Source organism: Stegostoma tigrinum, chromosome 11, assembly GCF_030684315.1.
Source record: "Stegostoma tigrinum isolate sSteTig4 chromosome 11, sSteTig4.hap1, whole genome shotgun sequence".
Classification (NCBI taxonomy): Eukaryota; Metazoa; Chordata; class Chondrichthyes; order Orectolobiformes; family Stegostomatidae; genus Stegostoma; species Stegostoma tigrinum.
In genome coordinates, this window is record NC_081364.1 from 57,410,004 (window position 1) to 57,482,092 (window position 72,089).

Genomic DNA, 72,089 nt, shown 5'->3' on the forward strand with positions numbered 1-72,089 from the left:
ATGTTCGGCTGATAGCAAGGTGGTGTATTGTAATGACAAGCAACTGGGAAGTCAGTGTCAATCTTATGGACAATATGCAAAGTGGTTGCCAGTCTGCATTTGATCTTACAATGTAAAGGAGAAAACAACGCGAGCAATAAATGTAGTGGACAAGATTCAAAGAAGTACAGTGAGGAGGAAGGAGGTTAATGGGCAAGTGCTATTCCTTCTGAGTTTTGCATAGCAGGCAGAGAGTAAGTGATGGAGAAGTAGACCAGCGTGTTACAGAGGAAACGTTCCCTGCAGAATGCTGGCAGTGAAGGGAGAGAAAATTGTGCTTGATGGCAGTTTCCTGCTGGAGCTAGTGGAAATGTGGAGGATGATCCTTTGAATGTGGAAAGTGGTGAAGAAGAAATTAAATACGAGGTGAACCTGGTCACTAACAGTTTTAACTCCCCCTCCCACTCCATGGGTGACATGTCCATCCTGGGCTTCTTCCAGTGCCACAGGGATGCCACATGCAAACTGGAGGATTAACTGGGTGCCGACAGACTGATTGTCCAAATGTATAATTCGCCAGTTTCAAAATCTCCCTGCTGCTGGCTACATCCCATGCCCATCTCTCTGTCTCATCCCTACCTCCTTGACCTGACACAATCTGTCCATCTTCTCTCCCACCCATCTGCCAACCCTTCCCACTGACCAAACCCCAGCGCTCCCTACCTGCATCCACCTATCACCATCCCACCTACCTTCCCCCAGTCCCACCCCTCCTCCCTCTATTTATCTTCAAGCTCCCTTCACCCTCTCCAGTCCTGATGTAGAATCTGAGCCCAAAATGCCAATTCTCCAGTTCGTCTGATGCCACCTGACCTGCTGCGTTCCTCTAGCTCCGCACTGTATCAACTTTGAACACTATCATTGTTCTGGGAAGGAGGGAAAAGGGGTGAGGGTGAAAAGCTGGGAAATGGATAAGACGGGGCTGAAAGCTCTATCAGAGGCATCCCAGTGGAAGGTGGCATCATCAGAACTGGAGCAATGTAGACAGAGAAACTGAGAGAATGGATAGGAATAGCAGGAAGCAGGGTCTGAAAAGGTATCATCAAGGTAACTGTGGGAGTCAGTGGATGTATAATGAATAGTGGTTGACAGCCTATCCCAGAAATGAAGCAATAAAGTAAAAGAAGAGAAATAAGGCATCAGAGGTGGATCAGGTGAAGGGGGGAGAAGAATCGAAATAGAAGTAAACTGAATTGAATTTTTCCAATTCAGGGTAAGAGTGGAAAACAGTACCAAAGACATCATTAATGCATCACTGTGGGTGGGGGCCTAAGTAGGGCTAGAACACAAATGTTCCACTTACACCATAAAGATACGACAATATCTAGGAGCCATGCATTGTCCAGGTTCACATTTTAGTCTTGAAGTAAGTGAAATTTAGATCGAGCAAGATTTAAGATTTAGGACTCCACTCCACGAGCAGAAAATCATTCCCATTTTTCAGAACTGGAGTAAATTTAAATAATGTTTTCTTATGTACACATTAGATTAAAGCTCAGACTCACAGCGTCTATTCAAAAATGAGAGTGCTATTGACATCACCACACAGCACAAGTTTGGGATCACTTCCCAGTCTGACTCTGGAATGGAAATGGTGTGAGATCTAGGAAGCAAGGTTAGATTAATGCCATGTGTGGTAACAAACTTGAATTTCAAACGTAGTCAGGAAACTCTCAAGTCTCAGAGGCACTTTCCAGTGTTGAAGGCCGATATATTTATTAATGTTTTCAGCGAATGAATGTTCAGCAATTGATTACAGGCGGTTAGTGTGCTTAAGAATTTCAAAAGTTCCACACAGGTGGAGAAGCACAAAAACACACAACTTCTTTCTGTCTTTGTGCATTCACAAGTTCATTAGGAACATTCCGATTTTGAAAGTACTGTGGCATTCAATTAGATTATGCCTGATCAACTCCAGTTTGTGAGCCCATACTCTATATAATTTCTCCATAGCCTTAGCAAACACAAACCTATCATTTTCTGAAGAAGGCCCCAGACCCAAAAGGTCAGCCTTCCTGCTCCTCTGATGCTGCTTGGCCTGCTGTGTTCATCCAGCTCCACACCTTGTTATCTCAGATTCTCTGGCAACGGCAGTTCCTACTACCTCCAAACCTATCAATCTCAGTTTTGACTTTGTTCAATTGGCCCAGCATCCATGACCTTTTGGGGCCCGACTTCCAGGTTTCCACCGCCCACTGTGGGTTACAAAAACAAATTTCGTAATTTCACTCTTGAATAATTCTAGGACCATTGCTGTTGAAGGTCTCACTGGAAGACACATACATACACACATAAACACACACACATAAACACACACACACACAGATGTGCTAACACATATAGCACACACACACACGGATACACACAGGTGGCTCTCACACACATGCACGCACGACACATACATGGAGGTGCATGTATACATGATGCACGCACACATGCACACACACACACACACACAAACACACACACAGACACACACAGACACACACACACACACACACACACACACACACACACACACAGATGCACTAACACATATAGCACACACACACATGGATACACACAGGTGGCACACACACACATACACACACGACACATACATGGAGGTGCATGTATACATGATGCGCACACACACGTGCACACACACACACACACACACACACACACGCAGCACACACATGGATGTGCACATGCATATGATGCACACACATGCACAGATGCACACAGACATATACATACATACAGACAGACAAATATACAGGCATGTATGTAAACACAGACACAATCACATGCACATAAATGTACACAAACTGACACACCTACATACACACACACAAACGTACACACACAATCTCTAAGGCCAACACTTCTTTATAAAGCCCAAATCCTTATCCAAGTAGAGAATAAGGTTGTTTCACAGGCAAGGAGTATAACCAGGAGCTGCTCTTTCTGATTTGATTTAACAAATACTACATCCGGAATAGTAGTTACTGTATAAACACAAAAATAAACTGATGCTCCCATCCTTCGGTCATCTACTTGCTGGATGCACAGAAAGCAAACTGCAACACAGCTTGAAAACTGGATGTCTGACCTTTTACAAGATTCGATGTTGATTGTTTTCTTTCTATTCCAAACGTTGTGAGATTTTTGCTTGATTTCTAAAACGTCAGTCTCAGGAGGTGGTAGGAAACCCCGAGGTGCTGGAGTTTTAATACATCATTGGATTGGTGACATTTCCCTTTGTGGCAGAGCTATCAGTTATCCAATACTCTCTTCATGGGAGATCATGAAAATTAAATGTCACTGGTTAAAACAGACGCTGAAATGGCCAGACATGAAAGAAGCCATCCTCCAAGAACTGTAGAAGGATTCATGGCTGCCAATCATTTTATTGAGGTACTGACTTTCTCATAATGCCATATCAATCAGGCCATTGTCAAGTGTGTTTGAAAATACAATGATCATTCTGTTGTCTGTCAGTAAATGCGCATATACAGGCAACTTCTTCAACTCCCTACGACATACTCCACAGGCACATCCAGGGAAAGATGCACAATATAAACAGAAAGTGTTGGAGATAGGGTTAGGGTTAGGGTGGACTCCTCAGAATCCAAGAAAAGGGAAAAAAGAAACGGTTAGAACAGGAATTTTATTTTCAGGATTTAATCAAGAAAACCATCAACTGCACCTGGAGGTCTATTGATGTGGTGAAAGACCCTCCTATGTCTGCCCGAAACTTGTTGGTATTCCAGAGTACGGACTTGACCTCGACCAAGTATTGCAGACTGGCACATTCTAAGGTCCAGCACTATGAGCTGAGAGATGCACTTAAGCTTGAGGCAGCTGCTGCCAGGGCACAGTGGGAAAGACCACTGTCTGAGGTCTTCCTGCCAAAGTTAAACATGAGTCTGTTCAGTTAATATCCCGGTACGTCAAATGCATGTAAATGTAGTCTGGTTCAAGTAAGAGATGCCTTTGGTTTGTTTGGATAGTCAAACTCCGACGTTTGCTCGATTCCTTGATATGCTATTGGTCAGAACCAAACTGCATTTGTTACTATGTGTGTATATATAATGGCATTTTTAATGAATAAAGTTTATTTTTGAAAGTAAACAAAAAAAATTCAGGATTTGACAGGCTCATTGTTTATTGTGAGTCCGTTCTGCTCTGGACTCTGATTTCCAGTGTTCCTCGCGTTGTTTCATTTCCCTCCCTCCCCACCAACTGTGATCAGAAGAGGGAATTAATTCCTGTCGTCATTGTGTGCAAGGATATTGCAAAGATTTCTTTCCCTCAGCACATATCATAAAATCTGTGAGCAGGCTTTTAAAGTATGTCACCAAAACTGGTTTCAAAAATCCTGAACCAGAATATCATTGACAGTTAACAGAGCAATTTATGACATCATTCTTGGCTCAGTGTTGGTTTTTGACTGAAAGCATTGTGCATTCACATCGCATGGCACTGACTCAAGCATGGAATCTCTGCTGGCACTCCATTGTAGCCCTAGGGAAGAGCTGCAATGTCTTTCACCTGGCAAAGATCCTTTCTGCCCTCTACGGTGAAGATGAGAGATCCCATGGCACCAATTTTAAGAAGGTAGGAACATTTATTGTGGCAGATACTTTTAATCAACATGTTTGAATGTGTTCTGAAACACCTCTGGAGAAGTTGAGACTTGAACCTGGGCCCCCTAGGCCTAAGACAGGTACATTACTACAAGGAGCCCATAACTTGCAAGCTTATCACCTAAACAACCCGTCCAAGTGTTAGCAAGCCGACTGAATCAGTCTTTTGTACTTGTAGCTTTAATTTGAAGCTGTATCTTTGGGCAAACATAGAAAGGGATCACTGAGGCCCTGACTAATATTTACTCCTTAGCTTACACCACCAGAGCAGATTACTTCATCATCAATTGATTGCTGTTTGCAGGACACAGTTCTCTGTAAATTGGCTGCTATGTTTCCTACATAATGTTGGTGCTTGCATTGTCTAAGTATTTAAAAGGCTGTAAAGCACTTTGCAGATCCTGGGGCTTGAAAGAAGTAATGGATGTATACATCTTTCTGCAGTGACAAAACTCTTATTAGATTGTAAAATATAGGAACCTAAAAAACTCTTACCCTTTCTGCCTTTGCAGAAGTTATCCATATTTCTTTATTTTACTGCTATTACCATCAACAGTGTGAAATCGTACTCTTACAGAGTAGAGAATGTGAAGTATTTGCATTTACTTTGTTTTCATCAGTTTGCTAGTCGTCTGAATGTGTGTATTAGCATGAATTATGTGATTGGAGAATCGCACGACTAATGCAGACTACTGTTCAAACTGTTTCTTCATGTAAATTAAATGATCAAGTAGATCTTAAGTGCAGAAAGGCAATTTCAGATTGTAGTTGAAAGTGATTTGAATGTGTAGTGAGTTTTGAAGTTTTGGGAGAAGAGATCCTGATGTGAATTCAAGAGAATGATCATCTTATTGAGATTCTGATTAGTTCGAAGCCTAACTGTTTAGTCACACTAAATGATGTGGCTACTGACCTGGAAAAGTACTATTAAGGAGTTTATAAACAGAATAAATACTTGGTACAACATTGGCTGTGCATATTATTCTGCATCCCTTGGTTTGCTTTGTAATACCCACCTCTCAGTACCAAGTTATCATATTTGTTATTATCAAACCGAATGAAGAAATTATTTTGATGCCGTCTGATCAGAATAGCAGCCCTCCCAAAATCCACATGGCAAAATGAGAAACTTTGTTTAATTCTTCATTTGGACAATAGTCCTCTGACATCAAAGTATTCCCTTGATGATGGTGCCTGCTGTACTACTTGTTCAAATTCTAGTCTAGGATAAATGGCTTCACTTTTTATTGCCAGCCTCTCAGGCAAGTTTCCACTCTACTGGTTTCACTTTGCTTATGTAACTGGAAAGAACTATTTAATGATCTTTTGAATGTACTTCTTGAGTCTTCGATTAAAACTCACAACTTCCTTTCCAACGTACTGAAGACATATTTCTTGTTCTTAGATAACACGGTGTGAAGCTGGATGAACACAGCCGGCCAAGCAACATCAGAGGAGCAGGAAAGTTTGATGCACCGTATTACCTCAGGTTCTCCAGCATCGGCAGTTCCTACTATCTCTGTTTCTTGTTCTTCTTCTTTTTGATTTTTGCTAAAACTCAGTCTGGTTACGCCCGATCTCAACATCATCTGGAGAAATCTCCTTCACCCTGAAAGTGGCAGAGCCCTTCCTAGTTCTTACAACATCAGGCATGTATACAGAGAGAGGAAATCCTTGAAGATACCTGAGGTAGGAGAGATATGCTCACTGGGGAAGCAGAGGCAGTGGAATTGGATTCCAGAACAGTGACACAGATGAACAATTTTCTCTTTTAAACGAAATCTACTTGTCTATATTGGTTCCCTTACTCAAGCATTTGGGGCAGTATGGGCTCTCCATGGAAGGCATAGATATCAGGAATTTTGAGGAATTTCAGCAATGAGGATTTTCATCTGAATTTAGTCAGTACAATTTTGAAAGCGCAGAACGTATGTCAAGGGAAGAGGATAATTCAGAAATATGACTATAGGCTACAAAAGAATAGCATGCTTCATGGCAGCTGGGGAAGAATAATCTCCAGAACTACCATTGATCACAATATATGGATTGACTTGGAACAGAAGCTCTCTGTGCACCTTCTCTGCAGCCATAACATTGTACTCTTCACTCTGATATATTACCCTAATGCACTTTGTATAGCATGACCTGCCGATACAGCATGCCAAACAAAACTTTTCACTGTACCTAGGCTTGTGTGACAATATTAAATCAAACCAAATCAAAACAAAAACTCAATTTTTTCGGTGCCAAATGTCATATTTTTGCATTGCCCCTCAGTGTATGAGTCAACCTCACTTTTCAGCTATAAAATACTGACTAAATAATAGTCAGCCTCAATTTTCCGTATGAGAAAAGTACATTTTACTTGTTTTAAACTTTGTTGACACATGGGATCAAGCAGATGATATCGACTGGGTTGCAAAGAAGTTTTGGACAAAGCAGATTATGTGACATGTGAGGAATGATGAACACAAATGGGCACTATAGAAGAAATAATGAAGTGCAAAGCTCTTTTAAACTACAAGTTATAATCTTTGATAACTCATTAAGCACCTGCGGTGTAGTGAGGGAATTCTGAGCTTGTGAGAACCTGGTGTAAGTATTGAAAAAGGAGGAATCTGCACTGGAAAAAAAATGCCCAAGACCAAATTAACAACTGATCCAGTATTCCCTGACATTTGTGGAAGAGAGTTGCAAATGTTTACTGTGCTCAGTGTACAGAAGTGCTTCCTAAGATCTCTCACAAACAGTATGGCCTGAATTCTCAGACTATGGCCCCAAGCTCTAGAACAGCTATTGTGGCAGATATTTTCAGTCAACATGTTCAGATGTTAGCTCTGTTTTTCCCCGCATAAAAACATAGGTGCCCACTAAGTCACATTGGCAACATGGGTGAATTTTTATAAAACTAACAATCAAACAGTTCTGAACACAACAGGACAAGAGGAGGTTAATGGCAATGCTAGCCTAAACTGTCAAAGGAAGAAAGACTCTGGTGATTTTTCAAACTATCATTTCTGTTCTAATCACCAAGCTTTTTAATTGTCCATGAGAATAGTCAGATAAGTGAGAATGGATTGAAGTTATGGACCAAAAATTAATAACATCCAGTTCGTCTATTTTTAAAATGGAGCTTATTAGTTCTGGAAATGTACCGATCCCATACAACAGATTAAGTCTTTGAAAAGCTAGGTCATTGCTCATTAACTGGAGCAGAATGTTTTCTTTCACTACTTGTTCGACATGATCTTAAACTTCTGAGCATTTCTATAAGGAGATACTTTCATTTCTTGACCTATCTCTTCGTTGTGTCACTTGGGTGAGAACAGTAGTTATTTGAATGCAGATTTTTCTCAATGTCATTTTTAGTGACAAAGCTTGTTTGCTCAATTTGACTGCTAGCAGTTAGCCATCTCATCGAGGTAGGCTATGCGAATTCTTGTGCAGTTCAGAATGTCCAGTCTTGATTTGATTCAACTTTCAAACACATCAACATTGTCTGTGTCAGAGATAATGGGGACTACAGATGCTGGACAATCCAAGATAACAAAGTGTGAAGCTGGATGAACACAGCAGGCCAAGCAGCATCTCAGGAGCACAAAATCTTTTGTGCTCCTGAGATGCTGCTTGGCCTGCTGTGTTCATCCAGCTTCACACGTTGATAACATAGTCTGTGTCTCCAGGTTTCCAAATTATCTATGGCTTTAGCTGAGAAACGTATTGTAATGTTTCCATGAATAGCTGGTGGGTGTCTCTTGCAGTCTTCTGTTGTCATTCATGAACATGGAGTATTAACATGATTCACTTTTGACTTAACAATCACATTTTCTGACTTTTTTTTAGAAGTTAACTATGTGGAGTTGTAGTATTCCTTCTCAGTTAGCCTTTTCTAAGAACTGAAGCTTTCCTCTAAATGAGTCTAAGCTTACGTCAATATTTGTTGTGCATATTTGCAAAGCTTTGGTGGATATAGCTGGTTTTTGCCTTGGCAACTGCGGCAACATCCAATCTGTCTGAAGCAGAATAGAAACACATCTTAAATCAATTTCTAACTCTATAATCCTGATTATCTCAGATTCTCTGATCACTGTATTAGCTGTAGGATGTTTTACATAGAACATAGAACATGGAACATTACAGCACAGTACAGGCCCTTCAGCCCTCGATGTTGTGCCGACCTGTCATACCGATCTGAAGCCCATCTAACCTACACTATTCCATGTACGTCCATATGCTTTTCCAATGACGACTTAAATGTACCTAAAGTTGGCGAATCTATTACCGTTGCAGGCAAAGCGTTCCATTCCCTTACTACTCTGAGTAAAGAAACTACCTCTGACATCTGTCCTAAATCTTTCACCCCTCAATTTAAAGCTATGCCCCCTCGTGCTCGCCGTCACCATCCTAGGAAAAAGGCTCTCCCTATCCACCCTATCTAACCATCTGATTATTTTATATGTTTCAATTAAGTCACCTCTCAACCTTCTTCTCTCTAATGAAAACAGCCTCAAGTCCCTCAGCCTTTCCTCGTAAGACCTTCCCTCCATAACAGGCAACATCCTAGTAAATCTCCTCTGCACCTTTTCCAAAGCTTCCACATCCTTCTTATAATGCGGTGACCAGAACTGTACACAATACTCCAAGTGCGGCCGCACCAGAGTTTTGTACAGCTTCGCCATAACCTCTTGGTTCCGGAACTCGATCCCTCTATTAATAAAAGCTAAAACACTGTCTGCCTTCTTAACAGCCCTGTCAACCTGGGTGGCAACTTTCAAGGATCTGTGTACATGGACACCGAGTTCTCTCTGCTCATCTACACTGCTAAGAATCTTACCATTAGCCCTGTACTTTGCCTTCTGGTTACTCCTACCAAACTCCTACCTCACACTTGTTTTGAAGCTTTATTTGCTTTCACTAGTAACTGAACCAATACAAGGCTTCTTTCCTGCTTCCTAACACTGCTCCAGCCTTCCACTCTGTGAGAAAATTCTTCATTGACCTGGCTGCAGTCACCGTTACTTTCTCTCCTTGGCCGGTTCTGTAAAATAAGCAGACAATGTTAATTCTCCTTTATCTTCTTCAAGGAAGGACAGATTCTTTAAAAACAAAGTGGAAATTAGGTTTTCATGAATAGCAAGACCTGAATCCAAAGATGCAAGAAGTTTTGAAGTTTCAGAATCCATCAAACGAACAACATGATTAATGGTTTCCTTCTCGGTGACTATGTGTTGAAAGAGTGAACGACTGGTTAGTTTTCTGGTTATTGGGCATGTCCTTATTTTACACCTTTGTCTCCCACTGTCTTTGGCTTCTATTTTGAGAGAAATGGAGTGTCAGTCTCAGTTTCATGTAATGCTAGAGCTGGTGCAAGTCTAGTGGAGGCTGTTCCCAAGTGCTTTCAGTTGACGCCCACATCTCTACTTTCTGCTGAGACCTACTGAGGTTTTCCAGCAACTTTGTTTTTGTACTTGAATTCTGCAATTTAGTGTTAGTAATTCCTGTGGAAAATTTGTGTAGGAAATAATTGTTAACTGTAGGTGTATATTAATATTTAACACAATAACTTAGATCTTCATATATGGTAGCCATTCCTTGTCCACAGATTGGCTCTGGATTTTTCTGGGATTGTTTGCAGTCAAAATGAGTATGTACTGAAGTCTATTCAAGTCTGAATAAGTGACACTTGGATAAGAGAGGCATTGAATGGATATTAGTAGACCTGAAAACTTTGCCTCAATTGACCTTGGGCCTTCTGAGTTTTTCTCCTTCAATATATTACGCATTCAGCTACAATACTCAAACCGCAGAGCTTGCTGAGAGTCCAGCTTTACTCAGTAAGCAATCTCCTGCACTGCTCACCTTTCAAACACAGCCTGTTGCTTGAGTTGACCGTGCCAGCTGCGATCGTGTGAAGTGAGCCTGACATGTATTAAGCACATTTATATGTTGCCCATTAATTATTGTCAACAAACTGGAAGAGAATATTAATGCTGGGCTAGTGTGTTCATAAACATTACACGTTCAGCCCCAAGAGAAATTATTAGAAGCACAGGCAAATCTTGGAGTCCGAATTGCTCCTAAAGTTAATAAACACAACAACTCTATCTTAATATGTAATTAATCTGTATAAAATTCCACTAGGCAGAACAAATATAAATGCCGTCACTTCCAAAAAAAAATTAATCTCCTGTCGATTGTTTAGTTTGAACAGATATGGCTAAAAACATAGGAAATGCTTGAATAAAGCTCGGTTGGTGACAGAGAAAAACATGGTTTCAAAAGCATAAGATTTATATGGCTGCGTTCTGCAAGGACTCACAGCTGCAATAAAAGGGGAGCCATGTATTATTTTGTTGTCCACTTAGTAATGGTACGAAAATTCTTTACAGAATCAATGTGGAAATGCACGAGAAGAGCACATTCAGCACAAACCACTTGGGGAAATGTTCTTGGAGTCACCAGCTTATTTGTTTGAATTAATTGCTGCAACTTGAATGGTGGAGAGCTCAATGCAGGGAAACATCTTTTCAACTAATGAGGGCTGTGAGCTGTCCTGGGAATTTTGAGAAGTAGAAGATTCAATCACATTGCTTATTTGTCCATGCCAATAGTTTCTGAAGCACAGGGAAACTTCAAAAGCTGCATCAATGAATGACTTTGCTTGAGTCTGTCACTTAATGCTACATTATGGAACGGTTGAAGAAAGGTGCAGAACTGAGGCTGAAGTTGGATTTGGAGTGTAACACCAGTGTCTTCCTAAAATTATAAATTGGATAAAGTGGGGGCTACACCCGTTGGTCATTACAGAAAAAAAATCTTTCAACTGAATCCTTCAACAAATGTATATTAACCTCCAACATACAACACTGAAAATGTCTATGCAACAGCTGATTTATTTGAAAATGCTTTAGAATGAAATATGACCAGATCCTAATATATCTTGCCATTTTATTTGGAAGAAAGGGCACAGATCTAAAATGTTAACTCTATTTCTCTCACCACAAAAACTGCCAGAAGCCTCATCTCCTGCCTTTCTCCATGTCACTTTTCTGAACTCATCCCCCATGCCCCCAATTCTCCCTAAACCGCTGACCACTAAATGTTTCCATGCTTGTTATAAATGTGAGCAATTTCCTCTCCTCAAGCGCTGTTCTTCTGCCTTTCAAAACTTCCTGCAAAATGCCCTGCTCATGAACACCACGCTCAATCTCACTGTCCAAACTATACCATCACCAGATTTCATTGCTCTTCCATCATAAAAAATTGCACATTTCTTAATGTTTTTCTTTTGCACCTTTCAGGTTATTTAGTACGGTTTTCATACTAAGGTCTCTCAAGTGCTAACAGAGAAAGTGCATGAGAGAGAAAATCTATCAGAATGGCTCAATTTGCTAATCTCCTTCATTTCAAAAGATAAAATCCATTTTCAATAATTCAGCCTCTTACAGCAACTGTCATCATGCCATGAGTCAAGCAAACCAAAAAGCTGCTGATGGCCACTTTGACAATTAAGGTAAAATCACCACAATCCAACTCTCTCATCAGAGAGACTACTGTTGGTAAGTTTAACCTGAGGGTCATCGAGGGACAAGATTGCGAAGGTGAGACATTCAGGGTGACCTCAGCCAGACTGGATGTTGAAACAATACTGTTGGCATCACTTTATAAGCACAAATGAGCCCCCCAGCCAACTGAGCTGACTGACCCCCTTAATTTGGCATTCTGCTCAGATTGACTAACAACCTCATTGCAGTTAGGGTGAAAGGTTTATTTCACTGTCACTTAAGGTATTGTGCTCATCTATGAGCCCTTTAAATATTTGAATATTCCAAGCGTAGTCCATCCACACACTGCCCTGAAGCACTCATGAGGCTGTTAACATACGCTTTTAAATTACAAGTTTTTTAAAGTTTAACAAAACAGTTTCACTCCACTTATTTGTTTAGTGAAAGTCAGCATTTCAAGTAATTAATTGTTTTGGGGGTTACGAAGTGATTGCAAATCATTTTGTTTTGCTGAGTTTTCTTTTCTCTTCAAAGCCCTTGATGAAAAAAGACAGCGATTTTCCTGTTGGTCATAGTGGTCAAAAGAGTACTAAACCTTAGGCAAAGCCAGCCAAATTTTAATGAGAGGCTTTTCGCAATCTGTCTTCCTATTTTTTCCAAGGAAAATAAATTGAATTGTGAAATAAAACCCTTAAATGCCAATTGTAACATATGTTTTTCCTCAGATGAAATATTAAAATCCAATTGCAGCAGACCATTCATTCTGTAGAATCAAGTTATAAGGTGATGATTCTGAAAGGATGAATGTTGGAGATTGGATTAGGATCTACTCTGTCTGCCGATGTCACAGAGATCAAAATTGTACATCTTTTGAATAAGTGCCTTTAGGTTTTCATAGAATCCCAACAGTGCATTCAGAGGCCATTCAACTCCTCAAGGCTGTACCAACCCTTCAAAGAGCATCCCACCCAGGCTCATCCCAACCCTGTAAACCCCACATTGCCCATGGCTAACCCGTCTAGGATACTACTGTCAATTTCACATGACCAATCCACCCAACCTGTACATTTTTGGACCGTGGTGGTACCTGGAGGAAACCCACACAGACAGTTGCCCAAGGCTGGAATCAAACCTGGGTTCCTGGTGTTGTGAGGCAGCAGTGCTCGCTGCTGTGCCACCATGCTGATTTTTGGAAGTTTTTTTGCTGCAAGGTTTGAGAGAGATCTCTCACCATATCCTATCAAATTCATCTTTAACTGCCTACCCTTCCCTCTATTATGCCATTCTTATCTGATTTCTTGCTCCAATTTACAACATGCCACTCCCAGAACAACCTACCATTCGCTGGATATCCACTGAAAGACAGGCATTCCTGGCACCCATTTCATCTTTAAAAGGTTAATATCCACCAGACAAGTGTTGGAAATCCAGTAATGCCCCTCGTTGGCAATGCAATGACACTGAGGCCACAAAGCCACACTATTCATGTCACATAACTGGTAAGGTTGATACTCCCTTACACATACAACCTTGTTCTCTCATCCTAATCCTGATTAACTGAGAGATAACAGAGATTACCTGGTCTTAGCTACATCCTGTCTGAATGCCCTTTCCAAGCCACCACTTCTCTATGCCCAATGTGCACTGGAGCCCTGCCGCTTCTCGTGATCCAACATGTCAACATCACATAAAGGCAAGCAATCAGGCAATTCCAAACTTTTATTTACAGCCACCAGAAGTGAAAACAATTGAAGTGGGCAGAGGCTGCAGTTTACCAACACATTGTAAAGCAAATGTTAACATCATGACCAGCTAACATTCCATGATGGTCGGCCCTCATTGACTCGAACTAGGTCTCAGTTAAGTCCTCTTTCACTCCTGAAACAGCTGAGATCTGTCAATAACAAGGAGAACTTCCTTCCTCTTATTCTGCTTGGAAGTCTACTCTTGACCCCCCAGTGTTTTCAGCCTCTATCCCATTGTCCCATTGTCTGCTCCAGTTGTGGAGGGCACAGCACACCAGGAGGATGCAGCACACTCTGTCCAGCCTATACTAGAGGAACTCTCTAGACTACTGGAAGCAGTAGAACCATATCTACAGAAACTCTATCTGCTACACCATGGCCTTGGTCACCACATGAGCATTAATTCAGTGAAGGTGCCACACTGACTGAGAGAGCAATGTGTTACAACAAAAAGGCAGTGCCTGCTGTGCTCTGAGCAGTTTCTTATCCCAGGCCATCATCCCTGTGAGCTGCACAGCCACTCTGAAGCTCTTCACAACTTGACCAGTGTGACAATTCATAACTTCCTCTTCCAGATGCTACTGCTGTGCTTGAATCATGGAGGTCCACACAGCAGCAGCAAGAAAAATGATCAGGGTCCCTGTCCTAGACCCACTTCAATCATTCAAAGTAGCATTCAATAAAAGGAGTTTACCACTATATTTACATTACATATGGTGAAGTGAAGCTCCCCTCCTCCAACAGTACCTTTGGACATTTCACAAGTGGTGGGACAGTTTTGGCCAGCAAGGCCCTCTTTACAAGCCATTGCCACAAACTGATCTATCATTGAGATGACAATTTTCAAGTACCAATGGCATGGTGCAAATCCCCTTTGATGAGGATTTGAACCCCCCAAAACCCTTTTTCTCTGCATGCGTTGCAAATAGGTGATTAAATAATTAGTAATGAAACATAGCTGCCTTTTGCAAAAATGTGCTTCGTATATACGCCCCCTTCAACATCCTAGACAAGGGATCCTGCAGTATTGCACATCAAAACAACACTGATCCTACACACCCTCGGCATTGTCCCATCCATTTTCCGGTTAGATTTTGCATCATGGAAAGGCAAGTAATGACAACGAACACAGCCTTTGGTGGATAACATCAGGACTAGGCTAAAGCTGGTTGGCAGGTACAGACCTTCTCCCCACCCTGAATATTCATTGTTCCTTTTATCTTGGACTACCTGGACAGCCGAATTCCACCCTGCCACGTGGAGATCCACCATAATGGACTTCACATCCAACAGGTCTCCCTGCCCTTGCACTACACCTTAATGATAAAGACCCTAGTCATCTATATTCCCTCTATAGAGACCATAATGATCATCACTGCTGATAATTCCCCCAACACTCTTTAGTCTACCACATCTTCTGATGCTGATCCCCCTTCTTCCCTCCTTGTACCTTGACTGTCCCCCCAGCACTGTCGTTTCCATGTGAACACATGCCTCTGCTTTCCCCCTCCCAGCCTTGACTGCCCCATCCGTTTTGGCAGTAATCCATCCTCTGTCCCTTTGGCTCCCCCACTTGCACTACTGTAGATCCCGATGGGTTCAGACATATCATTTCTAGCTCCTGTTAATATTAATGTTGCTGGCTACCCAACAAATTTCCAGATGCTACTGCTGTGCGTGAGCCTGGGAGGTTCGCACAAAGGGAGCGGCCTCACTGATGTCAGCAGCGATGATGACGGCGAATGCGGCTCCTCCTAGCCACTGCGGGTGGCAGTTGTGGCAGCAAGGATGTCCTCCTGCTGTTTGAGAACAGTGGCAGTAGTGGAAAAGCTCCTCCAGTGATTGGAAGCTGCATGCGGTAACAGCAGACCCCTGACGCAGAGGTGGCCTGGCATGGCAGTGGAGCCAGGGGCTCCGGATTGCAGTAGGCTCCAGATGGGGTGTGCTGGCATTGGCCAGGCAGTGGCTGCAGCAATTGGCAGTGTAGTATGCCCAGAGCAGGGACTCCCAGCATTCTCGAGAGGGCACCCGAGCCAGGTTTGCGGCCGTAATCAACCCAGAGCCGGGGAGTGGGGTGAGTGCGTGTTCAGCATGGGACTCAGTGGTGGCACTGGTGAGGTGGGCCCAGCAGTGAGAAGATGGGATCTAAAGAATGGTAACTCCCATATTGGTTGGTCCGGCACAGACAGCAGCGTGGCGGTGGAGGAGGGGTGGTGGCACAGGTGAGGGTGGCGAGCCAGCTGAAGACTCATGGCAGAGGTGGTGAACAAAGATATGGATTCTTAACTTTATGTCTATTTACTCTTTTTCTTCTTAAACTGTCCAAAACTGTGTTGGATTTTGGCGACAGTTGAAGCTTTTCACTGTATTTTACTGTATTGCTCACTGGAAAATACAAGAGGCAATAAACCATTCGATTCAATTCAAAATTAACTTGAAGCTGTCTCCATCATCCAACAAATTATACCTTGCTGCTGGCACAAGTCCGTCGACCAGTTGTTAACTGAACAGGCCCTCAGGCATAGTAGAGGAAGGAGGTTTGGTTTTAGATGTGGCTCCATTTGTAGTGCCTCTGAGTCAAATGTTTGTGAGCTCAAGTCACGGTCCAGGAACTGAGCACAAAGCTACCCATGACTGGCTCTGTTTTGCTGTTCTGAACTGTTAAAAGTTCTATCATCTTCAGTAACTTTCCACTGATTGATTGATTTTGTCAGTGTGAACCACCCAGGAGCTGTCTAACCTGATTAAAGTTTTATTTTAAAGTGTGGAATGGAGAATTGGCAGCAGTTCTTTAACCAACCCCCACAAGCTGCTTCTGTCATATGTGTAACAGCATATGATTGTCTTGATATCTGATTTCAGTTTGGCTGAATAAAACACGTTGGTTCATTATATGGATACAGAGCAGATGTTCAATTCATAGTAAAGGCTACAAACAACATTTCTGAATGAAAACCTATCTGAGGAACCGAAAGCCTTAGCTTGTGGAGATATGAAAAAAGACTCCAAGCAAAAGAAAGTAATCCTTGTTCTGCTAAAATAATTTATGATAATAAATCTCAGATATTTCTTTTATAATTGACTTCAAGACAAGACACTTACAAAATACTCTCAGACTTGCTGTTTGTATGTAGACTATCATATTTCTGTATATGGATAGAAATTTACTATGAACAACAATCTCTCAATTATATTATTCTTAGGAGCAGAGAAAATTAATGCATTAATTGCTGTGGTAATTTTTCTTCAAAAATAATGGAAGTTCTATTGATACAAGTTAATTTGTCAGCAGCTGCATTATGCCAAGTATGTGACAGATCATTTTTTGTTTCAATTTGAAACTTGCCATTGTTTGTTCATAATATTTTACAAGGTAGGCTAATAAAAGTTTCTACTGTGCTTTTATTTTGGCTTTTATTTTTGAAAACCTTGCACTTTTTAGCTGTCTTCCAGGATCAGAGGAAGTTCCAATGCAGGCTAACAAGTTGCACTAATTAATGACTTCTGGGCCAATATGACAGCTAATTGGGAAGCAGTGAGCTCACTCAGGTTTGAGAACTCTGGAATGCAGCACAAAAATAATACAAGGAGTCAATATTCCAGCAGACTTGGATCATTAAGCAACTTTGGAAAGAGGTTTTGAATAAAAGCAAATATGATAATTTTGTCCTCCAACTATAATTTGCACACTAGCCATTTTAAAGGGTATTGTTGGCTTTACAGTTAAGAAAATCTGGTATTCATTTTACGACAAATTTTAATACTGTTATGTTAATATTGCTAAAACTTTAATATGGAAATTAGTATGATCTTTTGTTGAATGTTTTCTTCTTAATCCTTAGCATAAAAATCTAATGGCATTTTGAACAGATGGAGCATTCTGTCTATTAGATATCTACAAAGCTGCTTTCCTTCGTATTAGGCATGGAGAAAACAATTTATTAATCTCATTGCTTTGTGGAAGGGGTATTCATTTGTTCATCTATTTACTAGTAATGTGTGGGGAGAAAACTACTCATTCACTTCCAAGAATTAAATGAAAAAGCATGTTTTTCATTAAATTTTAAAATGCAATCCATCCACCTCAGTTTCTTTACCTTATGACTTTGCTTAAGTAATACAACAGCAAACCTATTAATAAATACATAATAGTGGGCATTTTGACTTTGCAAGTGAATAATATTAATTTAGATGCTTTTTGTTATTCACTCCTGATTTCTGACATCAATAGAAATGGCTTAATGGTTAGCTGAATTACTATCACTCGCACCCAAAGTCATAAGCACCAACTTGAAAAAAGTCATCTGAATACTATAAGAGATGAATGACATTCCAATGGGTTTGTTCACTTTATATTTTTTCACCCACTACTTCATGAAGACATTATATGTTTAGTCTCTGCCTGTGAAAACTAATTTAATTTGCATTATTGAAAAATTGGAATGCAATTTCCAATTACTACATCTATCCAATATTCATGTCATTGCTTAATTTAAATCACTATGTCATTAAGAGGCAAAATTTACCAAATTATCAGCAGTACAAAATTTGCTACAAATGTCTTTCATGAATGCTATAGATTTACATATGTCTATCATCAATTATGTTTATCTGTCACTTGCTGGGGAGAAAAAACACTGATAAATCCAAGTTGCTGGGCACGACAACGCTTGCCCTGATGTAATGAAGCCCAGGATTGAAACAATTTATTGGTCACGATTTGAAGGGATTGACTAGATTTGGCAATAGGAAAGGAAATATGACATGTAATGGAAATAAAACTATCAGGAGGTAAATAGAAAGAGTGACAGCAAATATTGATGGTGTTTTCATCACTTGTGATCCTGATCTGGAAATGAGTCAACCCCATTTACGTCTCAACACCAATGAAAGTGACAATTAAGGTTGAAAAGTTCACCTAAGCAGGTATGTTCAAAGATTTTGGGTCTTATTTAAATGGTGACTGGATGGTTCAGGAATCAGAGGCTAGGATCATCACTGGGCCTGTGTAAAGCCACTCAACTGGCAGTTAAATCCACTTGAGAACATAATCAGGAGGAGGTTCAAGGGACCGAGGAGAATAGCGACTCCAGAACACTTGTTCATTCATTGGCAAAACAATCACATGCCAGCTTTTATTGCTCACATTTGGAGATGATGGGAAGGTGTTGGCAATGGAAAAGCAGTCAGGGGTGAAAATAGAAACAAATCCAGAAAATATTGGCGAAACTCACAAAGTCTAGTAGCATCCGTGGAGTAAGAAAGGGTGAATGTTTCGATTATGGTATGACTGTTCTTTAGAAAGTGAGAGAGAAAGAAAAACATCTGATTGGCTTCAGATGTGGAAATAGCTGGCGAGCTCACAGTTAATTTGATTTTAATTTATGCACAAGGCTTCTAGCTGCTTTATTTTAATGATTGCATGTTCTGAGTAATAGGGATTATCCCTCTAGTATATTGTAAATGAACATTTCTCTGTCAGCAATGTCTACTCAGAACTCCAAACTGAAACATTGAGATAATGATTAAGTTATCCATGCATTCACTACCTCCTGATTCTGGCTCCCAGTATCATTGTCTCCTCAAGAGTATTTATGTTCAGTCCTATTGACATGGCAATGACAGTACCTTTTCTGCTCGATATCGGCCTGACATCCCTTCTCATGTTATTTTTCATTTCCTAGCAACCGAACCAATAGGAGATCATAAATTTCCAAAGTATCTCATTAAACTAGGCTTTTTTGATATTTGTATTCTTCTTACAATGACTTGCATGAGTAAAATTGCAATTTAGTTTCTATTACCTGTTGTACTATGATATCGTGTAACCTTCACTTTCCTAAATTTGCTAATCCCTCCACTGCTTGACAAATGTGGCCCAATTTAATCTATTTTTGAAAAAAAAGGTCATGTAGGAGATGTTACAGTTTCTCCATGGAAATGTCTCAGTTTCAGTAACATTTCTGTGAATGCTACTGGAAGTTTTTTTTCCCCCAATGGCACCAGCTGTTAATATATAGGGAGAAAAACAGGGTAGTTCTAGATTTCTCAAAAAGCTCTTGTCTTCTTACTTCAGCCACTGGAGAGAGTGCCTACTTTTCGCATTGAATACCCTTGGAGTAAAGAAATCAAAATCAGATCTGGATTTAAGCAAGCACCCAATGTTCTTCCCTACCAATGAAGCTTGGGCATGTTTCTGAAGAATAACACTCTTGCTTAGAATGAACTGCCTACCTAGTTGCAATTAGTATTCTGGACAACAAAATGTGAGGCTGGATGAACACAGCAGGCCAAGCAGCATCTCAGGAGCACAAAAGCTGACGTTTCGGGCCTAGACCCTTCATCAGAGAGCTCCTGAGATCCTGCTTGGCCTGCTGTGTTCATCCAGCCTCACATTTTGTTGTCTTGGATTCTCCAGCATCTGCAGTTCCCATTATCTCTGCAATTAGTATTCTGTTTGCTCTGAATGAGATTGCCAATTTTGGGCTAAACTGCGAGCAGTTTTGTATGAGTACTCAATCCTTATTCCACCTCAACCTAGGCTCAAATGCACTCATAGATCGATATAACAAAGAATGAGGCTATTCAATCCATTCTACTTGTGCTGGCCTGACTTATCCAATTAATTTGATTCACCTGCTGTTTCCCTGCAGCATTGCAAGTTTTCCTTTTTGTGTGCATATCCAATTCCCTTTTGGATGTAGTACCTCCACCCTTTCATTTATATCAAAACAAAAATTACAGTATGACAAATGAAACAGTTACTCCCTTTATATTTTTTAACTTCTGGGATAGATTTTACCTTCCCTTCACCTGCATATACAAAAGTGGTTAAACTAAAACTAAACACTTGTTAATAGGCAATATTCTTTATTCCTCACAAGCCCGCTTTCTCCTGTGGGTGCCTTGATTTCACTTTCTCCCACCTGACTGCCTAGAAAGATTCGATTGCACATTCACAGCTTGTTTTTCATTTCTAACACATCTGTACTTGTGATGGAAGCTTCATACCAGCCCTTTCAGATATCTTTCTTTCTCCCCAATTAAGGATTGCCCCCTATGGTGGCTAACTACACCTTCAACCTTGCCTGTGTCATTTCCCATTCTCTTTCCCCAAAATACAATAAGGTTCCCCAGATCCTCATCTTCAAACTCACCAGCTTCCACATTTAATGGATCAGTATGCTCTATTTTGACCACCTCCAGTGTGACACCACCACAAAAAGCATCATCAGTTCCCTTTCTAACTATCTAAAAGAATCACTCCCTTTGCAGCACTCCCCAAACACCCACAGCACCCCATCCACTTCCCATGGAAATAAAAGAAATGTTATTCATGGCCTTTTGTCTCTGCAATCTTCTTCTACTACCCAAGGGCTCAAAGCATTTTTTGCTTTCAATTGAGTATACTTTATTTGCTACTCATAACGTGGTCTTTTCTATAATGTGGTGACTCAACATCACTGTTCAGTCTGCAAACATGACCTGGAAGTCCTGCAGAACTGTCATTCCAGACCATGACTCCAAATCCACACTGACTCTCCATCATTAACCTAAAAGACCATAATGATGGAGGGTCTTTTTAGACTGAAACATCAAGTAGGATTTTCCCAGTCCTGCAGTGGTGTGGGCAATGGAGAAAATGATGGCAAAGTACATCGAGGATGACAAAGTTGGAATCTCAACATTTCAAAGGAAGTTCTAATTTTCCTCTTAAAACTCGAAACAGTGAGTTCTGAATCTCACTATTCAGCCGTGACAAACGTATTTCCATTCATTTGTATCTCAATAATACCTAAATCAATCACAATTCCATGCATTTTCTAATGCTCACAGAAACATTAAAAAAGGAGCAGAAGTAGGCCATTCAGCCCTTAGAGCCTGCTATGTCATTGATTTTGATCATGGCTGATCATCCTGCTCAATAGCCTGCTTCCACTCTTCCCCATATCGTTTAATCCCATCAGCCCCCAGTGTTATATCCAACTCCTTCTTGAAATCTTACAATGTTTCAGACTCAAACCCTTTCCATGTTGATTAATTTCACTGGCTTTCTTCTTCCTCTCAGACAATATAAATGTAGGTTTTACCTTTAAATTGTTTTGGCTCATGAATGTTTCTGATGAGTGCAAGATGAAAAGCCTAAACAAAATGTGTCATAGTTTAGCAATGTCAAGTTCTGTACGACCAAACAATAATATCCCTTAATGGGAGGAATGAAGGTGGAAATGTGATGGATGGGAATTCTAGAGCTTAAAACATAAGAAAGTGAAAGCATAAGAACGTTATGTTCTTATAAGTTACCAATTCTTACCATTCCTTGGCAAAGACATCACCCATTTATTATTGAGAACTATTGCATTTGTGTGTCATCTTTTTATTCTCTCCTGCAAATGTTGCGTCTCTCTGTTTACCCTGACTGCTTAAACTACTTGATTAACTCAAGAATGCTGAAGATTGAATAATGGATAGGAGGGAAAAGTTGTAAGTTGCAATTATTCCTAAGAATCCAGGGTTACAGATATGGGCTTGAATTTCCCCAAGCCCTCTACTACAGAGGCAACGGCGAGCCAGTTGGGACAACATGTTGAGTTTAGGAAATTCAGCTTCTCTACATTGAGGATAAAAGACTGATTTTCACACTCAGTATTTTAACCGTGTTGAAAATCTCACTGGTAAGGTTTGGGAGTGGGGCAGCATTAACAACTCATTATTACCTAATCTTGCCTCATTTATCTACAGCGTGATACATTCCCAGAAAATGGTGAGAAACTAGATGGCACCAAAGCTGACATATAGGCCCAAATGACAACAGTGGCTGACTGGCAATTCCTTGAGGCCTCCATGTTGGCCAACAATCCCTAACACCGTAGGGCACACTACCATTGGCAGCAACTGCTTGCACCCTCTCTGCATTCAGTTGGCATCAGCAAGGCACCACACTTTACTTTCCCCAATGTCGCCTTTTCTTCTAGCACAGGCAGCTTGCCATTTCTGGCAACAATGAGCAGATGAGGGGCTCTACCATGAGTCAAGGGTCTGGTCTGTTGTCATCAGGAAAGGTGGTGAGGTGTTCTGAGGAAAGCATTGGAAGTGTAGAGGGCAGGAAGGGCTAGTAATTTGGTGGGATGAGATGGGTGACAGCCATTGAGGGAAGATATTGCATACAATGTCGAGAATGTGTGTGCAAAGACATGATTAGTGTGAGGTTGAGGTGGCAGAGAGTAGAAACTGACATTTCTCCTTACAGGGTACAGAAAATCATTAACATTCTTACGGCATTGTTATGCATTCCTTCAGACTGTGGGCACAGCACTGTCCTAATTGACTACTTCAGATCAAAATGGCAACATTTAACATAGCATGTGGCTGGGTTTGACATACGATGTGTGTGATAATAGCATTGCTCTGACCCCAGGTCAGCATTTGGCCAATGGTGAATGCAAGGTAGCGCAAGGCTACAGCTAGTGCATCAATCCTTAAATAAGTGAGCAGCATAAAACTGTGTGAGAAAAGTAGTTATAGGAAGGATATTATTAAACTGGAGAGGGTTCAGCAAAGATCTACCAAAATGCTGTGTGGAATGGAGGTTTTGAGTTATAAGGAGAGGCTGGATAGGCTGGGAATTTTGTCACTGGAGCATAGGAAGTTGTGGGGTGACCTTATGTAGAATTATAAAATCATGAGGTACACAGATGAGATGGATAGCAGATGGCTTTTCTCTAGGGTGGGGGATTTCAAGACTAGGGGAGATATGTTTAAGGTGAGAGGGAAAAGATTTAATAAAGACAAAGGGTCAATTTTTTTCACACAGAGAATGGCCCACTGCTTTTGGTCATTTATAAAAATGATTTGCATGTGAACACAGGAGGTATGGTTAGTAAGTTTGCAGATGACACCAATATTGGAGGTATATTGGGCGACCAAGACTACAACGGGATCTTGATCAGATGGGCCAGTGGGCTGAGGAGTGGCAAATGGAGTTTAATTTACAGAAATATGAGGTGCTCCATTTTGTAAAGGCAAATCATAGCAGGACCTCCAACTTAACAGTAAGGTCCTGGGGAGTGTTGCTGAACAAAGTGACATTGGAGTACAGGTTCATAGTTCTTTGAAAGTAGCGTTGCAGATAGATAGGATAGTGAAGAATGCATTTGGTATGTTTGCCTTTATTGGTCAATGCTTTGAGTATAGGAGCTGGGCAGTCATGTCGCATCTGTGCAGGACATTGGTAAGGCAACTTATGGAATATTGCATTTAATTCTGGTTTCTTGGCTACAGGAAGGATGTTGTAAAACTTGAAAGGGTTCAGAAAAGATTTACAAGGATGTTGCCGGGGTTGGAGGGTTTGAGTGAGAGGGAGAAGCTGAAGAAGCTTCTGGGCAGCATGGTGGCTCAATGGTTAGCACTATAGCCTCACAGCGCCAAGAACCCGGGTTTGATTCCTCCCTCGGGCGACTGTCTGTGTGGAGTTTGCACATTCTTCCTGTGTCTGTGTGGGTTCCCTGTGGGTGCTCCAGTTTCCTCTCACAGTCCAAAGATGTGCAGGCTAGGTGGATTGGCCGTGCTAAATTGCTCATAGTGTTCAGGGGTGTGTGGGTTACAAGGGGATGGGGTCTGGGTGGGATGCTTCAAAGGGTGGTGGGACTTGTTGGGCCAATGGGCCTGTTTCTACACTGTAGGTAATATAATCTAATATAGGCTGGGTCTATTTTCTCTAGAGTGTTGGAGGCTGAGGGGTGACCTTATAGAAGTTTATATAATCATAAGGCGCATTGATAAAGTGAATAACCAAGGTCTTTTCCCAGGTCTGTGGAGTTCAAAACCAGAGGGCATAAGTTTAAGGTGAGAAAGGAAAGATTTAAAAGGGACCTAAGGGGCAACTTTTGCACACTGAGGGCGGTGAGTATATGGAATGAGCTGCCAAAGGAAGTGGTGGAAGCGGAGACAATTACAACATTTAAAAGGCATCCAGATATGTATATGAGAGGAAGGTTTAGAGGGATGTGGACTAAATGTTGTCAAATGGGACTAAATCAGATTGGGATATCTGGTCAGCATGGACAAGTTGGATCAAAGGGTCTGCTTCCATTCTGTGCAGCTCTATGACTCTAAGACTGTATGATTCACTTGTAGAATGAACATCCAGGGGGAGTGGTGGATGTGGATACCGTTATGATGTTTAATAAATATTTGGATAAGTGCATGAACAATAAATGTTTGGAGGGATATGGGCCAAGCTCAGGCAGGTGGGATTAGTTTAGTTTAGGATTATGGTCAGCATTGACAGTTTGGACCAAAGTGTCTGTTTCTGTACCGTATGACCCAATGACTCTTGGTCTCTCGTCAGGGACCTGGGATTGAAACCATCCAGAAATTGACACTCAACCAAGTTTTATGGAAGCTTAGCTCATGCTTCCACTTTGTGAGAGGGCCTTGGCTGATTGACATCTTGGCAATCTAGGGATGTGCAAATACAGTGGCTATGTTATTGGGCTAATAATCCATAGGAATGGGCTCATGATTCTTGGAAGCGGAGTTAAAATCCTAAGGCAACTGTTAGGGAATTTGCATTTAGTAAGTTAATAGAAGCCAGCGTTATTAAATATCACAATGAAACTACTGGAATTGTCTAACAAGCCATCTGTTTGACTCTTGATTCTTGAAGAGGGATTTCCACCATCTTTATTTAATCTGTTTAATGCACGATTCCCGACGTAGAGTAGTATGGTAGACTTTTAACTGACCCCTTTGAATTAGTCTAACTGGTTGTACTAAGCTGCTGCAAAAAAAGTATAATAAACATTAGGCAGATACCAATGGGTCAAAAAGGTGTCCCGTCACCATTTAATTGGGATGAGCACCAAATGATGCCCAGGATGCCCATTAGACACAGACACAAATAATAAAAAGAATTAATCAAACGGCAACAAGCTGAACCTCCCAGTATCCACTCATCTTCTTAATACATAGAAATAATGGCACAGCTTTAAAGAAATTGCATTAATATACCATCAATTAATTTCCAGTCCCTGAACAAAATGATCACGGCTGTTATCAGTTTTAATTAAGAAGGCCCTTGTTCTTTAAATATTTTGAAACAGTCATTTCTTAAAAGACATTTGTTCTGTTGTTTTGTTTGACATGGCTTGCTGTGCAATTTGACATTAAAATGATTTGGGATTCACCAGCTGAGTCAAAATTATATTATTGTCAGATGACAAAATAAATTCAGTCAGGTTGCAAATTAACCTCCACGTATATATTTTTGGGTACAAATACATTTATGGGAAAATATTTAATTACTGGCATAACTCTTAATTATTTTTCTACCATTTCCTAACTCTGGTCTCCCTGAATCATTCAACTAGGGGTCATTAATAGATGTTCATGAATCTAATAAGGAACGCTGAGGAAGCTTCTTTTTTCAGAGAGCAGTAAGAAAATGGTTCTCCAAACTTTTGGCAAGGGGAGATCACATCTTAGCTAATCTCTGCCTGGGAGAGCCAGTGTTAAAATTTCAGAGCAGCAAGTGGGAATTTCAAAGTAAAGTTACAGAGCAATAAAATGTTTAATTAATAAAAGTGGCGATTAAAACGTGCAAACCAATGGCACTAATGCAAAAAAAATCACTGGCTATAATTGTGATCAGAGATAATGGGAACAGCAGATGCTGGAGAATCCAAGATAACAAAGTGTGAAGCTGGATGAACACAGCAGGCCAAGCAGCATCTCAGGAGCACAAAAGCTGATGTTTCAGGCCTAGACCGCTCATCAGAGAGGGGGCTGGGGAGATGGTTCTGAAATAAATAGGGAGGCGGACTGAAGATGGATGGAGGAAAAGATAGGTTGAGAGAAGAGTATAGGTGGGGAGGTGGGGAGGGGATAGCTCAGTCTGGGGAGGATGAACAGGTCAAGGAGGCGCCTGCAGCCCAATGGTATCAATGTGGACTTCACAAGCTTCAAAATCTCCCCTTCCCCCACTGCATCCCAAAACCACCCCAGCTCGTCCCCTTACCCCACAGCATCCCAAAACCAGCCCATCTCGCCCCCTTCCCCCACTGCATCCCAAAGCCAGCCCAGCTCGTCCCCTCACCCCAGTGCATCCCAAAACAAGTCCAGCTCGTCCCCGCCTCCCTAACCTGTTCTTCCTCTCACCTATCCCTTCCTCCCACCTCAAGCTGCACCTCCATTTCCCACCTACCAACCTCATCCCACCCCCTTGACCTGTCCGTCCTCCCCAGACTGACCTATTCCCTCCCCACCTATACGCTCCTCTCCACCTATCTTCTCCTCTATCCATCTCAAGTCCGCCTCCCCCTCTCTCCCTATTTATTCCAGAACCCTCTCCCCATCCCCCTCTCTGATGAAGGGTCTAGACCCGAAACACCAGCTTTTGTGCTCCTGAGATGCTGCTTGGCCTGTTATGTTCATCCGGCTTCACACTTTGTTATCTTAAAAAATTCACTGGCTTTTTGGTGATGAAGGAGATGTAGAGAGACAGAGAGAGAGAGAGAGAGAAAGAGAGAGAGAGAGTCCTAACCACCAGGGAAGAGGAAGGGACCAGGGTTGTGCTAAGGAAATGGGTGTATCTAATACTGACTTTGTATTCATCTCTGGTGACAAACATTTAAAGCTGGCCTTCATATGAGAATGTTTGCCTTTCAGCATGGTGTTTCCTTCTCCCCTAGCCTGGATAGAGATTTACAGAGGGAAACATGGAAGGGAGGGTTTGAATATGTGTCCATCTCACTCAGTCTGAGAATTCACACACTCCCTTCCTCTTAAGCATACATGCTTCCTCCATTCCCCCTTCAACCCCAGGCACCCACACTCCTTATCTTTTACCTGCCAGTGCTCTCTCTATCACCGATGCACACTCTATCTCCCTCCCATACTCTCTCTCTCCCTCCATCTGTCACTCATTCCTTCTGGCTTGGTCCATCTTCGTTCTCTCTCACTCTCCTTCACACACAGACTCACAACATCTTTCACATCCTCAGTGGCCCATGGGGCATCAAGACTGTGGACTTTGTAATGTGTTTATGTTGTCCTTGTCTCACACTCAAGCTGTCCCGTGTCGGCTCACGCTGGCGGTGTTACTGCTGTTTCTCATAGCTCCCTTGGCCCATTCGGTCACTTTGTGCTCATTTAATGGACTTGGCAGTTACATAATCAGTAGTAAGGGAGTGCAGGCACACACTAACGGTGAATGGACCCTGTGGACACTAAAGAGGAACCATTCACTTGCACGTTCTCTGAAGCTTGACCCATCAGAGTCCATTTCTCTCCTGCATTTACTGATGGCAGCCTCTCTCAGCTCCTGACCTCAGTACAGCCTTCATCCAAACACGGTCAAAAGAGCTGAACTTGTGAAGTGAAGTGACATTGACTGCCCTTGATATCAAGACAGCATTTCACTGAGGATAGTATCAAGGAGCTCCTGCAAAATTGAAGTTCTCTGTTTATCACAAACATACCAAACATGCAAGGATTAGTCAAACAGTAATGCAGCTTCATTATTGGAAGATAAGACTATACCTGTTAGTTGGGAAGCTATATAGACATGGCTGCACTGCTGCTTAATTCTGCTGGCAGAATGATGGGATTGTACATCATATCCTTTCTCCTGGGCATCAGTGACAAATTGCAAGTCAAGATATCAATGCTTAAAGACACATATACATCACATCACAAAAAAATCCATGGAAATCCCTCGGCAGGTTAGGGTCATTCCTACTGCAGAGGAAAATATTGTGGTTGTTGCCTGCCAATCATTCAAGCCCCAGAGCATCAGCCTCCCCGTGAGGAGAAGTCTATGGATATGGCTAGGGAAGAGAAGGATTGCCGATGCTGTAGTGGGAGAGCATGGCATAACACAGGGGTCTGTGCTGTGGGCCCCATTGCTTGTCGTTTATGTAAATGACATAGATAACTGTCTGGGGTATTGGAATAGTAAGTTTGCGGATGCTATAAGGTTGGTGGTTAACAGTGAGCTTGAGTGTCTCAGCCTATAAGAAGATACAAACTGAATGACCAAATGGACAAACAAGCGGTAGATAGAATTCAGCCCTGAAAAGTGTGAGGGGTTACATTTTGGAAAAAAAATAATTTGACAAGAATGTATTCAATGAACTTGGCGCTAGGAAACCTGGGGAACAAACAGACTTTGGTGTGTTTGTTTATAGATCTCTGAAGGCTGAAGGCTATGTTAGAAGGGTGATTAAAAAGGCATATGGGACACTTGTATTTACAAATCAAAGCACAGATTACAAAAGCAGTAAGTCAGGTTGGAGGTAAGTAGAACTTTGGTGAGGCCACAGCTCAAATACTGTGCAGGTTGCCACATGACAGGAAGGATATGATTCCCCTGGAGGGGGTGCAGAGGACATTCACCAGGATGCAGTCTCGGATGGAAAGTTGAAGTTATGAGGAAAGCTTGGATAGGCTTGTGTTGTTTTTGTTAGAGTGGAGAAGACTAACGGATGATCTGATTGAGATGTATAAGATAAAGATGGGCATGGGCAGAGTGGATCAGAAGCAGTTGAATCCCTTCGTTGAAGGATCAGGCACAAGGGGACACAGATTCACGATGAGGATCAGGAGGTTAAGGGAGATGCGAGGAAAAACATCCACAGGGTGGTGATAGCCTGGAATGCACTGCCTGGGAGAGTGGTAGAGATGAATGACCTCACATCCTTTAAAAAAGAACCTGGATGAGCACTTGGGACATCATAATATTCAAGGTTATGAAGCAAGTGTTGGTAAATGGGATTAGGTTGAAAGTCAGGTGCTTCTCATGTGTTGATGCAGGCTTGATAGGCTGAAGGGCCCTTTTGCACTGTATGATCCTATGATTCTATGCTGTGTGTGCTGCTCTCCCATTATCATTGGTCCTAACTCATGCTTGTTCTGTGTAAGCTGTATCCATCTTCTTCATCTAATTCTCTTTCTTCTTTTATGTAGGCACCAAATGAACCTCCATGAAGAAAAGGCCATTCCAGAGACACTCAGATCCAACTATACCTCTGATGAGCCTTAGAAGATATATCACAAAGTGTTGACCTGTATGGCCCACCAGCTCAGTGACTTTCTTCATCTTTCAAGTTCTCAGAGGACCTAAATTCGCATGTGGGAGCATTTACAACCAAAGGACAGAATCTCAGAGGAAGGCATCACATATCTAAGTCAGAGATGAGGCAGAATTGCTTCTCTCAGAGGGTTATGAGTCTTTGCAGATATTTACTGCAGATGGCTCTAGAGGCTGGGTCATTAAGGATGTTCAAGGCTAAGATTTTTAACCAATAGGGGAGTCAAGGATAATTGGGAAAAGGCAAGAAAGTGGACATGAAGATTATCAGGTCAGCCGTGATCTCATTGAGTGCACTTGATGACCTACTTCTGTTCCTCTGTCTATGGTCTCACTTCACCTCTTTGGGTAGTCTCTCCAGAGTTGATTGAGAAGCATATTTTGGACAGTACATCAGCAACACATCTCCGCAAATGGTTGAGAAAGAAATGCCAGAGGTTTCTGGCACTTGGAGGATTTTTGCAGACCAGGCATTTGCTTAGCCTCAGGCAAAATGTATGCCCTTGTCCATGGCCATTAGTAACTTGTTGTAATACAGAAACAGAAATAGGAATGTGTGCCAGAGGCTGGAACAAAGGAGTTGGTCAATGATCTCACGACAGTGGTGGCACCATCCTTCAAGCAGTTGGATCTGTCCATGGACAGGTTGGCAACAGCATGGCCCAACAGTTAGGTTGGCGTGGGGACCTGACCACCATGCTTTAGCCATGGGAACTCAGTATCAAAGGCAAGGTTACAGCTGGATGAAGAACCTTGACCTCACTTCATGCTCCTTCCTCTCAGGGAGGCAGGGTGATGTCATTGGGAGGAGAGACGCACAGGAACCTCTGATTCTTCTTATCAGGACATTCCAGGACCTCTGTGCCCATCCACTTTCCTCCTGCCTATGATTCCAAAGGCAGCAGCAGCATTGAGGCAGGACACCTGGGACTTCCAAAATAAACGGCACTGGGCACAGCTGCCAGCATTTTTAAAGTCACCAGTAAAATGAGAGCTAATATTCTTCATCGAGATTTCATTTCTGCTAGCTCATGTAGCAATCGAACGAGAGATGGGCCACATAGTACTGAAGATTTTATTGAACCTTTATTACATCTACTTGTATTCTCCCATGGACACTGAAATCATGGGGACTTGATTGTCTGAGCTCAAACTATGTAATTTAGATGTACCGTGGCAAACGTCCTTTAGGATCCCATGATACAACAGAAGTAAGTAGGATGGAGACAGCGAGATTTAAACCCTTAGCTCATTTGTCATGATATGGTATGGTTTCATGAGAATATCCCTTAATGCTACATCACCTATCTACTTTATCACACAACACAACAACCACAGGTTTTACAAGGAAATATTCCTGAGCAGTTATACATAATTGTTCATAGGTACAGATGATCAATTCAATAATTATATAGGCAGGTCTAAACAGAGCAAATAATAGTCGTCAACTTTTGATAAGTAATCCTTCTCTGGTGAACATGTACCCGTCTGGAGATGTCTTGGTTGCATGCGGCAGACAACTTCATCATTTTGCTGTCACTCAGCATTATCACACAGCCACCATCTCCCTCACTCCCTGTGGCATGGTTGGTACATCATACATTGGTCTGAGCTGGGGTCTGTTCCTTCGCAATGCAATACCATGATCGATAGTGACCTGGGCCGGTTACACATATTAGAAATCTTTGTTGGTACTTAAGTTTCCGTGACTGATTTTCTGACTCCCGCTGTCTGTTCAGTTCATTGTTCCATCTGCTCAAAGATAGTGTATCTCTTTCATTCTCACCAGCGTTTGCTGGCACCAATGCACACCCCATGCTGTGTGCGGCTTTAATTTGCGTGTGCCCAGAGAAAATGTTTCAGGGCACACAAGCCTGAGGGATCATGGAGATTGAGTCCCATAAAGCTGGGGAGGTAGGAATTCAAGGCTGGGGATGAATGCATTAGGACCTGTGAAAAAACCTGAGAGGAATTGGGATGGGGATGACCGAGTTGAGAAGAGAGTTTGGGGGAGGGGTGGAGAAAGATAAAAGAGGGTTAGAGGGACTCTGGGGTCAATCTTGTCACCGCGGCTTCTGGGCTCTCTTCCCTCCTTGTTTCAGCATATTCCTCCCTCCACCCACTGTTTGATGTCCCCACTACCCACTGCCGAGCCCCATTTCAAAATCACATATGCTTCAATACACAATTCACTTGAACTATTGAAGCATCATTCCTGCATCTCTAAACCCAGGGCATGCCATCTTGGTCAGCTCAATTTGTGAAGAGCACAGCACACCACAATGATACAATACACCTTTTCTGCATATTTTCTGCAAGGAATGGTCCAGGCATTGAAACCTCATCCTCAGGACATCTGCACTAAACAAAACAAAAAAAAAGTACAAATAACTGCTGATGTGAATTGGAAACAAAAAGAAAAATTGCTGGAAATTCTCAACAGGTCTGGCAGCAGCTATAGGGAGAAGGCCAAGTTAACATTTCGGGACCAGTACCCCCTCTTCAGGTCTTATAAGCTCCAATAAAAAAAGACCCACTGGGACTATGGTGATTTTCACTAATGAGCAGGGAATAACCATTCAAGCATGACATTCAGAACATATCATCTAAAAGTCAGAGCTAAATTGTAGAGTTTTCTTGACGTTGAGACTCTGGTTTAACTCACTCTTGCCCTGTAGTCATCCCGCTCGCCATTAATCTCATCACAGAAGACGGGTGTTTCTGCTCAACATTTCAGATTCCCAGCATCCATGGAATTCTGTTTTTAGTCAGGGAAAATGTTAAAATTGCAGTATTGAGAGATAAGGCAATGGTGTGGGAGAACAAGCACAAGAGTGCCCTGTGAGCATTTTTTTAATTGTGATTTAAGGTGCAGACAGCAAAGCCTTCAAGGGACATAATTTCTCTTGGTTACTTGCATGTTATATCAGGTTTTTTCTGTCCCTTTTCAATGAACAAAGAACAAAGAAAATTGTAGCACAGGATCAGGCCCTTTGGCCCTCCAAGCCTGTGCTGATCCAGATCCTCTGTCTAAACCTGCCATCTATTTTCTAAGGGTCTGTATCCCTTGTTCCCTGCCCATTCATGTACTTGCACAGATACATCTTAAAAGATATCGTGTCTGCATTACCACCTCCGCTGGCAACGCGTTCCAGGCTCTCGCCACCCCTCTACGTAAAGAACTTTCCACGCATATCTCCCTTAAACTTTCCTCCTCACACTTTGAACTCATGACCCCTAGTAATTGAGTCCCCCACTCTGGGAAAAAGCTTCTTGCTATCCACCTTGTCTATACATCCTCAACATTTTGCAGACCTCAATCAGGCCCCCCCCCTCCCCAGTCTCCGGGTTTCTAATGAAAAGCTTTCTGTAAAACTGTAACGTACTACTTCTGCCTTTTGAGAATTAAAATCGCTGATGCAGAATTACTGCATGTAGGCGTGGCCAATGATCCTTGATGAAATGTGTACCTTAAACAATGTAATAAAAAGACTAATTCATTGCAGAATCTGTCAGTCTTGAATTTTGCGATCATGGGGCCGTGGCATTTGTTTTGGAATGTTGCATTTCACACTGAAATCAATTACAAGTCAAAGCCTCCTCAGAAATCTGAACAGCCTGAATGCTACCTTGGGAGAAGCTGGGAAACAGTTATGCAGACATGAGGCTTGTTCTTGATATTCAAAAAGCACTCTTCAATATAGAGAAAGATGAGCAGTTCACCTTGTTCAAAACAGCACAACAATGCCATGTAGAATTGTAACTGAATTTATCGGACTGAAAGCCCCCAAGATTATGTGGGGCTGAGATTTGACTCCACACTCACTGTTTTACCAAGCTGACTGTGCACAGTAAGACAAATATGTTTTATATCACAACAGCAAGGACACAGAGAACTTCATTTTGAAGCACTTTGAGATGACCTGAAGTTACCAATTGTAGGCCAGCAATGCTGCGAATCAGCTAGTTCAGTTGGCTAGACAGCTGGTCTGCAATGCAGTGTGATGCCAACAACATGGGTTCTGTTCACACATGGGTTGATATAATCATAATGGTTCTACCTTCGTAAATGTCGCCTGTGGTATAGCAACCTTCAGGTTAACATCACTGCCAATTGTCTCCTTCTAGCAAGACTCTGGTGACATTACTTTCCCTTTTATTTTGTAGAAATATGATCCTTTTGTTCATTGTTCAGCTCTATGACACTCTGTTATATATATCACCAGGATATTGACATATTGCAACTTAACATCCTGCACCAAGTTGTCATGTTTTAACAGTTTCACCAATGTTCGTATCCCTGAATGAACCATAGACTAGTCAAATCCCATTCCTAATCTGTCACCTCTATAATGAAATAAACTTGATCCATTGAGCCTTGCAGTTTCAATCCATCACTGGTGTCTCCTGGAAAAGTCTGGGGGAGCTCTTCACATTGCGACCAGCACAGGGAGAAGTCCTGAGGAAGGGTCACCGAACCTGAAACATTAACTCAGAGTTTTTCTTCATAGATACTTGCAGATCTGCTGAGCTTTTCCAGCGACTTCTGTTTTTGTAGCACAGGGAGAAGACGGACATCAAGCAAGCTCAAATAATTCTGTGTTAACTCACTGCAGCAGCAAAATTAAACAGAGAAAAAAGACTGCAGTTAGCTAAAGGAAAGGGAGACGGTGCACAGAGGCATCTATTAGGGTAGGCAATAGCCTGGTGATATTATTACTAGACTATTAATCCAAATACTCAGCTAATGTTCTGGGGATACAGATTCAAATCTTGCCATGGCAGATGCTAATATTTGAATTCAATAAATAAAAAATAGTGATCTACTGATCACCAAGAAATTGTTGTCGATTGTCCTTCAGGGAAGGAAATCTGCCACCCTCACCTGGTCTGGCCCACATGTGACTCCACACCCACACCAATGTCATTGACTGTCAGTTGCCCTCCCTCTGAAATGGCCTGGTAAGCCATTCAGTCATACCAATCGCAACAATGTCTTTAAAAAATGAAACCAAATGGATCACCTGGCATCAACCTAGGCACCAGAAATGACAACGTCAGAAACAGCCCTGTCGACCCTAAAAAGTCCTCCTCACTAACATCTGGGAGTTAGTGCCAAGATGGGGAGAGCTGTCTCACAGACTAGTCAAGCAACAACCTGACATAGTTGTACTCACAGAATTATACCTTACAGGCAATGTCCCAGAGACCACCATCACCATCCCTGGGTATATCCTGTCTCACCGGCAGGACAGACCCAGTAAAGTGGGTGGCACAGGGGATACAGTCGGGAGGATGTTGCTCTGGGAGTCCTCAACATTGACTCTAGACCTCCTTCAGTCTCATAGCTTCAGGTTAAAAATGGCGAGGAAATCTCTTGCTGATTACCACATACTGTCCTCCCTCAGCTGATGAATCAGTGCTCCTTCATGTTGAACATCATTTGGAAGAAGCATTGAGGATGGCAAGGGCACAAAATGTACTCTGGTCGAGGGATTTCAATGTCCACCACCAACAGTGGCTCGGCAGCAGTACTACTGATCGAGCAGGTCGGATCCTAAAGGACATAGCTGCTAGACTGGTCTGTGGCAGGTGGTGAGAGAACCAACAAGAGGGAAAACATATGTGACCTGATCCTTACCAATCTGCCAGCTGCAGTTACATCTGTACATGACAGTATCGGTAAGAGTGAGCATCGCACACCCCTTGTGGAGACAAAGTCCCACCTTCATATTGAGAATAATCTTCATTGTCTTGTGTGGCACTATCACCGTGTTAAATGGAACAGACTTCGTACAGATCTGGCAACTCAAGACAGGGCATCCGTGAGGTGCTGTGGGCCATCAACAGCAGCAGAATTGTACTCCAACCTCATGGCCTGGTATTCACCCCACTCAACTATTGCTATCAAGCCAGGGGATCAACCCTGGTTCAATGGAGAGTGCAGGAGGGCATGCCAGGAGCAACACCAGGCATACCTGAAGATAAAGTGTGATAAGATAAGATCTGGCGAAGCCACCAATCAGGCCTACTTGCACACCGAACATCATAAGCTGTAAATGACAGACAGAGCTAAGTAATCCTACGACCAATGGATCAGATCTAAGCTCTGCGGTCCTACCACATCCAGTCATGAATGGTGGTGGACAATTAAATAACTCACTGGAGGAGTTGGCACCACAAATATCCCCATCCTCACTGGTGGAAGAGCACAGCACATCAGTGCTAAAGATAAGGCTGAAGCATTCACAGCAATCATCAGCAGAAGTGCCAACTGGATGGTACAACTCGGCCTCCTGTAGTGGTCCCAGTCTTCAGTCAATTCAATTCACTCCACGTGATATCAAGAAACAGCTGGAGGCACTGGATACTGCAAAGGATACTAGCCCTGACAACATTCCGGCAATAGTACTGAAGACTTGTGCTCCAGTACTTGCTGCTCCCTTAGCCAAGCTGTTCCAGTACAGTTACAACACTGGTATCTACCCAACAATGTGGAAAATTGCCCAAGTGTGTCCTGTCCACAAAAAACAGGATAAATCCAACCCGGCCAATTACCACCCTATCAGTTTCCTATTGATCATCAGTAAATTGATGGAAGGTGTCAGTGCTATTGAGCAGCATCTGCTCAGCAATAACCTGCTCAGTGACGCCCAGTTTGGGTTCTGCCAGGGCCACTCAGATCCTGATCTCATTCCAGCCTTGGTTCAAACACAGACAAAAGAGCTGAATTCCAGAGGTGAGAGTGACAGCCCTTGACATCAAGGCTGCATTTGACTGAGTGTGACATCAAGGAGCCCCAAGTAAAACTGAAATCAATGGGTATCAGAGGGCAAATGCTCTGGTGGTTGGAGTCATTCTTGGCATAAAGGAAGATGGTGGTGGTTGTGGGAGGTCAATCATCTCAGCTGCAGGACATCTCTGCAAGAGTTCCTCAGGGTAGTGTCCTAGGACCAACCATCTTCAGAGGCTTCATCAATGACCCTCTCTCCATTATACGGTCAGACATGGAGATGTTCGCCAATGATTACACAAAGTTCAGCACCATTCACGACTCCTTAGATACAGAAGCAGTCCATGTTCAAATACAACAAGATCTGGACAATATCCAGGGTTGGGCTGACAATTGTCAAGTTACATTCGCACCGCAGAAAATGCCAGGCTTTGACCATCATGAATAAGAAGCAATCTAACCACTCCCAATTGACATTCAATGGTGTTACCGTCACTGAAACACCTGCTATCAACATCCTGAGGGTTACCATTGATCAGAAACTCAACTGGGCTCGCCACATTAACACAGTGACTACAAGAGCAGGTCAGAAACTGGAAATACTGCAGCAAGTAACTTACCACCTGACTCTTCAAAGCCTGAAGCGTCATTCACATGGACAGTACATGACAGTATCGGTAAGAGTGAGCATCGCACACCCCTTGTGGAGACAAAGTCCCACCTTCATATTGAGAATAATCTTCAGGAGTGTGATAGAATACTCCCCACTTTCCTGGATGAGTGCAGCCCTAACAACATTCAAGAAGCCTGACACAATCCAGGATAAAGCAGCCCGCTTGGCTGTCTCTACATCCAGAAGCATCCACTCCCTCCATCACCGACACTCAGTAGCAGCAGTGTGTACTATTTACAAAATGCACTGCAGATATTCACCAAAGATCCTCAGACAGCACTTTCCAATGCAACAACCACTTCCGTCTATAAGAACAAGGGCAGCAGATACATGGGAGCACCATCACTTTCAAGTCCCCCTCCAAGCCACTCACCATCCTGACATAGAAATATAACGCCTTTCCTTCACTGTTGCTGGGTCACAATCCTGGCATTCCTTCACTAATGGGATTTTGGGTCAACTCAGAGCAGGTGGACTGCAGCGATTCAAAAAGGCAGCTCACCACCACTTTCTCATGGGTAACTAGGGATAGGGAAGAAATGCTGACCCTAACAGAAAACACTCACATCCCACAAATGAATACAAAAAAAACAGTCTAATCTTTGTTCGGGCTTCCCAGTGATCAAAGCATCCAGCGTATACCAGTTAATACTGTTAGAGACCAATTCAATACAGTTGCTTCTTTCAGTCAGGTTCAAGTGATTTTATTCCTTCTCAGTGCAAGAAACAGAGTCATGTTTTAGTGCACTAATGGAATATCCGCATGAGCTCCGTACAAAATATAATGCATTTTGGAAATTGTACAAAAGCCACAGGCAAATTTCCAATAAATCCAAACTGTGCGGGTGTAAAGATCAATTTTAACTGATTAATGGTAAATTTATGCGCAATTGTATTACTCTTTGAATAAGTGTACAGTGCATGAGCTGAGACAGAATTAAGCAAATAAGGATGTTTATATATTTTCCTCAAAAGTAATATTTTCTCGCATATTGCACACCCATCCACCAAGCCAAAACACTCAAACACACTGCACATTCCCCTCGTGTCTGTGTGGGTTTCCTCCGGGTGCTCCAGCTTCCTCTCACAGTCCAAAGATGTGCGTGTTTGGTGGATTGGCCATACAAAATTGCCCACAGTGTTGAGGGATGTGAGGGATAGCTGGATTAGCCATGGGAAATGCAGGGGTTACAGGGATAGGATAGGGGGCTTGGTCTGGATGCAATGCTGTTTGGAGGGTCAGTGTAGCCTCAACGGGCCAAATGGCCTGCTTCCGCACTGTAAGGATTCTATGGTTCCAAGACACCTAAAACACATACAATTACCTGTACACCATTCTGGTGTGACATTTTTGGTATTTCGGCCCAATTTGTTAACCCTTTCATTTTGCAGCTAGTTAACAGTGAGGGATGGGAACTGGCAGAAATTTCTGCTGCAGTCCTGTTGTCATGTTTCACACAGCTGCTAAAAACTGAGAGAGTTCAATTAAGTGGAGAGCATCAATTGAGGCAGAGCTTTCAAATGATAAGTTGATGTAATGTACATTGGCTGATAGGGAAGTCCATTAGGACATCAAGTAACTATACTTTTATGTGTCTTGAGTTGCAACCATAAACAACCTTCTGCAGCGATGCAGAAATATAACAGCATACAAGGTTGATGTTCTAATAAGACAGATCGCCCCATTCAAAAGCCAGGTTGTCATGGGCTGGTTGCAGCTTATATACAGGGAAATAGTAATTAACAACAAAATTCCGAGCAGATTTCATTATTCTCCACAATAGCTCCCTTTTTGAAGCAGCTTTGTGACATTTCCTATGCTATTACCCTGAAGTGTTTGTGTGTGTGTGTGTGTGTGTGTGTGTGTGTGTGTGTGTGTGTGTGTGTGTGTGTGTGTTTGAGTATGCGTGCGCGTATGTATGTGCGCCTGCGTGTATTTGTGTTTGGGTGTGTGTTTGTGTGTTTGTGTGCGTGTGTGTGTGTGCTTGTGTGTGCATGTTTGTGTGTGCATGAGAGAGAGAGAGAGATTGGAGCCTTACCCTTATGTTATTTTGATGTGTTTAAGTAAAATAAAGATAACTCATTTCTTTGATCAACACAAGCAAACCTGTCCAATTGGTTCTTCAATGATCAAAGTGCAGAAGCAGTTAAGTGCTCACTAAATTGGCAAGAGTATCTTTTTCAAACAAAAACAAATCATGTTGCTGCCAAGGGTGGAGAGATCAAAAAGCTATTCATCTACGTCTCACTTGAGTCTAACAGACTATGTATCAGCACTGTCTGCAATTCCAAACAGCCAAATCTTAATCTACAGTGACAAAGAAACACTGCAAAAACTTCCCGTAGAATTTTATCAATTTTTGAGGGTCTTCTGCGTCAAGAAGTACAAAAATAAAGAATTTCACTTCCTTTGATGTGGATTCATCTGTATATATTTTTAAATACTTCACAATTTACATTCTATTCCCTACTTTGCAGCTCCCCTGTACAGCCAAGTGTCCACAGGCCCAAAGGTAGGCAGGTCCACCCACAGCCAGGAAATTAGCCAAACTATTGACCAAATTAAACAGCAGCCAGCAGCTATCGGCTACAGAAAACAGTTGAAACCAAGGTCTAGAGGTTGCAAAGGTAATGGGGGATTCATTTACAACCAGTCCAAGGATTGTTTATTGAAGAAACTTCGATCGGACTTTCTAAAACCTCAACGTCCAGCCAGCGCCTGAGGCTGCCCACTTTACACCTCCCTGATGTGGCAACAGTGAAGGCTGGTGATGTGACCCCATTGGATGCTATGAAACCTTTTCATGACCCCAGTGTCCCGAAGGCCATAGAAGATTCTGAAAGGTCAGGGGTGAGAAGGGATAAAAACCTACTACTGGAAGGTGCTCTGTCAGTGGAAACTTGCAGCAAGCTTCGATGTGGGAGACTTCTTGCAGCCCAAGATGATCCAGGCAAAGATCCACCTTGACCTTTGAGTCATGGAAGAGAGCCAGCCCTGTGTCTGAGCTGTAGCAGTTTCCAATGGCCCAAATCAAACTCGCTGATTGCTGTGATTAATATCTTTTCTCAGGTGGATAGAGCTATATAGAGGGTAAGTATTGTGGGAATTTAGCAAATGCTCAAATATGGTGTTTTTAAAGGAATGTTTTGCTATTAGATTGAGTTGAGCTGAAAACTGAATTCCATGTTCCTCCATCTGCCTCACTTTGGATAAAATGTTTTTAACACGAAAACGGGATGAAGTGTTCAAGGCACGGACAATACCTGTGGTAATGTATTTTATACTTCCTTAACACTCTGCCTGGAAAACTCGCTTCAACTCCGCCTTCGTGTATAATGTATGTTTTCCTCTGAGCATATCAATATCAAAAATTCTCATGAAAATCAAATGTGGTAATTCACAGGTGTGTAAACTGACAACTGAAGATCCCAATCTGAAAAAACAAACATTCCTGTGACATTTTTTTTCACTCATGTGTTTGCCATGTGCTGCATTTCTGCCCCTGGCACTGAAGCCGAACACAGCAAAAAAACCGCAGGCAGCCACATTTCCCTGTAGTATACCTGACTGAGATAACTCCACTGAAATCCGTTTCAGCAAGCAAACAAAATACTTATTGGCACTGCACAAAGCGTTTCTGGAATAACGCAGTGAATAAATTCAAATTAAGAGATGTGGCTTGAAACAAGGCTCTGATAGACATCTGCAAGCTCAAAGCATTAGTAACAACACTGAACATGGTTGACACGCCTCTCTTTCATCAGTCTAAAGTGTTTTACAATGCACTGTGACTTAAAAGCATGAGCGCAACTTGGGAAATGCTATCGGATATTTGGAGCATTTTCAAAACGGTAAAAAAAGACCGGAACTGTGCAGGAACAAAGAGGTTTGGGAATCCGGGTATGTTATTAAAAGCAACCAGAAGGGTATCTCTTCGGCAGATGCTGAGGTAGTGTCACTTCATCTATCTCAGGATAATATGTCAGGAAGATTGCCAACATCTGTAAAAGAAAGTCCTTGTAGTCTTTCAGGATCTGTTCAACAGTAAATTACTTCATGGCCTGTAAAACACCACAAAACTCTGCTGACAGGTGTCTGGTTACCAGTTCAAACTTCAGGCTTGTTTGAGCTGAAATCAGTGGATTTTGCCTAACACCTATGATCTGGAAGTCCAGACCCCCATTCTTACCCCTTGTATTGGGCTTCATATAATCTCTTAGAATGTCTGTTGTTCCTTTGTATATAACCTTGGCCTTAGCTTCAAGGGCTTCCTTCTTTTTGTCATCAAATTAAATCACATCACACATTCAAGGTGTTGGTGAGATTGCATCATTAATATTGTGTCCAGTTTTGGTCTCCTTCCTTGAGGAAAGATGCAGTAGCAGTGGAGACAGCTCAGAGGAGGGTCACCAGGTTGACTTTAGGGATGAAAGGACTGTCATATGAGGACCCGTTGAATAGCTTGGGCTTGTACTTGCTGGAGTTCAGAAGAATGTTGGGGGAACTGATTGATGTATGTAAAATGATAAAAATGGATTGGTAAGGTAGACATTGAACAGTTGTTCCCCCTTGTGGCATGGTCTCACAGCAAGATGTCACAGACAAAGAGTGAGAGGAGGTATGTTCAAAACTGAGATGAGGAGAAGCTACTTCTCTCAGAGGGTTGTGAATCTGTGGAATTCACTGCATTTCTCCAAACACTCCTTCCTGCCATTAATCCATACAAAAATGCTGATGATACAGCGTGGACCTGGAGGAGCACAGCCGGTCAGGCAGCATCAGAGGAGCAAGGAAGTTAACGTTTTAGGTCAGGACCCTTCTTCAGAAATCAAATCCTGACCCAAAACATCAACTTTCCCGCTGCTCTGATGCTGCCTGGCCTGCTCTGTTCCTCCAGCTCCACACTGTATTGTCTCTGACTTCAGCATCAGCAGTTCTTACCACCTCTGATACAATTAATGCTGCCGGGGATTCCCTCAAAGCATGGGCCTCTCCTTCCTTCAGCAACTAGGATGAAGCCCTCAAGTGTCAGTTTGCTCATGGGAAGATCACCTTCAATTCCCCTTACCCCATTGAATTTCAGATGGCTCTTGAAGGGAGGCACATCTGCAGTACAAAGGACACCCATTGGATGTTACAGGGAAAACTGCCTTCCAACCTACTTGGATGGGAATGTAGAATTGAGCCAAGAGAAACTATGTCCTCAACTGGAGGAATCAAGAACAAAAGGAGAAATTTATAGTTAAGTCCCTCAAGGGCAAAAGTTCAGGAAGCATCTTTTATATCAGGGGTAGCAAAAGTCTAGAAATGTCAGACCAAAAGGAATTGGGTACAGGGAGAATTAGAGTTTCACAATCTGTGATCATTAGACTTATTTGATTTGATTTCTTTATGTCTGGTTTGATCTATTATTGTCAATGTACCGAGATAGAGCACAAAGTATTGTTTTGTGTGCTAAACAGACAAATCATGCCTTACATAAGTACCTCAGGGTAATAGAACAGACTGCTAAGAAAGGTCAACTCTAATTCATGAAAGATCCATTCATAAGTCTGATACAATGGGGAAGAAGTTGTCCTTAAATCTGTTGCACATGTTTTCAAACTTTTGTAGCTTCCACCCAACGGAAATGCGTTGAAAAGAGTATAACTGGGGTGGGAGGAGTCTTTGATTATGTTTGGTGTATTTCCCGAAGCAGTGGGAAGTGTAGACGGAGTCTATGGAAGGAAGGCTAGTTTCTGTGATGAACTGGGCTGCGTTCACAACTCACTGCAATTCCTTGCAGTTGTGGGAAGCGCAGTTGCCATACCCACACTGTGATACAGCTGGATAGGATAGTTTCTATGGTACAGCTATAAAAATTGATAAGAGTTCTTGTGGACACTCCGAATTTCCTTAGCCTGATGAGGAAGTAGAGGTGTTGGTGTGCTTTTTTCGTTGTAGTATCAAAGTGGATGGACTAGGATGGATTGTAGGTGATATTTACTCCTCGGAACTCAATCCTCTTCACCACATACACGTTAGCACAACTGATACAGACAGGCCATGTCCTCCACTCTGCTTCCTAAAGTCGATGACCGGCTGTTTCATTTGCAGACATTAAGGGAGAGATTGTTGAATTATTTTAGTGAATTAAAAGATGTGGATTTGAAGTGGTGTAACAAGTTTGAAGTAACATTCAATTCAATATTGGCACAACTTGAATGGCCGAGTGGCCCGCTCCCATTCCTAATTTTTGAATCATTGAATCCCTACGTTGTGGAATCAGGCCATTTGGCCCACCAAGACTACACTGACCTACACTATGCTGAAGAGTGTCCCAGCCAAACCCACCCTCCTATTGCACCACTGTATATCCCACATCTTATCTATCTAACTTACACGTCCCTGGACAATATGGCCAATTTAGCATGGCCAATCCATCTAACCTGCATAACTGTGGACTCTGGGAGGAAACCAGAGCACCCAGAAGAAATTCATGCAGGCATAGAGAGAATGTACAAACTCCACACAGACCATTACCCAAGGCTGGAGTCAAACGTGGGTCCCTGGTGCTGTGAGGTCTCAGTGCTAACCAGTAGGCCAACTTGCTGGCCTTATGTTATGAATTTTTTCATAACTTCATTATTTTTCAAGAAACATAAGTGGATTTATTACAAATTTGGCAGGAATGCCTGGAGTGATTTCTTTATAAGAGGTTTAAATTTCCAGAACAAGTTTTCCTGAAAATCACATGATAGGTGATAACTGCTTCTTCTGCTGTAGATGCCTGCTGGGTCCATTTGAGTTTTGGCTGGATGGAAATTACCATGGTATCAGGAATTAGAAAGGAACAAGAACTATAAGGAAGGCCAGCCCAGCTGATCTCTCCTAAGTCCCAAACAAAAACCATCTTTTTGAAATCAAGGTGAAACTCTTTTCTTCCTCTGAAAGATTGATTGAAGGAACATCTCACTAATGTACTTACTGAGCAAGCTGTGTCTGCTAAGACTCCAGAGAAAACTGTGGGTGAACAGAGAGTTGACTACATGTGCCAGAGCATCAGAACAATAGAGTTCAGAACATTTTACACCTTCTTTGTACTTTAAAGAATATCCCTAATGGACAGGAAGTATTTTTATAAAGCAAAGGTCTCTAGGTGCTTTCCCTTGTTTTCTCTTTTTGCAAATTCTGCATATGTATACATTTTTATATATGTTTTGAGTTATTTTGAAGGGGACACATTTCTAAACTATTAAACTTTTGCATTACCGAATGTTGAATATTTAGTGTATCTTTACTGAATGTTTTGCTTTGACAATAAACCAATAACTGAGCTTCTAAACAAACATACCTGAGGATTTTTTTTTTTACTGTGATGTTAATAAGTATTTAATAAGCCATCTCAGTAACTGTGAAGTATACTTTTATTTAATTTTGTGACCTATGGAATAGTTGGATGAGAGTTACAGTGTGCTCCTCTAGCCTTAGTTGGAACACTGTATTTAACTCTTTTCTGGCTCAAGGAAATAAAAGATAAAGAATGGTTCTTATAGCCACACTTTGAGCAGCAATGATGATTCTCCACTTTTGCATCATCCTTAATTCATTTGATTTGTCCAGATTATGGTGGATATTGAGGATCCAAAGTTTGTAGGGATAATTTTCAACAAGTTTCTTGTGGAAGTGTAAAGGACATTTGCATTTCCTAGAAATTCAGTGGCAGCACCTGCTCACTCTATTTCTTTCAAATTATCTGCAATAAATTATTTGCACATATCAGCTCAAACATTGTCAAATGATATTTGAAGGAATGCATGTATTGACAAGCCATGCTGCTCTATTATTAAACTGTTTTGATGTCTTATGCTTCATTGTGAACTTGAGATATTGATTTATACAACTTGCCGGGGAATTACACTGCTCGACAGTGCTTGACCACAGCTAGTCAAATGGGATACATTCCATTTCCCAATAATACAGCAGTAAGCACATTTCAAATGTAATTCAGTGTCCCGAGGTCATGAAAGGCAGATTAAAAAGCTCTTTCTTTAATTTTTCAACCACACAACCAGGAAGTGACAGCATTAAAAACTGGATAGTCAATGTTTGCACGCAATGATCGAACATGTCAATTTTAACAATGGAAATCAACACAAACTATCAAAAAACACACATTGAAAAGATCTTTTTGCTATTTTTCTGAACTTTTGATTGCGGACTGAAAGATGAAATGGATTTTTTTTTAAAACCGAGGCTTGCTGCACATTTTAAAAATAAGTGAGCTGCCTGTAAGACCAATGAAGCCATAAGACATTCAACAGGCGTAGACTGTTCAGCCCCTTGAACCCATGCTACCTTTCAATGGGATCATGGCTGATTTGCCATTTCTCGTGTCTATTTTCTAGCCCGATCCCCATAACTCTTGATTCCCCAACTGATCAAGACTCTATCTAGCTCAGCCTTAAATGTACACAAGGACTCTGGCCCACATCTCTCTGTGACAAGGAATTCCAAAGATTCACAATTTTCAGAGAAAATATTTCTCCTCATCTCAAACGTAAGTTGGTACCTTTAATTTTGAGACTATGCCATCTGATCCTCGACTCTCCCATGAAAGAAAATGTCCTCTCAGCATTTACTCTGTCAAGTCCCTTAATAATCCTGTATGTTTTGATGAGATCGGCTCTCATTTGCCCCAACTCCAATGAGCCCCGACCTGTTTAACCTTTGCTCATAAGACAATCCCTCCACGCCAAGGATCATGCTAGTGAACTTTCTCTGAACTGCCTCTATTGAATTAATACTTTTCCTTAAATAATAGGACCAAAATTGCTCACAGTATTCCAGATATTATCTCACCAATACCTTGTATAGTTGCATTAAAACTTCCTTACTCTTTTACTGCAATCATGGTATGAAAGGGTCAAAATTCCTTTAGAATTTCTGAATACCTGCTGCACCTTTGCATTAGCTTTCTGTGTTCTGCGAACAAGTACCTCAAGTTCCAGTGCAGCTTTCTGCAGCTTTTCTCCATGTAAACAATACTTTCTTTTTGTTCTCCTGTCTAAAATGAACAGCTTCACACATTTTCACACATGACATTTCATTTTCCAATGCTTTAAACTCTTTATATCCCACTCATAACCTGCCCTTCCACACATTTTTGCGCCATCTACAAACTTGACCACAATGCATTCATTTCTATCCTCCAAGCCATAAGTATATACTGCCAATAGTTGCGGCCTTGGTAATGATCCCTGCGGAACCCCACTGGTCATGAATTGCAAACCTGAAAACGAACCCCTTACCTCAGCTCACTGTTTCCTGCCCATGAGCCAATTCTCTATTTATGCCAGTTTACTACCTCCAACACTACGGGCTCTTATTTTATGCTATAATCTTTTGTGAGGTACCTTGGTTGAAAGCCTTTGAAGTCTCAATACAACACATCCATTAGTTCCCCTCTATCCATTCCATTAGTCTTCCTCTAATAAATTAGTCAGGCAAGATTTCCCCTTCATGAAACCATGCTGTCTCTGTTTAATTGGGCATTGTATTATATTTTTCACTTTCTTGCACTCCTCCAATTTGCTGTTTAGAAAGCTGAATACAAAGAGATTCTCCTCAGACTTCAGCAATTTGTGAGCCTGCAACTCTCAGAATTAGATGAGGCCATCAGGAGAGAAGATGTAATGAGAGAGAAAAACAGAGCCAGATGCATTGTAAGCAAGCTAGAGAGAACACCGAACAATTACAAACATGAGAGTATCAATGTATAAAATAGATGGAATTCAATTCTGTTAAGAGTCTCATTGTGAGTAAATCTTTATGAGTTTGGAGCTACATCAACTGGAAGATTACATGACAATAACTTCAAATAATGAAACTGAATGTCCCATACGCACTTTTTAGCAAAACTAGAAATAATCTGAATCATAAACAGCTCCACTCAGGCTGCTTCCTGACAAAGTGCTTATGTTTTGAAATGTTAATTTTAAAATTGAGTGACCAAAGCAAATGATTTGGATTTCTTTTGTCAAAAAGATTCATTAAAATCAAAACCCATAGAATATTGCTTTCTCTGATATCTACAACTCTAGAATTGGTAGCAAACGAAAAAAAAACTACACCTTTCCACCACCCTCACCTCTGCCTAATGTTTTAAACATTTCTGATCCAAGAAAGGTCAACATGCCATCAAGATGTTATCCAAAGAACCATCCTGTCAACCTCATCGTTGACGTCTTGCTGTCAGACTGACTTCACTGAACAGTAACATAAGACCATAGGACATAGGAGTGGAAGTAAGGCCATTTGGCCCGTCAGGTCCACTCTGCCATTTAAATCATGGCTGATGGGCATTTCAACTTCACTTCCCTGCACTCTCCCCATAGCCCTTGATTCCTTCTGAGATCAAGAATTTGTCGATCTCTGCCTTGAAGGCATCCAACGTCCTGCCCTCCACTGCACTCCGTGGCAAACATCCTCCAACAACACATTGGGAAGATCTTTTGAAATGGAATTACTGTGCAATGCAGGAAATGCAACTATGAATTTGCATCCAGCAAGCTCTTACAAGCAGCGATGTGACAACATCCAGATTATTTGTTTTTTAGGACGTTAATTGGGGAGTAAGTATCGGCTCAGGAACCTGGATGAACTCCTTTGCACTTGGTGAAAAAAAAGTGTGACTTTTTTCACTCACCTGATAGGGGAGATCGGGCTCGGCTCATGCTTCCATCTGAAAGGTCATTCCAATAAAAGTGCAACACTCCCTCAACACTATCTGGGAGTTTGAATTCAAACCCGAAAGTGAAACTTGAACCCTGCACTGGCTTGAAAATGAAAGTGCTGCCTCGTGAACCACAGTAGACTTGCCTTTTAAGGTCAGCCACTTACCAATTATTGAAATAAAAATGCCCAGGATTGGCAGAGATTGGCAAACCGAACTAATTCCAAGGCTAAGTGATATTAGCAAAATTTGCTACATGTTTTGGAAAGCTAGATCGGTTTCCCAGCATCGAATAATACTTCTCAGAAGACTGTGCAGTACTTTGACCATACAAGAGAACCGCAGCCACCATGTAATCGCAAGGCCTTGACATTCCCACAGCTGGAAAGCAATCATCAGGCAGATGAGTAGATGTCTTGGGGACTTGCACTGTTAACTATCAAGTACATCACAAATATTCAAATGACACCTCCATTAAGATGTCTGACAAAATAGATTGCCTTCACTTCCCTGCACGGTGTATTTAGGAAAATTGTCAATACTGTTTGCAGAGCTCACAATGGTGCGGCCAATTGAGACTTAAGTGTCTGAAATACATCAGCCATCAAAGCAGTGATTGCTTTTATTCATCATACACTGCAGATGCTGAGCTGCCAATCCCCGATATGGCATCAGGCAATTTGCTCCATGGGACATTGTTACACCCTCTTACAAATGCTTAATTAATCAAAACTGGCGACTGTAACAGGCTATTGGAAATAATGTTGTTCATGCAGCTTCAATTAGCCGCTACGTTTTCCATCAACATCTCAGGGACTTTCTGAATTTCACATTACTTTTTTGACTTGCTGACTTTTGCCTGTTGTCTCCTTGGTAACAGTAGGGGATTTGTCACATCTCAAAGGTTGTGTCCATATCATTAGGCAACTTCCATAATTAAGATGAGATATTCATTAAAACTGCAACATAATGGCCGGAATGCAAAATGAATGGTCAAGCTTTTCAGCCTATCTCTTAATTTCTAACTATGTTTCCACTTTATTTTCACTTCTTGACAGCAATTGTGGAATGCTGCACTTGTACAGAGTTTAATTGCAATGTTTAGCCTTATTGGAGAAATTTATCATTTTATCCAATTATCAACCTTGCAAAGCTCGATCAAATATCAAATCAAGACTTAAGCTGTTGCTGGTCTTATTGCCATGCATCATGTTTTGCAATGGCTCACTTGGCTGTGTTCTTAATATTTAGTATCGACAAAACATTGTTGTGCTGTAGCTTCCTGCAACTTGCTTCAACAAAATCATTTTCCTTTGCAGAACAACTTGAGATTGCAAACTCAACTAATTATTATTCTATGATTTTTGAGATTCTTAAGGGATTACACAGAGTAGTTAAGCAAGTGACTCAGGAACTCAAGACTACCCCACCATGTAGAACAGAGCGCATTTTATTCTGTTCTTAATTTGATACAATGTTATAATGTTGCTTGCTTTCCTCTGTTGCCTTTTGTCTCAGTTTATGTTCTTTTATGACTATATTTACGTGTTAGAAAGAAACACTAAGAATAGGAAGATATTCTTTTGGAGAGAGCAAGCAGGAATTTCCCATGAGCTACAGAATCCCAACAGCAGCCCCAGTCGAGGATCTGAAACTGCATGTGCCAGGCGTCAGACCGAGTGAAGGCATTTACTTGGATATGGGCTCCTAACTGGGCACCGCCATCCTGTTCAAGGTAATGTGGGAGAGCCAACCACAGCGCCCGGATATCCAAGGAGGGGTGGCCACTGTTGGGGCAGGTAGGAGACTGGAAGGCACCCCGCAACAGAAGCTCCATCAAAGCAGTCAAAATAAATGATCATTAGTGGTGGGCAGGGGCAGGTACAGCCACAGATGAAAAGGGATACATTTCCTCGCAGATCACAGGGGCTGTGGAACTATCTTTGATGCCTTTCGTTCCTTGTTCTTGTGAATGGAGACTCTGGCTTCAATAGGTTGCATCCACAGTGTGCAGCAGGAGACTAGCTTCAAAGAAGATTGCTGTGATTCCAGGGCTTGAGTGGGGGTGGGCAGCAACATTGCTTCCACCCTGAACTGGGGCCTTGATGATTTAAATTGTGTTCTGGGCAGTTAAAGGTAGCCCATAAATGCTATCCAAACCAGCGATGTCTGCATCCCAGGAATGATTAACAGAAGAAAAGGCCCATGCCAATTTACAATCTCTCCTAGGTCCAAACCCAACATAAGTTCCAGCAGTTTGCAAAGGGGGTTGGGGGGGGTGGGTGGTGTCAAAGGATGATGCAAAATAGGCCTTTAGTGAGGAGTTGGTAGGAGCAGGGAACGGAGACATGGCGCTGAATTTTAGAGTGCCCCGTGAATGGTTTTGAAGGCACTTTTGGGGGTTTCATTAAATCAATAGATGGATTAGCCTTCACCTACCCAGTATAATATGTCAGATTAAGAGGTGATGCTGCATGGTCAGGTCACCAATATGTCCTCTTGATGCTCTCAATTCACTACTCCCATTGGCATTATCTATTTCAAATGCCCAACCCGGTAAGTTTCCCTGTGCAACCTATAGGTAAATGGTATGAGAGCTTTACTGGCTTTAGTCTCTGAGGCCATCTCCTTGGCCCCAGGGTGTTACTCATTTCCAGCTTTTCTGCTCAATTTAGTTCCTCAAAATCCAGCCCATACACCTGGTTTCCTCCCACTCCTACTATTTACTGGGGCCCGCCATCTTGGTACCCAGCAAGGACCCCATACATTGACTCAAACGCTGATCTAATGCCGCATGACCCTGTCCAAAAGTGTTGGAGAGCTGCTGGACTGTGCTTGGTTGGTATCCCCCTTGAGATGGGAGAGATTGATCAGGAAGGCTAGAACATATGAACTAGGGGCAGATGGAAGTCATTTGGCCCCTCGAGCCTGCTGTGCGGAAGTCTTGCCCCAAACAGTAACAGAAATCGCTGGAGATAGTCAGCAGGCCTGGCAAAATCTATGGAGAGAAAGTATAGTCAATGTATCAAGTCCAGTGACTCTTGATCAGAACGATTACCCGACTCAAAATGTTAGCTCTGCTTTCTTCCGACAGATGCTGCCGGATCTGCTGAGTTTCTTGGGCAATTTCTGCTTTTGCTTTGTATCTTCAGCATGTATAGCTCTTTCTTTTATTTTAGTTCCCATGAGCTTTTAACCAGGCAGCCATATAATTTATTCATGGCAGGAATTGTTAAAAATAGATGAGCAAATGACAGAAGCTGTCGGAGAATGTAGTTGCACTGTGGGCAATAGCTACATAAGAGTTGCAAAGAATTTTTTTCATTAATTCAAAGCATATGTGTTTTGCTGGCTGGTCATGATTTATTGCCCATCCCTAATTATTCTGGAACAAGCCACGAGCTCCCTCGTTGAACTGCTGCAGTCATATCCTGTGGGTAAACCACAATGCTGTCAGGAAGGGCGTTCCAGGATTTTGACCCAGCAACATTGAAGGAACGGTGATATATTTCCAAATCAGGATGGTGAGTCACTTGAAAGGGATATTGCAGGTGGTGATATTCTCATGTATCTACCGTCTGGGGGATACTGGTTGTGGGTTTGGAAATGTGAGGATTGAAAGGGCAGGTACTGAAAATGAGAAATTATTGAACACATTATTCCTAGCTGGGAGTCATTGCCCTGTTAATGTCACTTAAAGTGAGTCGTCTAAGCAATGAAAAGAAATTGGAATAGTTAATTCAGTGTTTTAAAGGAATTCAGAAACATTAGGAAGGACTTTCAGTTGATCAAGATGCACAAATACTGCTGGAGACAAGATATTTTGCTGAATGCTTTCATAAAAAGGAAGACTGTTTTGGTGGACAAATGCACTAATGAGAGGTTTTTACAGACAAATGTAATGGTGGAAGAATTTGATTTGATGAATATCCATGTGCTAAAAGAATTGTGAAGGCCATATGTTTTGTCAGTGTTTATATGAAGAAATAACAGAGACATTTTTATTTTAAAAGTGTATTTTTTAGCAATCACACAGCTTTGGTCCTGAGAATCAGAAAGGACAGATGGAAACGTAAGTAACATTGAATAAATACAATTAATTACAATAGGATTGGTACGCAGTGCAGTCGGGATTTTTATACTGATAATGTATAGTAACATGAACTAAAGGAAAAATCGGTAACTAAAACTAGACCAAACTACATAGCTTTTGTCATCATGCTCTGAATGGGCTACCAAACTGACCTTTTCCATGTGAAAAAAGTAATCTTGCATTGCATTTTTCAGTATCGTAATATTTGTACTGTAATCCACACCAGACTTATTTTACTGTTGCTGTTACAATATAAAATAAATTAAATAGCTAGAAGCACAAATTTGTAAATGTGGTGTATACATTGAATTATATGGCACTGAAACTCTTGGACTAATCTGTTCACAATGTTGAAATTATTATTTATGCCCCTTAGAAATGTTAGAAGCTCTCCCTCCCAAATTCATTGCATCCGCTAAATTAAACATGTGATTAGGAGCAAAATGCTAAACAGACTCCAATAAACAAGGTTCACATTAATACTGTCAATCCTGACCCTATCTTCATACAAAATAATTCTCTGACTACATTATTTAATGGTTGAGTGGAGCTAGTTCAGCACAGCCTGTGGGTTGAGTCCGTAATATGACAGTGACAAAAGCAAAACCTGAGTAGTGAAAAAGAAAGCAAGGTGTAGAGCTGAATGAACGCAGCAGGCCAAGCAGCATCTGAGGAGCAGGAAGACTGACATTTTGGGCCTAGACCCTTCTTCAGAGATCAAGGAAAAAAGAAAGTTGTGATCTAAGGATCTTCTTGTCAATTGAAATCATAGTTTATTTCTCCCTGCCTAATTTGTTCTGGAAACTGTCAATGTTCCAACAGGAGAGAGCCGACCTCCAATATGTACTGACCTTTCCCTTCAACCACATTTCCTCATGACAGACTTGCCACGGTTAGCTACTCAAAGCATTTATTCTTCCCAGTTTTCCATTTTGTAGCTTCTCTAATTGTTAAACGCAAGTATAAAGAAAAGAATCCATATGACATCATTGGGTGTGAAATTCCAAACGATAATCCTGCGTAATTTTAGCTCTGCTTGTGACCACAATGGGTGAAACTTGAATTTGTGAAATTATCACTGTGCTTGCCTACCAATTGCAATGAGAACTAACCTCCATCAATTACCAGGTTCATTTTCTGGGAATAATCACCTAATTTCCATGAAGTTATTGCTGGCTAGTCAAGTTGTATTCTTTAAAGTAAATCATCGGAGGTCTGTGCTCTATGCCACATCCCTGTTCTAGGAGAGCAATTCCTTATGTGTAAAATATTATTTTTTGTCAATTACTGCGCAATATTAAATTGAATATAGTGGCTCAGTTAGCATCCCACAGAGTGGCTATTTTAGCTAATTTTGTTCAGTTTTGTCTGTCATTTCACACCTCCTGCTTTTTCTTACCTAACAATTTGGATTGCCAAAACCATTTGACCACACAGAACTGGAACTGATTACATTTTGAGGGTCTCAAAATTGTCGTTGTTGCGAAGAAACAAGCATCTTTGATAATTTCCCAGCTTTGATTACTCTGTCAGTACATACCTGATCTTTTTGGAATAAATGAGTTTGACTCTACACGTGAAAGGAATTCTCCAGCATCTGCAGTTCCTACGATCTCTCCTTTCGGTTAGGATGTGTGCACACCACATGGTGTTTGCACACACGCTGCTACCCTATTTTGTCACATTGTGTGCTCCTCAGACTTGACATGTGAATAGATGGGCAAGGAGCAGGTTCGGGTTTTTCAGCCCCTAGAGCCTGCTCCACTATTTGATCCCGCCTACAGAATTGTGCCATAGTACTTCCACTGGTGTTTAGCATGTGGCTTGTCAATGAACTGAGGCAGGGATGAAGACTATTGATAAGGAGTGAGTTGCTCAGCAATTCAGTGTTAGTGACATGGAGAGAAACCACCAGCCCCAATGTCTCCAAAAAACCCATTCATTTACAGGACAAACATTTTTCAGATTACCGATCAGTGCGCGTGTGATTGGTGCGTACATATTTATTGTTCCATTTATTTAGTGTTTTTGCACAATGAAATCAAGAGATGGATGCAACATGGCAGTTAAATGGAGACCATATCCCTAAAAATGCATCTTCGCTTTCAAAAGGTTTCACAATACTGAATGCTTTGTCATCTACATTACAGATGAGAACAATGGGACGAGAGTACATCCACCCCCACACAATCTTGGATGTCTCAAAATGCCGGCAAAATACTGGATGTTCCAATGGAACAATCTATGTTCCATATTTACAAAACATCATGGGTGGGCACAACTGTCTGAATTAAACATTGCAGACAATGCGACTGAAGTGAACTCCAACACATTAGGAAAGTTAATGATGTCCTGACATGTCAGGATCAGGATTTTGTTCTTCATGTTCCACATCCTCACTTTCATCAATGCCTGCAAGATAAACATGGAGAAAACACAGGTGAGCCAGAAATTTGTGTGGGAGATGACTCCCACCCACATTGTGCAAAACCATTACAAGTATCAATAGCTCATTCCCCAGAACTTTCCCAGAACGCCTATCATTGCTTGAGCCTATAGTCCCCTGAAGAATGGAGGGCATGAGAGAGTGCACCTTGCTGAAACTATCACTTTGCGGATTGCCTTGTAGTTAAGGATATGCAAGTCTGACTCTTCTGAGGCTCCGACTTCATCGCTAGAATCCTCTACCGGTGGGCCTTCATCAACTTTCGAAACTGAAAGAAGAGAAATGAGGAAACAATTTATAATGTTCCCCAGTTTTACCATTCACTGTCAAAGCTGATTGCATATCCATGAGGCAGAATTCTTGTGTGAAGAGGGCTCAACACTGATGTATCTGCTGCAGTTGATTGCTGTGTTGACTGGCGACTAGTGCTTACCTCAGCTTACTTTCTCGGTTATTGACCAATGCTGCTACTACTGCAATTGACTTCTCTTACCAACATTGCCATACTCTACAGAGTCGATCTCGGCATCATGCAGTTGGATCCTAGCTCCAGGTAAACACTATAAGCTCTGCTCGGTAGCATAGTGGTTAGAGCTGCTGCCTCACAACACCAGGGACGCAGGTTCGATTCCCGCCTTGGGTGACTGTCTGCGTGGAGGCTGCACATCCTGTGTGAACATCTTCTGGGTCGTCTGGTTTCCTCCCACAGCCCAAAGGTTTGCAGGTTAAGACGGATTGGCCATGCTTAAATTGCCCTGCGCCCAGCCATATACAGGCTGGGTGAGTTAGCCATGGGAATAGCGGGGTTATGGAGGATATGGTTGGTCTAAGTGTCATTGTAGACCTGGTGGGTTGAATGGCCCTTTTCTGCACTGGAGGGGTTCTGCAATGTCATTTGGAAATAGGTTTAAGAGTGAAATAATAACAATAACCAAACCATTCCTGGGATCTGGTGATCTAGGTGCATACAAGCCCACGATGATGTATTCCTAGGCCTTGATCACTCTATTCCAAAAGGATTCAGTGCATCATGGGAATATTCAGTGATCTTATCCTTCTCCGGCATATTACGAGGCTGTCTGCAGCAGCCTTTCAAACTGCATCAGTCTTTCAGAGCTGGCACGCCAGTATGGCCTACCATTTATTAACCTCAATATTTTCCACAACCGCCCACCCAGTTTACCAGAAACTCAATTCAATAGTGACTAAAATTGGCAGGACATTCATATAAACAATGCAAAATCACAAATGAACAGGCAACTCTGTTGAAATAAGATCACTTGAAGGATGCTCAACATGTAGTTCTGTGATTAGGGACATTCTACAAAAGTTACTTCATGTTAAAGCCCTTCAAATCACAATTCCACACTGATGATCATGCTAGCAGCGTCGTGGCCTGACTGAAATAAACGTCTTCATAAACAACAATAGTAATCATGTACTTTCTTAATGTTCTCTGAGGGATGGACATTGACACAAAAGGAGGCCTTTTCACAGAACTACGTGTTGCAGCGTCCTTCATGTGATCTTATTTCAACAGAGTTGCCTTTAAGGGTCCTACTATTCAGAGTGTAACACCTTGCCTTGTTAGCCCTCCCCATGTGCACTACTTCACACTTTCCCATCAAAAAACAGCACAAACTACTGTTATAGTGCAGTATTCAACGAGTCTGGCCCTGACACGGGCCATTTTCTGTAACACATTTTCACCCACGCATTGTCCCTGTTATTAGCTTTTCTACTTCTCTGGCTTACTGCCAACCGTCCCTTGTCTGCCCAGCCTTAATTTATTCTCTCTGGCCTCTGTCTCTGTTTGTCTGCGCATTCACTGACCCTCCACCCCACTTTCTCAATATAAATATCACCTTTTCCCAGCTAATGTCAATTCTGAAGAAGGGTCACTGTTCTTGAAATGTTAATTCTGCTTTCTTTCCAGGGACCCTACGAGAATTGGTAAGTTTTTTCCAGAAATTACTGCTCCTGTTTCAGATCTTCAGCATTTGCAGTTCTTAGTTTTATACCAACCTTGATATTGTGTTCAAATCCTCAAGAGAGACATGAGCCCATAACTTTCTGAATCAGTAGAAGAGTGCAACAAACTGTGATGACTAACAATGAGCACTAAAGGAACTATTATACTACTACTTTGTGTATTTTACTGGTCACAGAAGAGTGGGAAGGTGACAGAGGACTAGATTTACAAGAAAATTGCTAAACAAGCCAAACCAATGAGGTAGTGTTAATAGAAGATTTTAGCTATTCCTATTTCTGACGGACTAGCGATTATGCAAAGGACAGGGAAGGGGAGAAATTCTTGAAATGTGTGCTGAAAATAATTCTTGAACAATTTGATTCCAACCAAATAAGAAAAAAGGCAATGTCTACTCTAGTGTTCTGAAAGAACTAGGTACAATACAGAATACCACAATGGGTTGTCAGCTTAGAGTGTTACTGGAAATGCTCATCTTCTAAGCAAAAGGGCTTTACTTTTCCGACCTAATTTCCACCAAGCATTTGGTTGAAATTGCTTCATTATTAATTATAATAAGATCAGTTTCCTAGAATTGAAGAGTCATTTTTGTGAGTAAATAAATGAAGAATGCATTGAGTTGCAAATGACTTTTCTCTTCTGCAGACAAAAGGATTTTTTATTAGTCTGGTTTACATAGACCTGACTACTCCCCTGGTATAACAGATCATTGCGATGCTGTACATTGGTAAGTGGAGAATTGAAAATAATAAATCGCATGTTTAAATCAATATTTAACATGGGCAAGTTTTCAGAATGAATCTACATTCATGGCTTACAATCTATCAGGATATGTTCTTTTTATTTGAGCTAAATTCTTACACTAGGGATGGTGAGAATTGTGCAAATGAGCAAAAATTTGCCATGGCCCCATTACATCACAAAGTAAGGCCTCATTACTCGCAGAAATCAGTAATAGTCTATAATTATTCAGAAAGAGATTATAGCAATTTTCAAAAACATTTTTCAGCAGTGATGCCAACAAGTGGAAACCAGAAACAAAAGAGAAAAAACATCATTTTAATACATTGTTTATAACTGGTACGGAAATACATTGTAGTATCAAGAACAAACTTGACAGGTAATTTTACTACATGAGCTTAATGAGATTCCTTGTGGAAAAATGAAAAGTTGAGAGCAGTGAATATTCTGATAGTTTTGTTTTTCTTTGTAAAATGTTTCAGAATGATGTGCATTGGTTCCCCTTATACACAGATAGTGTCACTAAACTAAATGTCAGCCCTGGCTCTGTGATCATGCTCCCAGTTCTGGGTCTGGTGTCTGCACACTCATGACCGTCTCTAGAAATTTGAGCACATACTTAGGTAGGAACACCATGGGCGTGCTGCATTGTGAGACTCCAAGATGAGACATTAAAATGGAATCCGTTCGAGTGGATGGACTAGGTCCCAGGGTACTGTGTCTGAAAGGAACTGGGAGTATATATCCATAGTGTCTGGGTCAAACGTAACCCATTAAACAACATTATGAAAATACATTAACTAGTCAATATACTATTCCCTATGGGGTCTCTCCAGGGGCAGTGGAGCAAGCACAGATCGAGGCCAGTGAGGGAAGTGGAGTGAGCACAGACCATGTCCAGTAGGGACAGCGGAGTGAGCACAGACTGTGTCCAGTGGGGGCAGCAGAGCGAGCACAGACCGTGTCCAGTCGGGACAGTGGAGCGAGCACAGACAGTGTCCAGTGGGGACAGTGGAGTGCGCACAGTCTGTGTCCAATGAGGGCAGCGGAGCGAGCACAGACCGTGTCCAGTGGGGACAGTGGAGCGAGAACAAACCGTGTCCAGTGGGGACAGTGGAGCGAGCATGGGTCATGTCCAGTGGGGAAAGTGGAGTGAGTAGAGACAATGTCCACTGGGGACTTAGAGCGAGCACAGGGTTTGTGCAGTGGGAACAGTGGAGCGATCAGTGACCATGTCCAGTGGGGACAGTGGAGCGAGCACAGACCATGTGCAGTGGATACAGTCAAGCGATCACAGACCGGTGTCCAGTGGGGACAGCGGAGTGAGCACACACCGTGTCCAGTGGGGGCAGCGGAGCGAGCACAGACCATGTCCAGTGGGGGCAGCGGAGCGAGCACAGACCATGTCCAGTGGGGACAGCAGAGCGAGCACAAACCGTATCCAGTGGGGACAGCGGAGCGAGCACAGACCATGTCCAGTGGGGACAGCGGAGCGAGCACAAACCGTATCCAGTGGGGACAGCGGAGCGAGCACAGACCATGTCCAGTAGGGACAGCGGAGCGAGCACAGACCGTGTCCAGTGGGGACAGTGGAGCAAGCACAGACCGCGTACAGTGGGGACAGTCGAGCGAGTACAGACCATGACCTGTGGGGGCAGCGGAATAAGCACAGGGCGTGTCCTCCGGTGGCAGAGCGAGTGGTCCGATTGGCGGGCTAAGTCTCGAGTGAGGCTCAGCGGGCTGGGGCCAGAGCGGCAGTGGAGAGAGCCCTGGCCAGAAAGGTCACTGGACCCAAAATGTTGACTCTGATTTCTCCTCACAGGTGTTGCCAGCCCTGTTAAGCTTTTCCAGCAACTTCTGGTTTTGTTCCTGGACTGAGGCCGACACATGGAGGCACATGGCCTCATGTTCTGGGTCAGGTGGGCACCGGCTCATGTTGCAGAGGGACTGGAACTTCAGTCCTTATGGTCACTTTTATTATCACTCTGGACTTCTAAAACCCTGTTCCCATGCTAATCTTTTTCTCACTCTGTAACAACATTTAAAGTACCTGGGTACTCTGTACGTAAGATGGCACCAAGAGATGACATTACAAACATTTCACTGCGCTCATTCGAGTGCACGTGATAACAAAGGCTATTCTGATTAATCACCATCATTTTTACATCTAATTAACAAAGTTGAAGTATCCTTTAATGGTAATCCTGGTAATTTTTTTTTCCAATCCTCCTTCTGAAATGTTTGCTGTGACTTTTTAGAATTGCTGCTGACTCTAAAGTAGCCCTGATTTTGAGCCCAGCCCGCAGCGGTCTAACGCTAACAGTTGAATCCTCAACCTATGAGTTTCAACAACAGGGGAGGAGTTGTAAAAATAGGCCCCTAAGACTTGTAAACAAAATCTACTTACTGAGCTAATTCACAAATGACAATGGAGAGATTGGATCTGGCGTGGGACCTGGATTCTATCGCACAAAACTTTGCTGTCAGTAAATCTCTCCATGTTGAACATTTTCTCTGAATTAGTAGCTGCCATGGCAACGGGGACTTTGAAAAACTTTTATGCAGGATCAGTGCTATTTGACATACTTTGCAGTTCACTGTTGATTCTGCATTAAAGGAAGGTTAATAAGTCTCTTTTGCTTGAAAGGCCCTTTTTGAATCAAATCATAACCATGGCACCCCTGTGCCCCATCTAAACTATACAGATAAACCTAACAGAATGCAATTCTGTATGTGTTGCATGTTTTAAAGCTGCTTTCAATAGAACAAGTATTTACTTACAGATATCAGCATGACAGCTGTACGTGCTTCCCACTGCAAAATCCATCCCTTGATGCTTGACAATGACACTCATAAATCATTCGCCTTCATTGCTGCTACAGCACAAAGTGATATTTCACAAAGGTATGTTGTTGGTACGGGTAGCAGCACTTCCATTGTTTCTCTGATCATTTCTAAGTGCTCCACAGAAGCCTGTAGCCAAATCAAGGATGTGTTTGTTTATTAAATTGAGCTTTCAATGAGAGATCATGGTACAGTTTCACCAGCTCTTCTTCTGTTTTTGCGCTCTTGTCATGATTTTAATGGGACTGATTGAGGATTTCTGAACTATATGATTTCATTAATAATTTAAAGGGAGAAGAATATGGAGGCATTAAGGTGATGAATCACAGAGAGTCCCAGAGAACTGGAAAATGATTAATGTAACACTCCCGTTTAAGAAGGAAGGGAGACAGAAGACAGGAGATGTAGGCTGGTTAGTCTGACCTTGATCATTTGTAAGATTTCAGACTCCATAATAGAGGATGAGGTTGCAGTGTATTTGGAAGCCTGGGGTAAAATGGGATATCACTATTGACATTCTGGCAGGTAAGTCGGACAAACTTACTTTTGTTTGTAAGTTTGTAAGTGGACATGATCTATTTTGATTTCCAGAAGACCGTTGAAAAGATGACATATTGGAGGCTGCTTAATGAGACGGAGTTTGGAGCAAAGTATTGACATGGATAGAGGGTTGACTGACTGGCAGAAGACAGAGAGAAGGGATCAAGGGGTCTTTTTCAGGTTGGCAGCCTAGAGCTAGAGGATTTCTGCACGGGTCAGTGTTGAGATCACAACTATGCACTTTATTCATTCGGTATACATTACAAAGGAACTCAGAGTATCGTTGATAAGCTTATAAATGACAATAAGATAGGTGGAGGGAGGGATATTGTTGAGAGACCAAATAGGCTGCAGAAGGACTCCAACAGAGTAGGAGAACGGGCAAAGAAGCAGCAGATGCGATACAATGTGGGAAAGTGTGAGGTAGAAAGATTAGAGGCATAGACTATGTGATAAATTGGCAATGACTTCAAAAATCTGAAGCACAAAGTGACTTAGAAGTCTTAGATCCTCTTAAGGCTAACATGCATGTTCTGCTGGAAATAAGGAAGTCAAATGCAACGTTAACATTCATTTCAACTGGGATAGTACAGAAGAGCGGAGATGTTGTGCCAAGGCTGTATATAGCTCTGGTCAGACCACATTTGGAATATTGTGAACAGTTTTGCCTGCAAAGATATATGTTAAGGCCCCAGCTATTTCTTCTCTCGCTTCCCTCAGTAACCTGGGATAGATCTCATCCGGACCCGGGGCCTTGTCCACCCTCGCTTCCCTCAGTAACCTGGGATAGATCTCATCCGGACCCGGGGCCTTGTCCACCCTCACTTCCCTCGGTAATCTGAGATAGATCCCATCCGGACCTGGGGACTTGTCCACCCTAATGACTTTTAGAATACCCAACAATCCTGACGCCGACTTGACTTGGAGTAATCAAACATCTATCCCTAGCCTCAACATCCGTCATGTCCCTTTCCTTGGTAAATACTGATGCAAAGTACACTTTAAGAATCTCACTCATTTTCTCTGACCCCTCGCATAACTTCCCTCCTTTGTCCTTGAGTGGGCCAACCCTTTCTCTCGTTATCCTCTTGCTCCTTATGTATGAATAAAAGGCTTTGGGATTTTCCTTAACCCGGTTAGTACTATTGCCACACATGCAAGGGACTCAGGTTCACTTCCAGCCTTGGATGACAGTCTGTGTGGGAATTGCACATTTTCCCTGCATAAGTTTCCTCCCACAGTCCAAAAATGTACAAGTTAAATGGATAGGTCATGCTTAAATTGGCCCATTGTATCTAGTGTTGGGTTAACCATTGTAAATGTGTGGTTATGAGGTGAGGTGGTTGTTCTTTGAAGGGTTAGTACAGACCTAATGGGCTGAGCGGCATTTATCTGTAGGAATTATATGATTCCATGATGGTAATAATGGAGTCTGTAAAGGATCAGTTGCATCAATATTCTACCAATAGCTACTTGCTCTGTGTGTTAGAAGCTGTGCTATTATGTGTCAAATCACATGGGACTCTTATCATAGAATCATTATCATAGGATCCTTACAGTTTGGAGGCAGGCCATTTAGCCCTTCCAGTCCACACCAATCCTCTTAAGCGCATCCTACCCAATCCCTGTACCTTGGCATTTCCCGTGGCTGATCTACCCAACCTGCACATCCCTGAACATTATGGGCAATTTAGCACAGCTAAGCCACCTAGCTTGCACATCTTTGGATTGTGGGAAGAAACTGGAGCACCCGGAGGAAACACACGCAGACACGGCAAGAGGGTATATACTTCAAAAGTTGCCCAAGGCTGGAATCAAACCTGGGTTTCTGATGCTGCGAAGCAGCAGTGCTAACCACCGAGCCACTGTGCCACCCATATTACTCAGGTGAATGGGAGAAAGCACCGGCAAAGCCCAAGCTTATGTGTATAGTTAGAGGCTGTAAATGTTAACAGTGTGCACTAGCCTTGTGCTCAGCCCTGTAGGTCTTAATCTCCAAGAGACTCTTAATGATATTCCTATAATAGGCCAATGAGCCAATCAAAAGTGTGCTCTGCTTTGTGTACCCAGGAGTGTTGGCTGCTCCAGTCAGGGAAACAAGCTGTGTCATTACTAGTTTTTTTTTATTTTGACACAATCTGTAGTCAATATGAAAAAAAACCATTAGAACTTCCCAGCCGAACATGTGGCCACGGCCACAGTATTTATCAGATTCAAGTGCTCGCTCCTTCCTCTCCTGAAAACCAAATATTCACACACTCCAACGAGGCTGCAGACTGTGGTCTGATTCTATCTTCAGAGCATGAAGGAAGTCTGTTTTCAACCCTGGCTTACTACACCAGTTCCTGAAAGTTGCCAACACTCAATTATTTTGCCTTCAGCACTGAGCCTGTGTGCACTTATACATTTTCCCAAAGACTCTCTGACAAGTCTCGGCATACCCCAGGAGGATATGGACACCAGTTTGAGAACACACTTCTTTAAAAGCCGAATAAATTATGCTCTCCCTTGTCAGGGAGAACCATTTGGAGTGAACACACAGTTTCATGGGGATTCTAAGATTCCCTACGTGCGTGGGTGGCACATGCCAACTCCGAGATGTGCTATAACCAACAGGAATTTGGTCCTCTTGTCCAAAGTGCAAAAATAAAACAACAATTCCAAACAAAGTTTCAAAAGCAAATAATTCAAAGGGTTTGCAGAAGTCAGCAGCTCACCTAGGTGCATTGTCCTGGTGCCTGTCTTCAGTGTGTAGTGCTTCTAACAATGCTATTTCCATGGCTGTAGCGTAGCTGGTGGAAGATGCTTTTACAAGGTGGCTATTATGAGGGGCATAGTTTTAAAGTGAGTGGAAGTAGATATAGAGGAGACAACAGAGATAGGTTCTTTACTCAGAGCATGGTAGGGACATGGAATGCATTGCTGGAAAGGGTAGTGGAGTCGGCCTTATTAGGGGCATTTAAGTGGCTATTAGATAGGCCTATGGATGATAGTATAAAGTAGGGGTGGAGGTTAGATAGACCTCAGGTTTAGGGGAAAAGTTCGTCACAACATCGTGGGCTGAAGGGCCTGTACTGTGCTGTATTGTTCTACAATCTATGTTCTATGTTCTGAGACTGCTATTATTTAGTGGGGGAGACTGCAGATCGTCTTGGAGGATGACTGGAGATAACTCTGACCCAAGACAGGCTGGTTTCATGCTGCAGCATCTCAGCGTAGGTGGCAGCAATCTGGACTGGCTGATGGAAGCATCAAGAGTGCTGGGGGAGTGGGCAAAGGTGTGAGAGTAAATGATAGAGAACAGAAAGTTCATGTCACTTTCCTGGGGTAGAGCCTCAGCCATCTGAGCAAGCAGTTGGAGGACAGATTGCTGGATGACTGTGACATCTTGAAAGTCACTTTAAACACCGGTATTTGAAGCCGTCTGAACATTTATGGCAGTGAGCTTAGTTTCCATGGTTTAAATCTTAGCTCCCACTGCAACACTCAGACAAGTGGATGGCTGTTGATTCCACTGTAACGGAGTTCAGACAAGGAGGTCATCAGACATAACTTTGTGATTAAGTACCTCTGTGTGAGCATGGAAGGGATGAGCTAAAAGCATGTACCAAAGGCCTATGCCAAGTTAGTGCAGGACTTCATGACCTTTGACATTTACTGTACATGTTCTAGCACCCAGGAACATGTGGCTGCACCAACACATCAAGAATTTCTTTGCATTGACCCTATCAGCCTCCTCTGTAACCTGGACCATGAAAGTGATCCTCGGAGTCCTTGGGAAAACAAAATGTGAATATGTACCAAAAACTGAAATAGCTTGAGAAACTCAGATAGTCTGACGGCCATCTGTGGAGAGAAAGCAATGTTTCACGTCTGGTGGGTGTTATGTTTGAACTAATCTGTTTGGTTACATGCGTGTCATGTTTGAAGGTACGCAAACAGTGGTTGTGGGTATGAGGCAATGTGTAGTGTATTAGCATGTGGTGAGCCATTAATATTAGAGACTGTTGGTAGATGGGGCTTGGGGGCATTGAGGCTAGTGGGACATTGGTGGGTTTTGCCATTTGAAGATGTATTCACTGTACTGTACTGGGTCCTGATGAAGAGTGTAAGCCCGAAATGTGGCATTTCCTGCTCCTCTGATGCTGTCTGGCCTGCTGTGTTCATCCAGCTCCACACTGTATGTACTCTGAATCCAGCATCTGCAGTTCTTGCTATCTCTGATATTTGATGGTACCTGTAACAGTAATTGTAGGCATTGTGATCCATCAAATGGTCTTCTTCAATTTTTGCTACTCAGGGCTCTTAGATCAACCTGTTTGCTGATTTTTACCTCATCTGGACTGATGCCGATATGAAGCATTCAATCAGGAAATCTCACACAGACCTGGTGAACTGCATGCTTAGAGTTTCAATAGTAGTCCGATTAGATTTCAACGCCAAGTCCTCTGACTGCAACATTGGGTCACAGATACGGGGCAGGTCTACCCCCGCTTCAGAAGAATGAACTGAGAGGTGAAGGGGTGGGTCAGGTGGAAGCGTATTTGGGGTGGGGATGTGTTGGTTGGGGCATGCCCTTTCTTCAGCAGCACATATCCCCACTGGTGGGAAAAATCACAAATAGGCAGAGAGGTAGGCAGCTACCTGAACTGAATGTGGACCAAATTTCATCCAACTTTGCCGGATGCATGGCATTTGGCTAACTACAGAGCAAATTTTACACCCCATCACCGAACTGCACCACACTTGTGACAGGTAGGAAATGTCCGGCAGAGACAAGCTATAGAATTGTTATAGCCAGAGGCATCATGCCCAATAAAGGACATTCTTGACAGAGAAGGCCACACCTATGTCCCATCAACGCCAGGAGTGTGGTCTATCCTCTGGTTCAAGGGGCTTAGTGACTACACCACAAATACTTTGAAAGCACAGTCGTTAAGGCACCCTTACAGTCACTGGCACTCCTCGGCAGCACACATCTCCTCCAGCCAGCCAATTCTGCAATCATATCATGAGGTTTGCAAGAATTAAGGCTACTGTTGGTATGTGTAAGCTCAGGAGCCTCTTGTGGTCCCACCTCTGGACTCCAGTCCTGAAGCCTATGGAGAAAACCAACCAAATGCATCCGTTGTAGCTCAGTTGGTTGAAATCTCCGCTCTCAGTTAAGAGGTCATGGGTTCAAGTTTTCCTCAAGGGACATGAGGAAAGAATGTAAAACTGACCATGCAAAACAATACTGAAAAACCATGGTATCACAGGTGCAATGACTTTGATGGAGAACAGAAGAGTTCTTGGTGCTTTTTCTGAATAAGATTTGTACCCAACCAATCACAACTGTACTTGAGCTAAATAATAACATTTTCAGACCATCAAGGACACAGCTCTATCTTATTAAAATAATATATGCTGCGTCACATGGAATCACATTTATAACCAATAGATCTTGGGCGTGTTATTTAAGAATTGAACAGGTTAGTTGGTTAACTCAATTAGCTGGGTGCTTGGAATTCAGAATAGTATAGGTTCAATCCTTTCACTGGTTAAGGTTACCATGAAGGACTCTCTTTCTCTTGCCTGAGGCATGTTGCCTCTCAGATTAAACCACCACTAATCAGAAACTAGCCCAGTAGGACTACAGTAATTTTGCCTTTTGCAAATTTAACAATAGCATGCATCTAGCTTGAGAACTAATAGGATTGACGGGAAAACTGATCTGAAGTAGATCAGCCATGTTCTCGTTCAATGACAGAGCAGACTCACAGGGATGAATAGCCTTGTCCTGCTCCCAACTCTTATGTTCTTATATGCACATAACGTTGAGCTCTTTTCTCCAGCACTTAGAAGGTTATCATGTGATCTGATCAAAGACTTCATGGTATTAGCAGGAAAAGCCAAGGTAAATAAAGATAAGCTTTTTCCACTGTTGGGGATTCTAGAACTAGCGGAATTAGAGCCAGACCATTCAGGAGAGATGTTAGGAAGCACTTCTATGCACATAGGGTGGTAGAGGTTTGGAACCCTGTCCCACAAATGGCAGTAGAAGCTGGATCAGTTGTTCATTTTAAATCTGAGATCGACAACCTTTTGTTAACAGAGGTATTAAGGGATATGAGCCAAAGGGAATTGTATGGAGTTCGACCACAGATCATCCATGATCTTACTGAAAAATGGACCACATTTAAGGGGCTCAATAGACTCCTTCTGTTCTATGTTCCTGTGTTCCTATGTCACACCCCTCTACAGAAAAGTGGCTAGTAATAATGCCACAGGAATACTAATCCATAAACAGAGGCTAATTTTCTGGGGACATGCATTCAAATCCTAGCATGGCAAATGGTGAAATTTTGATTTTTTTAAAAATCTGCAATTAGAAGCTGGTCTAGTGGCAACAATGTAATACTGCTGATTGATGTAAAAAGCTCACTGGGTTCATTAATGTCCTTTATGGAAACAAATCTGACATCTTTCCCTGCTGGACCTACATGCGAATCCAGACCCACAGCAAAGTGGTTGACTTGTAACTACCCTCTGAAATGGCCTAATAAGCCATTCTATTCTAGGGCACTTAGGGATGGGCAATGAATGTTGGCCTAGCCAGGGATGCCCAAATCCCATGAATGAGTTAAAAGAAAACCACAATGTTAGCTATGAAATATTATTATCCATGTTCAGAACGTGTTTCAGTGGCTGTAAAGCACTTTAGGACATCCTGAAGTCACAAAAGGCAATATTGAAATGGAAGTTAATGTCTTTCTGTAGTCTAAACTATTATTTATTGAGATAAACATAACTAGCCACGAACAGAGGGGCCTCAAAACTGTCTGCAATTGAAATGAATCTGAACTCAATGCAAAAATGGAAAACGTCTTCCCCAGCCTCAGCTGTGTGATGCATGATAAACTTGTAAAATAAGTAAAGCTATAATGCAGCCTAAAATAGACAAAGATTGAATCGAGAGAGTAATGAATGTCTACAACCAGGTAGAAATGAAATTGAGTACTTGACTTTATTGTTCAAAGGATAGAATTGAAAAGTGAGGTGCTTACACTAAACCGATATTGAACACTGGCTAAACCTATACACAGATCTGGCCACTGTATTACAGAAAGGGCAAAGAGACACTGTTGTAATTATTACATGTCATCTAAATGGGAAACGATTTAAACTCAGGTACCTCTGTATCAAAATTACACTGACCAGCAGAGAGATACATGATCTACATTTGATGGAAAACTGAAAAATTTTGTTGCACTCTGCATCAGATTTGTAAGTCATTCTAGATTTCTTTTAAAAATCTGCTTCCAAGAAATTCAACCTGTCCTTGAATTTTGACAAAACAAAAGTCATATTTCAACCCAGAATTAATGAGCCAATATTCCACATCCCGTGTAAATTGAAGCAGATATTCGGGAATACATTGAGGACTTCCAATATCTCAGGTTTCCAAAAAAAGTAACAAATACAGAAGTTGCTGGAAAAGCTCAGCAGATCTGGCAGCATCTGTGAAGAAATGATCAGAGTTAACATTTCAGGTCTGGTGACCCTTTCTCAGAACTTCCTCAGAAGTTTGAAGGAGATCCTAAATTGGTCCTCATGCTATCATCATAGAAGTAGGGAACAGTTGTTCATCACTGTTGGACCTGTAAAATTATGTCACTTACACACCAGCATATGTACAGGTGAGCCCAAGTGTACAAAGAGAGTTAAGCAGTGGGAGCACGCAGTGTCTCACAGTGGGCACAGTTTTCATGATGAGACAGGAAGAACACTCCTGTTGCTGTTGGCTTCTCCATGAACCAAGATAGGAAAACACATACAGAGGCTTTCTGTACAATCTCCAGGAACGCTTTCATCATCACAAGTTGCTGTTAGCGCTGAACAACCTATTAGTTGGAACTTCTAGCAGTATGCTTTCCGACTATTTAGCACCAATTTCAGATGTGAGAATGGGTGCAAGAGCTTGCTTTCAGGATTCAATATTGAAATCAGGCCTGTATTTATAACAGGCAGATGCGCAATGGTCTCCTGCAAAAACCCTGCTATATTTGTCAAATCAAGGACATAATGGTTTTCCCACGACTTTATCTGTCATCTTTTCGTCTGTTTACACTGGCAAGTTGGATGAAACAGAGAATCCACAAGTCGCCATTTGTTCCCGCAATGCAACAATTTGAATAATTTTCAGTGCGAGCTGAGAGTTTGTTGCTGTCAGTTAATAAGTAATGATAAGTTTATGCTGCAATGCACAACTGATCACTGGAGAAAAGCAAAGCCTTTGGCAAACTCTGATTAAAGCTACAATAAGTAAAAGGCATTGGAGGTACAAACCCTTACTGAATTCCAATAAAGCTGTGTTCCAGTTTGCAGGCACTACCAGGTTATCTCTGCAGATATTATCTTCCTTGTATATTGAAGAGAAACACTCCAGCATTTTGAAGCTACATACTGCCTCCCCGCAGCGTGAATCTTCAGACTTCCCACATTATTGGCAACAATAGTTGGAGCACGCGTAGCAAATAAATCTGTTTCTTCATTTCAAAATATCCTATATGCACCAATTTGTGAAGGCATTCTACCCCTTTCTGCAACTTCCATTCCCTCAAATTGATGGGACGTTTAGAAGCAGGGATGAAGGTACAATAAGGAGAAGATGTCAATAGTTTTTGTTTTCGGGTATGGGTTTCATGATCTCCTGTCCCAGTTCATCTGAAACAGGAAGTGGAATGGAGGGCAGATGCCATTGGAAGCTCCAAGGAACCCTTTTAGAAAGGAATGGGACAAAGCAGCCAAAAAGCTGTACTCCTCGAAACTGGCCCAAATAGCCTGTCAGCAGCGCTGGAAGAAATCAAGGACATGCAATAGGAGTCAAGGTCAGTGATTGCATCTTCAACACGCAGTTCCTACCAAATGTGAGGCACGGCTGTTTGCGCCACACCTCCATTAGCAAGCTCGAACGTATTCTGCAGATGTCACATATCACACTTACCATACACTGCATCCAAATACTCCCAGCTGTTCCAACCTGGCAGATACTTCACCCAAATGCAGTGCAACACAGCTACTAGATTTTTTCCCTCTCTCTTGCACAACAATTCAACCCAGAACTGCAGGGAACAGACTCCACCTATCTTCTTTTCTCTCCATCTTCGGTCCGCCTCCCCCTCTCTCCCTATTTATTCCAGTTCCCTCTCCCCATCCCCATCTCTGATGAAGGGTCTAGGCCCAAAACGTCAGCTTTTGTGCTCCTGAGATACTGCTGGGCCTGCTGTGTTCATCCAGCCTCACATTTTATTATCTTAGAACCAGAAGAAAGTGAGCATTATCTACGCCCCCTCTGGCGATGATGGGACATAGCATTATGGGAACTGCAGCAGGCACCACTGCTAATATCTGCAATGCTGCTATCTTCCTATCTAATGCTACTTCCCAGAGTCTAGTTCAGCCACATCTTGCTGTCAAGCATGATGAGCAACCTGCTGACAGTGTGTCTATTCACTGTTACTTTCCATTCTACCCCACTTCCTTCATCCTAACAAACCCCTTCATTTCTACGACTACATATCCAAGAACTACCAACTGTCAAGGCATTGTGGCTCAATGGGGAATGTGCCAGCAGCACCAGACTTGGAGAAGAAGCACCATCAGTTGATCTGACAGTCACAGGTCGTCAGTTTAGCTACCGACAATGACTTGAGAGGGGAGGATACATGCAGCAGCTTCATAGTGATGTACCAAGCACGAATGGGCTGCAATCAGACTGAAGGCACAGGGTCAGTCCTGGAATAGTGTGAACAGCTTTGTTGCCTTCACCATATTGCCATTCAGGCAGTCTGGAGAAGGTTCACTAAGTTGATCCCGGGTATGGAAAGGCTATCGTATGAGGAGAAGCAGAGTATTTTAGAGTGTTTAAAAGAATGAGAGGAGGCCTGAAGGATGCAAGATCCTTAGAGGCTTTCACAAGGTAGATGTTGAAAAAACCCTGAAGTGCTGAGGAGTAGTGGCAGTGGCCCAGTTAATTATGAAGAAATCACACTGTCAGGGTGCCACCACTGCCACTTCACTAGTGGCCTTTTCTAGGCAAGAGGTCTACGGTTCCTGCTGATGGCAAGATGGTGCATTGCAAAGCTGGGTCCTCCAAACCAATACTGATGAAGGTTACCCTTCAAGAAGCTCATTTGTTATCTTGTTGAAAGTGAGCTGCTTTTCACCTGCCAATCTGCGAAGTCACCTCAGGAGAATGGTGTCAATGAGCTGTTGATAAATAACTTGATGGGGCGCTTCCTTCGTAGGCTCTTGCTCCTTCTCTTCGCCTTCTTCCTCCATAATTTTTTTTTCTGTTTCCTTCTCCTCTGACTGTGGCCTTTGAATATTCGGTGACAAATGCTGCACTCTCCTGGTTTACAGAGAGCAAAACAGACAGAAATGAATTGGGATAGCCAATCGTGCACTAGAAGCCTCGTCTCTGAACAGCCCAAGCAATGGAACTGTTCCTTCACAATGCTAATGGTTTTATTTCCAGCTACAAGGCAGTTGTTATAAAGACATTGTCCCTGTGCATTCAGGTGTTGGAAGGGAGTCCCAAGGCAGGGTGTACAGAAGGGCATGGCTTATCACACAGCCGTCTGCCTCTAGTTTGTTGCAATGCCCCAAAATACAATGGTGTGCATGCTATAGGTTGACTGCATCCTGGCCAGATCTGGCTTAGCAAAGATTCACTGCTGCTTTGGGTAGGATCGAACACCAGCTGCACGCTGATGGTACTTGTGGTTATATGCTTGTAGTTCCTGTACCTCACCCTGATTTTGGGGCATTACACGTGCAGTCAATGGATTCACGCACACTGAAAATCCTATTATCATAGCAATCCCTTCTCATTAGAAAGATGTCAACAAAACCTCTTCTCCTGGGCTACGGGGTCTCTAATACCACTCGAACCAGTGAACAGTAGAAAATGACAACTTAGCAATCTCACTTATTCGTGCTTGCATAAAATTTGAGAACAATAGGATTTTTGATGACCATATTCACCTGGTACAGCAGCTATAAGTTTAGTTGATGGAGGTAGTGTACATCTGCTGGCTGAAGTGCATGTTCCTCCCACTGCTCCTGGTGAGCAAGACAGATTCTCCCTGAAGATAGTCAGAATGGAGGGGACTTTGCCTTCCTCTGCCTCTGCTTAACTCTGTCTCTCTCTCTCTCTCTCTCTCTCTCTCTCTCTGGAGCCTGCATTTCATATCCCCACAGTTTAAGGGATGACAATGTCAGCGCCCATAGCTCAGCAGGTTGTCTGGTGACATGGCAGAA